The 72,089-nt window shown below is 35.0% G+C and overlaps 2 protein-coding genes across 2 annotated transcripts in view; both read left to right on the forward strand.

Annotated features, from left to right (window-relative positions):
• Positions 1-9,855: 9,855 nt before the first annotated feature.
• On the forward strand, positions 9,856-46,930 carry LOC128871031 (arrestin domain-containing protein 17). Its single transcript, XM_054113298.1, has 5 exons — positions 9,856-10,799; positions 27,589-27,941; positions 32,505-33,231; positions 33,304-33,471; positions 43,845-46,930. The coding sequence occupies exons 1-5, from the start codon at positions 10,685-10,687 to the stop codon at positions 43,967-43,969; spliced, it is 1,488 nt and encodes a 495-aa protein (XP_053969273.1). The 5' UTR covers positions 9,856-10,684; the 3' UTR covers positions 43,970-46,930.
• Positions 46,931-66,327: 19,397 nt separating this feature from the next.
• LOC128871045 (arrestin domain-containing protein 3) overlaps positions 66,328-72,089 on the forward strand; it is a 17,622-nt gene continuing 11,860 nt past the window's right edge. Inside the window, exon 1 of the mRNA XM_054113299.1 lies at positions 66,328-67,092. Within this exon, the coding sequence (XP_053969274.1) occupies positions 66,981-67,092 (112 nt within the window). The 5' untranslated portion in view covers positions 66,328-66,980. The remainder of the gene's footprint in view (positions 67,093-72,089) is intronic.

A 72,089-nucleotide genomic window follows, 5' to 3' on the forward strand; every position in this document is an offset into this window, starting at 1 on the left:
AGATTTTCCCTACAAATGCAAATCATATCTTCTTCTTAATTGGCGCGATAACCGCTTATGCGATTTTGGCCGAGTTTAACAAAGTGCACCAGTCGTTTCTTACTCGTAGTTACCGGCGCCAATTGGACACACAAAGTGAAGTCAAGTCCTTTTCCACCTGATCTTTCCAACGCAGAGAAGGCCTTCCTCTTCTTCTGCTACCACCAGCTGGTACCGCATCGAATCTTTTCAGAACCGGACCGTTTGTATCCATTCGTATGACATGATCCAGCGGCTACGTTGGCTGCGCTATGTTTATGTCGTCGTAAAGCTCATATAGCTCATCGTTCCATCGCCTGCGATATTCGGCGTTGCCAACGTGCAAAGGTTCAAATATCTTACGCAGAATCTTTCTCTCGAACACTCCAAGCGTCGCTTCATCGGATATTCTCATCGTCCACGCTTCTGCACCATACGTTATGACGGACATGATAAGAGCCTTGTAGAGTGTTAGTTTTGTTCGTCGAGAGAGGACTTTATTACTCATCACCAGACCCATTCGTTTTGCCTCTTTATCTAGTTTGGAGAAGGCAGAACTAACAGCGCGCTTGTTAATGCCGATAATGTCAATATCATCAATGGAAATCATATGGCCTTTCAAAAATCTCTACTATATATTTCGCAAAAATAAAAGAAAATAAAATAAAAATTAAATTAAAGGAAATAAAATAAAAATGAAGTTTCGCGTGTTAAATTGCAAAAGCGACAATAATAACATAACTTCCAAATGCAGTTTTTTTTTGTTTTGTCAATAACGCCGTGCCAAGAAAGGATGTGTGTATGTGTGCATAATTTCTTGTGTTTGCCAGTTTCTATTGCTTTCTCTAAGTTTTCCTCTTTCTTTTTGTTTGTTTATTCGCAGCACTCACATCACGGCGGACGGTATTCTATCATTCTTTGCAACGCATCAAAGCGGCAATGCATCGAACATGAAGACAAAACAAACAAGCAAACAACACAACACATTTACGTAAAAAAACTAATATAGCTGTCCAATCGTGTTGACACGCTGAGAATATCCTTAAGTTTCTACGAAAACAAAGTAGATTCTAAGTCTTGGCTAATTGAGCTATAAGACAGAGAAAATTCACGAGAATGACAGAATATACCAAGGCGAATATGGATTATAGATTCGCCTTGGAATATACCGTGGAAAATTCAGTTACGAATATGAGTACGAAATCAAGGCGAATTGAAAATTAAAGTTGCGGCTTCCGTTAATCGTTATTTTAATTTTTCCGTTTTTTACTAATGTAACATCAGGCACCTTAATAATACAAAACAAGCAAGGAAGAGAAATTATATATTTGTCAAATCCAGTAAATGGCGTGGTAATATTGTGTTTTGTGAAAGCACGAAGTATGAAAATACCTCCAAGTGCAATTTTTCAGCGTTTTGATGTGGGTGACGCCGTCGCAAGGAAGTGTGTGTGTATATAATTTTTTTTTTTGTGTTTGACAGGTTATATTGCTTCCGCCAAATCTTCCTTTTCACAAACAAATAATTCATCTTCCACATGATTTAATAATAAAAGGTTTGCTCAGTAAGCAGCTTTCTCATTCCCTCTTGACAAATCGGCTCCCTTAGCAAGACACTGGGTTGCTAGCTCTAGAAATTTTGATTAAAAGTGGAGGAAAAGTAAAATTTGTAGAAAAAACATTTCATTTTCAAAAAGGTCTGCTTACGAGCAACAACTCGCTCAAGAGTTTTCATCGGTATGTTCAGGACTATGGTAGTATGACATGAAATAGATACCGCTTAAGTCAGGACATGATAGAGTGTTTGACGCAATCCGAGATCGAGATGGAGAATTTACAAAGCTTTATTTCTTATGATGGGGTGATTTAAACGGAACTCATGTTTTGCAAAGAGCTAGCGTTTGCTAAAGAGTTACAGCAGGGAGAATTATTGAATAGTCCCGACACAATCGATTACATTGCAGACCTCATAATAAATGAGCCCACCTTCCTATGGATGGATGAAGTGTCCAGAGGAGGCTTATAAAAGCACAGTACCAGTATCAAAGAGCTTCTCATAAAAAACCATCTGCCGGAATCGGCTTAAAACTGTAGGGTCTTCCACTTGTGGAACGCGTGCTACAAATAGGAGGAGAATCTCGGCGAAACACCTAACAGAATTGTATATTACGTGCCAATTATTTATTTATTTTTAACAAAATAGTTTCATATGGGCGAAACGTTGCGGTTTTAAATTTAAAAATTAATTCACAAAATAAAATCTTGGATTATGTGAAATAATTTCTTGTTTTAATATTAGACTTGGCAATTTCCGCTAATCACTTCTATCTATACCATTATTTACATTCAAATATTAATTAAAATTTATTTATTAAGCCGTTCGCAGTTTGTTTCCATTTAAGTAACAAAATACTATTTTGCTACCATTTTTACCAAAAAGGATTTAATTTTTTCCTTTTTGTGCACCTTTTTAAATACAACCTTTTGTAAGGGAGTGTCAAAATTCGAATGTCACTAGTGAGCAAACCTTTAATAATTGAATCATGCATCTTCCATTTGTTTGTTTATAAAGTCTGAGTCGGGCGACACAGCTAGGAAGAGAAAGTTAAGGGAACAGTCATAATGTCATAATTTCTGTATGAATTAACAATAAATGGAATAAAAAAATCGCGGAATAAAATGCTTCAAAAAAAAAATAATAATAATTTTGGGGCCGAATTATTTTCACATAGAAAGTAATATCATAAAAAAGATGTGTGCAGAACTTCAGGGAGATTGGTCAATAACTTTTCGAGTTATCGTGTACGCCAATTCGGAAAAAAATAGTTTTGTGAAAAAGTTCTAAGGTCTAAAGTTTGAATACGTACCTCTCCCAGCGCTCGAACGCAAAGAACTGAGTCGTCACGATTGACGATCTATAATATAAGAAATGCTGAAATTTACGTTCTAAAATTTTTTGACATATTAAAGGATTATGTTAACATTTTATAAAAAAAAATTTGTTTTCGAAATTTTACAGGTATCTGTCCCCTAAACTAGTTTGTTTAATATAAATCTCACAATTTACATTATTACCAGGCTATTCTCTGAATTTTCACAAACATGCAATTTCTCTTCCTTATGTTTGTTCTGATCGTTTGTTTTTTATTGGAAAGAAGCCTAACGACTCACTAGTCAAAATCGCAAAAAATAAAGTAACTGCTTTGGGAAGACACGATTCGGTTCGATTGCTTGTCGAGGCTATTGATTTCGCCGGCACGAGCTTAACAGTGGTGAAGCTTAACAGAGAGAAATAAACATAGCTGCACGTCAATCCACACGTAAACTTTAATTTAAATGAAGTCAATTAAATAGCTTTTATTACCAAAGCTACATTTTACAATTGACAACATTTGTATTTATTAGCCCATGAAAAATTATATTACGCTGATTTTTAGTTGAAATGTCGTTATTTTCAAAATTTTTATTATTCAAACGCTCTTCAGATTTTTTGACCTCTTGTCATGTTTCAAACAGCAATTGAAATAATAATAAATGCCCATACTATGCGACATTTTAATGTAATTTTCTTAGTCTTGATTAATGGAAATTTATTATCAGCATGAAATTTTTTACAAATTTCATACCTAAATGTAGTTTTTAAAGCTCTAATTGACTTATTCCATTTTCAAAATTAATTAAATGTCCTATAAATGAATTAATGAAATGAAAAACTATGAGTGTTATTTGAAACAATAACTTTAATGAAATAATTCATGAACATTTATTAATTATTTAAAAAAATTGCCATTTTCATAATTTTCTCTAGTTTTTAAGATTCCTAAAATGTTCATGATAAACTGGAGGGATGTGTGGTAGTAAACACATAATATCTTTATGTTTTTTTTCTTCCGCTACTGGTCTAGGCATTGTGAATAATGGAAGTAACTTAATATTTTCGTATATTTTTGATCTTCTTCTTTGAGGTGAAAGCTTCAAAACGGGAATTTGGAATCATTTAAAAAAGTTATTTAGAACATTTTATATGGTTCATTTTTCAGGAAAAGCATCCATTAAATTTTGAAGCCAAGCCACAGATTCGCGCACGGTATTTTTTACTATTTTTTTATTGATTCCCCTAGTGACTTCGTCGAAATAAAATCCGGCTGCGACATTCGTTTTAATGAAAATGACTTTTTCCTTCTATACTTCAGGATGGCTTTAAATGTAATTTGCTTTTTTTATTTTCATTTCTATCAAACCGAAATAACGGTCATTCGGTAGAAATGATGGCCCGATACCAAAAATTTGTGGTCTGTAAGCGTGATCGTGGTGGTTATTTGCCTGATGTTATTTTCCACTATTAACGGCATACCTTCCTCTTTATAATGAAATAAACATCCGATCGTTTATATTAAAAAATATCATTTTTCTTTGAATTTCATAATAACACCTCTTATTGGAAAACCTTTATTTCACATTTTATACTTGGCTTTTCTGAAATAAAATAAATAAATGATACATTTGAAATGCATAAAAATAAGTGCTAGCGCATAAAAATAAGTGCGGTAAAACTTATTGAACAACCTAATAAAATGGAAAGGTAAATAAGATTTTCAAATAATTTTTTATTATTGTTTTTTATTTGGGTATAAGTTAAACCCAACCGCTATAGCCGAATGGGTTGGTGCGTGACTATCCCATTTGGGATTGAGAGAGATTGTAAATACGAATCTCGGTGAAAGACTAAAATGAAAAACAGTTTTTTCTAATAGCTGTTGCCCCTCGGCAGGCAATGGCAAACCTCTGAGTGTATTTCTGCCATGAAAAAAGCTCCTCATAAAAAATATCTGCCGCTCGGAGTTGGCTTGTAACTGTAGGTCCCTTTATTTTTGGAACAACATCAGGAGGAGCTCGGTCAAGCATCGAAAAAAGGTTTATGCGCCAATTAGAGTGGGCCGAAAAAAATTTTTTTAGGATCGAATTCTTATAGTGCGGAAAAGTTGCTCTGTTAGACTAATAAAGTGTGTGCCAAATTTCAGCCCAATCAAACGATATCTTCTGTCGCTAGCAAAGGCCTCAAATATTGAAAATGTTGATTTCAGTTGATATTCTAAAAAAATTTATTTTTTCAGGTTATTTTGTTTTTCTCTATGCATAGATTTCGGAGTACATTTCATACCTAAAATAAGGACTGTAAACTAATTAGACATACATTTATCCAAGATTGAGCACCTGTACACTATAAAATAGGGAGCGTGTCATTATTTTGTGTTACAAAATTCTGGTTGACAAAATTCTTTAAATTGCAAAAAAATTCTGCTTTTTAAAATTCTGCTTTTTTAAAATTCTGCTTTTAAAATACTGCTTTCTAAAATTCTGCTTTTCAAAATTCTACATGTTTAATGCGAAAAATTCTGCTTTATTCAAGTTTTGTGATATTCGTCATACAAGAAGTAACAAAATAAACATTTATTCCATAAATATACATATGTATATGTTTAAGCGATAACAATATTTTAGTTTAGCCAATTACTATATTTTTGGGAATTCTTTTTAAATATGTAGTGTGACTTAATTCATTTCTTTTCTTAATAATTCTTCGCAGCTGTTCGTTTTTTTTAGAAGAGTTCTACGCAAAAATACTATGGATTGCGTAGCCGGAGTTGGACTGATGAGGGTTATTTTTTTGAAGCGCGGCCGAAGGCCGCCCACGCGAAGAGAAGTTCTACGCAAAAATACTGTGGATTCTATCGGAACTGAAGAAAAAATTATTATTATTATTTTTTATTTAATATCTCGAATAATAATAAAAAATAATAATAATAATAAGTTAAATAATTACATTACCTCTTTAACATTGTTAACATTATATTTTATATATATATATATATACAGAATTTTGAAAGCAGAATTTTAGAAAGCAGAATTTTAAAAAAGCAGAATTTTAAAAAGCAGAATTTTGTACATACAGAATTTCGACGCCAACCCTATAAAATAATAATAAAACGTTATTGATTGTGCAGCTTTTTGCCTACTTTTGATTGCAAAAATACGAGTACATAAAAATTTTTGTAGCCCAAAACCCACCACGTGGTGGTTGCTGCACTTAGGGTTCCTATCTTATTTTTTTAATTTAATTTTTTTTTTAATTTTAATTTATTTTTTTATTTTTATTATTTTTTATTTAATTTTTTTTAACTGGTTTTGTTCCTTTTCCATGTTTTGTAATATTGTAAAAAAATAATAAAATATAAGGTATTTCAGGAAAACACTGCGGTTTCTAAATTTAAAGCAACACATTTCATGTTTACCAAAGTTTTTTTTTTTTTTGCCCTCATTTTGTAATATTGATAAAAAATTATAAAACAAAAAGTATTTCAAGAAACTCTGCATTTTTTAAACGTAAAACAATAGTTCATTTCATATTTATCAAATCAGAGTATTGTGCTTTGTTGTCAAACTGAGGCATAGTTTGTGGGGATGCTAAAGTACACCGAATGAATCCATCCCGAGCGTCACTTCCGCATACTTGAAGCGATGCTTCAGTAACGAGTTTCACCATTCGCTCCACCGTAAGTGTGTGGCATGGATATTTAGAGAACGCAATATTCTCATACACATTGTTGGATGATAAAATCTCCGTAAGAATTTCATTTGTTACGTTCTTTAGAACGGGGGGAGAGATTATATTTACCGAAGACCAGTTTATAATTTTGCTGTAATCAGCAGCATCAAAATCGAGATTGGGTAGAGTGCGACATGCATGTAGGAAACTATTTCGCGCCTGCAACATTTTTGCGAGAACATCGAGGCGAATTTCTCGTCTCTCATCAGACATCATTGTTAAAAGGATGCTTTCCGGAAGAGCAAAAAATGCGTTCCGAGAAATAGAAGCATTAACAACATCTAAATATTTAGGTGCGAGGTACCTAGTCCGTCTGGTAGTTTCAAACAAGATCCGGTCAGTAAATATTTTACAAGATCTTTGAGCTTAGCTGAAGGTCGAACTGTTGAAATATACAAGAATTAGAGGTGTCACTTTCTGAACCATCATTCACTTCCGATATATTGCAGCTGAACGTGGAGCAAGAGGGATAGTTTTCTGGACCACAGAATTTTTTATTAGTAATTTGCTTGGTCATCTCATCGCGGCATCGTTGTCTTTCTATAAGTTTCTTTGTTTCAGGTATGTACACTATTCCGATACGGACTATATGAGCACCTCTTTGGTCTGACAGAAAAGCTTGCTCTTTTTGAGGAACTTTTCTTCCTCTTGGACATGAGCAAGTTGTAAAATCTTAACACGTACAAGCTGAAATATTGGGTAGTCGAAAAAGTCTTTTCGTATTTTGTCCATAGATGTCGTTGGAGTCATCTATCTCCAGTGCTACCAATCACATTGTGTCATATCATTTGGTGTTAGAAAGGTGACATTTTAAGCTTCATTTAACCAAAAAAATTCGGAGAAGTTAAAAAAAAGTGAAGAAATTCGCTATATTTTGAAATTTTTGTATAAAAAAGGGAAGAAAGCCACGCCAGCCACCAATGAAATTTGTGAAGTTTACGGAGACGATGCTGTATCAGTTCGTGTAGCACAACAATGGCTCGCTTGCTTCCGTTCTGGAAATTTCGATGTGAAAGATGCCCCTCGCTCCGGTCGATCTATCGTTGAAAAAGTCGATGAAATTATGGAAAATATTGACCAGGACCGTTACTAACCATTCATCATCAAACGGATTTGAACCATTTAAAAAAGGCTGGTTACAAAAAGAAGCTCGATGTTTGGGTACCACATGAATTGTTTGTGAAAAATTTAATGGACCGAATTAACATCTTCGATTCTTTGCTGATACAAAAAAAAATCGAACCATTTTTGAAACGAATGGTAACAGGAGACGAAAAGTGGATCAAATACGACAATAATGTGCGAAAAAGATCATGGTGCAAGGGTGGTGAAGCGCAACAAATGGTCGCAAAGCCAGGATTGACGCCTCGAGAGGTTATGCTGTGTGTTTGTGCGATTGGAAAGGAATCATCCACCAATGAGCTGCTCCAGCCTGCTCGAACGATTGATTCTACACTTTACTGTCAACAACTGATGAGACTGAAGCAAGTAATCGAAAAAAAACGGCCAGAACTGATCAGCAGAAAGGGCGTCGTCTTCATCAGGACAACGCTAGGCCACACACATCTTTGATGACTCGGCAAAAACTGGGAGAGCTTGGCTGGGAAGTTTTGATGCATCCACCATATAGCCATGACCTTGCACCATCGAACTACCATTTGTTTCGGTCAATGCAGAACTCCCTTAATGGAGTAAAGTTGGCTTCAAGAGAAGCTTGTGAAAATTACTTGTCGCCGAGAAACCACAAAAGTTTTACACAGATGGAATAATGTCTCTAGAAGAAAAATGGCAAAAGGAGGTCGACCAAATGGGTACATATTTGGTTTAATAAAGTTCATTATAAATATAAAAAAAAAATGAGTTGAAGTTTGATTAGAAATACGTAACGACTTTTTCGACTACCCAATATCAAAAAGTCAGGAAGCACTCTCCTTAAAGTCATCAGCACGTTTTTTCAGAGCAGGACTTCTATGTGCAGAATACAAACCCTTTTTAATTTCGCTGTACTTTTTATGATACTCATTTATCATGTATAATATATTACGCGTGAATGTGAGACTGTGGGAATAGAAGCCTTGTTATAAATACAAATAATTTTCTTGGCAACTTGTCCGGCTACGATCGAAAAGACCGGCTCTCTGTTTCCTCTTGACTCTACTCCCAGTTCCCGTCTTTGCAAAAAACAACATCTCATTACATCTTCATAACTTGGTAGTTGATGATCTGGCAAATCTTTAGGACTTCCAAATAATAGGCAATTAAACGTTTGTCTTAGGGAAAATTTGATTAATGCCATTGTCGTCATATAAACTTTTAATAAAAGATTAAAATTAAATGCTTTTATACGAAACAATATCTTACGAATAAAGCGGAAGAAAAAATAGAAAAAGTAATTCCTGTAACTCCAATTCAACTCGCAGTGCAAGGACGAGCTACTGGGAGCTCCATACGTATTTGATCAAACAAACAGAGTGCAGTGTAGTGAATTAAATTGTTTCGGTGGGGCTTCTCATATAAAATTTGTATTGAACATACATATACCGGTATGATAACAAATAGTAAAAAATTAAAACTGTTCAGAATTTAAACTGAAATTTCAAAATTTAAGGCCTCTGCTGGCGACAGAAGATATCGTTCGATTGCGCTGAAATTTGGCACACACTTTATTAGTCTAAAAGTGCAACTTTTCCACACTATTAAAGTTCGATCCACTCTAATGTATTACATATATATGTATAAGTTAAACTGGTATAAAAGTAGCTGCTAACAGTTTTAGTCTTGTATGATTTAATAACGTATGACTGAAAACTAAAGTGTTTATATTTCACTTGACATTTGATAATACTTTTTCTTTTAAATTTAAACTCTTCACCAATAAAAAGCTTAAAACCGATGGCAACACTTAACACACCATCAAGGCAGACACAGAGCAGCTGGTATACGTGCATATGTAATAGGCGCCGTACTAAATTGACAGATCCTTTGACACTTCACAGCGGTATTTCCAGGTATGTAGTATATGGAAAATATTATATATATTTATACATACACACATACACACATATTTATTATACGGCGAAAACGATGTAAACAACGAGCCATATAAACAAGATATAAATGCATAAAGTAGCGCGAAACAGTAAAAAAGGAAAGAGAGATAGTGAGAAAGAGAGAACAAAAGAGAGAAAGGCTGCTCGCAAAATAGATGTAAAAAACCAAATACGGCACAAGGATAATGATGACGATGTGAAAGGCTGTCAAATTAAATAAGCACTTACTCGCAAATGGCTGTTGGACGTTCGAGCGTACGGTACGTGTTTAAATGCAAAGAAATTCCTAAGCGAAGGTGCGGCTGAAAATCTGAATAGGCAGAAGAGGAAGCATAAGTAATATAATAATATACATAAATATATGCTAATAAAATGTCTATGGTGCGTGTTGAGAAAAAATAGAATAAGGAAAAAGAAATTGCTAAATTGAGTTGCAAAGATTCAAATGAAATTCAATTAAATTTAATGATGCAGTGGCGATAATGATCGCATAAAGCATTTAATATAAAGCGTGCAAATTTCAAAATAATCGTAATTTTTTGTAGTAGCCACATAAAAGTGAAAAATATAAAAAAATCGTTGTATGAATACAGCGCAAATACACTTCATCTGAGTATAAAATCTATGCATATACCTTTGATGTGTATGTATTTGTGTAGGTACTACTTATAGCAAGGCGCGCAAGGCGTATGAGTAACCTAAAATACCCAACTGAATCACGCGACGTTCTAATACATTAAAACCAAGTAGTGGGACAAAGGAGGAACCAGTGTATTTGAGAATTAAGTGAAATTTAGCGAGATTTGCAGTAACCTGCATACAATCAACAACTACAACAACCACAACCAAAAAATCGTAAAAACGGCGTATAGTAATCTAGCAAAAGCACACAAATACAATTTATACTGACATATAGCACGCACACACACACACACGCCTACATACACGTGCACACCACCTACAACGACACATACAACCAAATAGCGCATATTTGAGAGTCACGTAGTTATATGCCAATTGAGTGCCTTATATCCTTTGATAATAATCCTCAAGGTGTTTACTATGCTGGACAGGAGCTATCCGGCATTGTTGACCTCAGCGTCGACGCAACAAAGCGCATTAAAGGTAAGCAACAATGTTTGTAAGCAGTGGAAAAATAATAAAAGGTTGGTAGGGTAGAAGTCAAATATTTTGTTCTATCTCAGCCTGCCTTCTACATGTACATGCATTTATATGTATGTCTATCTTGTTGTCTGTCACATATAGCAAATACAAAATTAGATTAAATTTGGTGTTCAAATTATGGCGTGTGTGATTTGTTATAATGCAAAGCGCATAGACCTGTCTATATGCTCGTAAATATGTATTTAACATTTTTGTTAATTTGTTTTGTTGTAGGGTACAGCAAAATAGCAAAATACATATGTACATACACATAGTAAAGAAGCTGTGTGCGCTATTAAATTTTCATAATTTGTGCGCTGAGTTTTACTATTCTTGTCGCTATCGTCATCAGCTTCGCCATCGCTCGTAATCTGTCTCGTCTCGCCTGTCCGCCTACTCACCGCTTTCGCATAATTGGCGCGATGTACAAAAACTGACCCAGCTCAAGTCAATGTTGTGTTTTTGCTGGTTGCTTTGCGAGCGGGTTTCGGGTTTGTTGCTTCGTCATTATTTTTAGTTATTAAGTGGGAGGTGTGGAAGTGAACAACTATGGGGTCAGTGGCCCCATTAGATGCATGTAGATGCATCATTACATACATACATATGTGTGATTGTTTTTTTATACATTACATTTTTGTTTGAAATACAAATATTTATTTTGGTATAAATATCATTGCACCATACCACAGTGCGATCGAAATACAGAATTACCAGGACACGGATAGCTAAAAGGACATATATATATAGATATAGAATGAGTTTTCAAGCACCCTTCCTGCTAGATTTTGAATTAAGCCCTCCTAGGCGGACAAGTCTTAATACATTGAGCGTGAAGCGCTGTTGTTGTTGTTGCTGTTGTTGTTGAAGTGGTTGAGTATTTCTACTAATTAGCGACCAGCACCGTTTTACTACCGCTATTCCCGTCTGATGATACCTTTTGTCTATGAGTCAGAACTTTTTACTGCAAGAAAGGCTTACCGAAAGAGTGAAGACGTGCCCTAGCTAGCCCTGGTGCGAGGCGTATTTGAAAAAACCGGAGCTCAAACAGTTTTTTTCTTAGAAAATCCATCACACTAAAATCGTGAGTAAGGTCAAAAGAACAGCTCTTTTTATGCATCTCTGGTGCTTCAAAGACTGCCGTAAACAAGATGGAAGTGCTAATCAACTTGTCTGCACTAAATATCGTACAGAAACACGTGGCCACCTCGGCGCTTAGACTTGAAAGTATGACGCTATGGAATGACTGGCGGTTTGGCCACGCCTCTATTTTGCATACTCTGAATAGTCACAACAGTCATATGAACTACTCCATTCCTAGACTCACCTACGACAGACTCTTCAAGACGAGCATACCTTGAAGAAGAGAGTGGCAAACACCAAAGACATGGAGAAGGAGGAATTAAATTTCTATTCAGATGGCTCCAAGCTAAACGATAAGGTTGGGTATGGAGCATTTTTGAAGGAATTAGGGCTTGAACCATCCATTCGACTACCAGACTACTGTAGTATTTATCAGGCAGAAGTTTTAGCTATAAAAGAAGTAGCTACATATCTAAATATGCCTGCGCCTACAATAAATATATTCTCGAATAGTCAGGCGGCCATTAAATCAATGAATGCGGATATACTAAGATCAAAGGTTGCACAAGAACGCCGGGCAGCCCTAAATGATATTAGTGTTATACTCAAGGTCAGCTCCCAAATAGAGCCGGGACACAGAAATATTGAGGGAAATTGTAGAGTCGATGAGTTCGTCAGGAAAGGTATTATCCCTCAACTGCTCAGTGATAGAAGTACCACTGGGTTACCTATGGTCACGAGTACCACTGAGTTACCTATGCCAAATTCAGCAATAAAGAATAACATTATCCATGAGGCCAATAGGTCATGGATAGATAAAGACACATGCATAACCGCTAGGTTAGTGTGGCCGCAAATAAATAAGAAAAACACAAAATAACAGCTTTGCCTTTCAAAAGAGGATATCTAGAAGGTCGTGGCTTGTATAACCGGTCATTGGCTATTTGGCAGGCATTCCTTAAGATAGGGACTTTTCTTCCAAGAATAGTATAGAAGTTGTAGAGATGGGGAACAGGAAGAAACAGTTGATCTCTTCCTTTGCAATTGTCCAGCCTTAGCTAAAATCAGAGCAGGTTTTTTAGGTAAATACTTTTTTAACTCTTCTACAGAACTTTTTGATGCTTAGATAAAACAAATTCTGGGCTTCATGAGATCCACAAAATGCTTCCACACCGAAAAATAAATGTGGTTTCCGTGTCGCACAGTGGTATCACAACGAATCTGAAAGGTCTAGGTGAATTAGTCGTACAGACCGACTACCACCATAACCGAACCTAAGTCCATCACCGTTTAAAAGTACATATACATATTTCTGAGCACTGGCCGCTTGCTTATTTTGGTTTTTAACAGTTTTTTATATGCCGTATGCTTCTGTACCATATGACACTGTCTGACGGTACCGGAATCGGTAAAATCATCATAGCGCTATGAAGGTTAGGCACAAACTTTTTCTAAAAATATAAAAAATGTCATGTTCTGTCGAATTAAGGCAAAAGATAAAATTTAATTTGAAGTAATCTCGTGACATTCCAGCAATCTTGTGACAATCGTGACACCCAAGGAATTATTGGTGCCGTACAAAAACGTGAAACATGACACTCAAACCAAAAACGACATAAAATAGAACCTCTATTAAGCCATAGCCTCGCAATACTCACAATTTTTCGGGACAGAAATTGGAAGGAAGGTTTTTCCTATAGAAAAGTAAAAAAAACCGTTCATTTCCCACTCGATAGCTTAAGTGAATTGTTGTTCTTGATATCTATGTACATACAAGGGTCGTTTGAAAAGTGCATGCAAAGTTAGAGAAATGGCACTACTGGCATATAACGAGTTTCAGCCAGATCGACATACATATATCCTAGTGTTTGGCATTCGTTTGAATCGAGGAAGTCAAGTGATTTTCCTTTTTCTCACGACAACGCACCAGCTCACGCCTCAGCAGCTGTGGTCACCGAATGAATGGAAATAAGGTTTCAGCATATACGAGGTGTGTTCAAAAAGTATCGCAACTTTTATGTTTTTTCAAAAACTATTTATTTATTCATTAATATATATTTTGTCCTCTTCAACGTAATCCCGATGAGATATTATGCACTTGTGCCAACGTTTTGTCGAATCTTCGAAGCACTTCAAAAAATCATTCGATGCCGTCTTTATCTCGTCAATCGTAGTGTAACGTCGTCCTTTCATGGGCCTCTTCAGTTTCGGGAACATGAAAAAGTCACAGGCGGTCAGATCTGGGGAATACAGTGGCTGTGGCATACAACGCCACTGCAATCGAAGAAAACGGTAAGCAAAACTTATACTATACATTCAACCGAACTTTGCGCGCCTTTTTCGGTCTTGGTTCATGCGGCAGCTTCCATTGAGATGATTGAGCTTTGGTTTCCACGTCATAACCATAAACTCACGATTCGTCAACAGTTACGACCCTCTGGAGCAAATTTGGGTTGTCGGGGACAGAGTCCAACATCTCATTAGCAATGTTCATGCGATGCTACTTTTAGTCGAAATTGAGCAGTTTTGGTACGAATTTTGCGGCGACCCGTCTCATGCCAAATCATTGGAATAAATCGAATGGCACGAGCCAATCCATATGTCTAGGTCCTCAGCAATTTTTTCAACGGTGATTCGATGATTGGCCAATACCATTTTCTTCACTTCATCAATTTTTTCGTCCGTTGTTGAAGTGCTCCGGCGTCCGGCACGCTTTTCACGCTTTTCGTCGTTCACATCTTCTCGGCCTTCTGAGAACATTTTGTACCATCTATAAACGTTGTCTTCGTCCAAAGTAGCTTCTCCGTATGACACAGCCAACATTCGGAATGCATCCGCGCACTTAATTTCGTTTTTCACACAAAATTTGATACAGGTTCTTTGATTCATCTTTTTGAATAGGTAAAAATCGAAGACGAGCCGAAACACGTGCAAGCAAAGCTGCTGTCAACAATTAGCTGAACATTCAAAATGACCGAACTAATTGTCATGAATGAGAGACATGAGTATCAACATATCATCACAAAAAAATCGAAATTCGAATATACGTAACCTGTGAAAATTCAAAATTCGCGATACTTCTTGAACACACCTCATATATAGCTACACGCTCCAACTCGTTTCGCATCCTCCTGTTCTCCAGACTTTGTTGTTCTTCATTAGTTGGATCCCTCAGTCTTCTATTTGTAACTTTTGGTTACTGACCTGAACTGGTTTTTAAATTGAACCACAACTCTAAGAGTTATAGCTATGTGAAATCGGCGGCCGCCCCTCGGCAGTCAATGGCAAACCTTCGAGTGTATTCCCTAGAAAAAAAATATCTGCCGTTCGGAGTCGGCTTGAAATGGCTCCCTCCATTTGTGGAGCTCGGCCAAGCACCCAAAAGGAATGCAAGCGCCAATTATACATATATTTTTTATTTTTATTTCAAAACTAAAATTTTTACATGCATAGTGCCAAGGTCGAAGTTAAAAAATATTAGTTTCTGAAATCCCCAAAAAGCTCAGTGAAAACTCTTGATTTTAGACGGCAGTCTTTCTTTATCTACTTCCAATAAATATTCAGAATATCAGTTTCGCTTTAACCACTCTAATATATAATTAGAAAATAAATCGGCAGTCTTGAAAATAAATCGGCAGTCTCCACTCTCTCTATGTACTTTTGAGCAACCAGTAATTAAAAATATTTGCGAATAAACTTAGCTTTTTCGTTATAGCAAATTTCCGATTTCTGAATTGCTTGCGGAAAACATTCAACTGGCTTATCCGTGGGAAATCAATCCAAATGCGATTTCAAGAAATTTATTCTTATGGGCAATCTGCAACCCATTTCTGTGTAAGCTTTCGGGAAAATCATTTATTATTCCAATACACCCGAAACTGTTTTCGTTTCCTCAGAAATGTTTGCATAATGAAATGAAGCTCCGTAGTGCCTTCCGTGAATTTCTGCCATGAAAAGAGCTTCCGAAATAGTTATTAGAGGTGTTTAGAGGCGGCGGAAAGCCATATAATCCTCTATTTATACGCGTATGACAGCATCAACACATATTGGAGGAGAAGCGCGGCCAAACCGCTAACAAAGGAAAGCATGCTTTAATAATACAATATATAATATATTTTTTTGAATTTTTTATGTGTGTATATATGGTTGAAATATTTTCCTTATCTTTTTCATGCTACGCTGCTGCCAACTATAGTCATTGTTTTTGTTTTATCACATCATTTTGGCTCTCAAGTGACTTTTTAAATTAGCGCTTCCATTTGGAGCAAAAGAAGACATCAACAATAGTAACGAAGCAACAACAATTATAAACAATGTAAAGAAAAATGCACGCATGACTACTACACCACAGTAAAGAACAAACACAAATAATAAAACGCAAGCAAAAGCTCTCAAAAATAATAACACGTTGAGAACATTAAACAAGGACATGACTGCTGGCTGGCTCCTCGCCTATTCAAGTACACACATACATATTATATATGAGTACATACATTCATATACACGTCTAGGTATACGTTTGTTTCTAAGACATTCTGGGATTTCTACTTGTATATATGTAGCTAAATAGATATAATTTCATTATTATTTAATGCAAGAGACTCGGTAAGATTTTAAAATAGATTTACAGTAATTAGAGGGGAAATGTATAGGGAAATGAAATTCTAATGTTTTAAACATTGTGAAATACCGAAAAAATCCTACTTCTACTTATAAAATTAAAAATTCTAAATAAGGCTACCAAACCTGAATGCTTAAAGAAAGTTTCGATCGGGATATTAATTATGTTTGAAAAGGGTTGCCATCTTACTTTTAGTATACAATTCTTAATTAAGCAAGCAAAGAACTTAAATAGAATGCAATATTATAATATCGGAAACCAACGAGGAAAAACTGAGAAAACTTGAATTGTCGGGTAGTTTTGAAGAGGGTTGCCGCTATGTTTACATACGAATATATAATTCATTCGAGATTTTAGGTAAAATATTTCAAAATGAACAGGGTTGCCGCTATGTTTACAAATGAATATATAATTTATTCGAGATTTTAGGTAAAATATTTCAATATGAACGGGGTTGCCGCTGTGTTTAAATACGAATACATAATTTATTCGAGATTCTATGTAAAATTTTCCAATATGAACAGGGTTGCCACTATCTTTAAATACGAATATATAATTTATTCGAGGTTTTAGGTAAAATATATTATTTCAATATGAACAGGGTTGCCGCTATGTTTACAAATGAATATATAATTTATTCGAGATAGTAGGTACAATATTTCAATATTAACAAACAAAAAGTAGTGAAAGCAGGTAACGTTTCCGATATATATTTTGAACAGAGTTGCCATCTATTTTCTTCAAAAATTTTACGAAGCAAAGAGATAAAATGGATTGTAATAATGCAACGTTAGCACCCAATGAAAGGTTTTAGTTGTATTACAAATTTGCATAGAGTTGCCAGCAATTTGTTTAATCAAAAATAGTCAAAATTTTTTCAATAAGTTTAAAAAGGAAAAGGAATTTTTGAAGAGTATTAACACTTATGCTTTAACGAAAAAATATATATAGGCAGTGTGCCACTTAAGTCACCGTACTCTGTTATAAAGGGTGATTTTTTAAGAGCTATAGGAGAGTTTTTCAAAAAAAGACACGTAAAATTCAGAAAAATGCATGAACTTTTTGTTTAAATCGATAGTACAGTTAATATTATATAATGTTTGAAGATTATTTATAAGTATATATAATTGGCGTGAACACCCTGTGTTTGGTGTTTGGCAAAGCTCCTCCTACTATTTGTGCATCTTGATGTTTTTCCACAAATGGGGGGACCTACAGTTTCAAACCGACTCCGAACGGCAGACATTTTTTTATGAGGAGCTATTTCATGGCAGAAATACACTCGCTATTAGAAAAATGTTTTCCTTAATTTCAAGATTATTTCATGCAAATGTTGACCGCGACTGCGCTTCAAGTGGTCCATCCGCTTAGTCCAATTTTGGCATACTCTTTCCTATGTTTCGGCCGGTATCTCACATATAAATGCGTTAATGTTGTCTTCCAATGCGTTAATTGTCTGAATAGACATGAGCTTTAACATAGCCCCACAAATAATAATCTAAAAGCGTTATATCGCACGATCTGGCTGGCCAATTGACAGGTCCCGATCGTGAAATAATATGTTCACCGAACTCGCCTCTCAACAAGTCCATTGTTACGCGTGTTGTGTGACATGTGGCACCGTCTTGCTGAAACCACATGTCGTGCAAGTCAAGCTTACGTTACGATTCGCAGCATCTTTGAAGAAGTACGGACCAATGATACCTCCAGCCCATAAACCGCACCGAACTGTGACCTTTTCTGGATACATTGGTAGCTCTTGCAATTCTTCTGGCTGATCTTCACTCCAAAATCGACAATTCTGCTTATTTACGTACCCATTGATCCGAAAATGAGCTTCGTCGCTGAACACAATTTTTCGATAAAAAAGTGGATCTTCGGCCAACTTTCCAAGAGCCCATTCACCACAAATCTTGCATTGGAGTAGGTCGTTCGGCTTCAATTCTTGCACCAGCTGTATTTTGAAAAGCTTCACACCTAAATCCTTCCGCAAAATTTTCCACGTTGTTGAGTAACAGAGGCCCAATTGCTGCGAACGGCGACGAATCGATAATTGATGGCCATCATTAACACTGGCCGATACAGCTGCGACTGCAACTGAAGAAAAGTTCGAACTCTACGTAAGCGTGTTGGTGGTTTGATGTCCAATTATGTAAATTTGGTTCTAAATTTAGTCACAATAGCTCGAATAGCCGATCGAGTGGGTCGATTAAACTGACCATAAAATGGAAGAGGCGTGCGATAAACTTTCTTAACAGAACACGCATTTTTATAATAAAATTCAATGATTTGCAAGCGTTGTTCGTTTATAAGACGATTCATGGTTAAATTATAGACCAAACTGAATATGTTTGACAGTGAAATAAAGCACGAAACGTGCGTCAGCTGTTTAGGCCAACTGTTTAAAATGATTATAGCTAAAAAATCACCCGTTATTTGCACAAATCACTGCGATATATGCATCAACAAAAGTCTACGTACTCTTACAAACTTATGTATTATGTATTTTCAATGTAATTGGGATCCATTGCGCACCACTCTTGGTACAATCTCTCTTGCAGGAACTTTTTATTGCTTATGTTGCACTTTCTGTTTTTTTCCAGCATACTCCGCACGTGTTCATACGGATTGATATCCGGGCTCTGTGGTGGCGTCTCCAAAAGGTGTGAAGTGTTGTACGCGAGATACAGCCCGGTGTTCATTGTTTTAAGTTTAGGGTCGTTGTCGTGCTGAAAATAGAAATCGGAACCCATTCCCACTTTCTCGGCGCTGCTCTTCATATATGCTTTTTTTTTAAATATCAATATACACGTATTGGTCCATCAATCCGTCGATAAATTCCAAATTTCCGATTTCTGCTGCAGCCATGCTGGCGCAAACCATAATACCTTCGCCGCCGTGTTTTACGGTTTTCACGCTTTTTATGGTACTTTTTGGATTTAGGGCTTCTCCTGGTCTCCTCCATTAGCGGGACGGCTGTCTGAGCCAAAAATATTGTATTTCGACTCATCTGAGATGATGACTTTCCGCCAGAAGTCAATTGGTTTGCCCACATACGCTTTGGCAAACTCTAAGTGCCTCCTCCGATCCTGCGAGGAGTGTAGGACCTAAAGCTATATGTTTCTATCACTCAACGGACTGTTTACGGGTGCACTTCCTATTCAATGTTGCGGCCTACCTCTGCACTGCACTACAAAACGGATCCTTGTCCACCAGATGCTTTATTGTGGGCCTGTCACGAACGGAAAGTGCAGGTGGCTGGCAGGATATTTTGTTATTTTTAATACACTCTTAGTATTTGAATCGCAAAATGACAGTCTGAATAGTGGTTTTGCTTCTACCCATAATCTTAGCTACCTCTGCATAAGATTTTTGCTCCTTTGTGTGGAGATGCAGGTTCTTTCCACGACCGTCGAGTGATAACTCTTTTCGAGGCATTTTGCCTATAAAAATCGAATATTTTTTCCAGCTCAAGCAAAACACGCCAGCTATAATGAATTTACTCATTATTGTGCACATTTTTCAAAAACCCCTGTTATTTCTAAGAAGAACGCTGGCGTCTGACAACGCAAGAATTTAAGAGTACGTAGACTTTTGTTGACGCAAATATTCGAGTATGTTTACATTCGTTGCAATAATATAAAACTAAAATTAAAAGTAATTGTTTTTCTTTTGTAGCTTAGAAGAAAATATATTGTTTTATTAGCCTACATCAAAGTTTTTTAAATTTAACATAATTTTGCCAAGTTACAGGATGATTTGTGCAAATATAACAAGAGTACGGTGACTTAAGTGGCACGCTGTATAAAAATAGAATGAAACTAAACAAAATTTTACAATATTAACACTTAACGAAAGATTATTGAGATACCTGGGACTATAGTGCACTTTTTAACACAGTTGCCATCAATTTTGGATAAAAACGAGAATGTTTTATTTCAAAATTTGCATGAAATATTGAATATGAGTTTCGAATGAAAAATAGTATTGTATTTTTGAAAATGATTGTCATGAAGATGTCCTAATTATGAAATTAGGAAAAAGATACCATAGTTACAAGGGTTTTCATTACATTGTCAAAAAAATCCAACGCAAAGAAGTGCTAGGAATATAGGCTCATAAGTCTCATGAATCACTCACAAAAATTTTTTTTTTTTAATTTCACACAATAAAATTTATAAAATATGTGAAGAAGTCATGGGCCCTACGCAATTGGGTTTTAGAAATGGCATGGGAACTCGTGCAGCACTGTTTTGTGTCCATGTTCTTGCCCAAAATTGGAAAAATGTGCAAAAGGATATAATCATGTGTTTTCTAGACTATGAAAACGCATTCGACACAGTGCAACATGACAAACTCTTTAACATCCTACCATCAATCGATATTCCCACAAAAGTTGCGATGTTTAAGAAACCTTTATTGGAACCAGATTGCCGTAATTAATGTTGACAATGAAAAATCACAGGAAATCTCCATTCGTAAAGGTGTCAGGCAAGGATAAATATTATCACCCATCCATTTCAACTTTTATGCTGAGAAAATCTTCCAAGAAGCTCTTTGGAATTCACATGAAGGCATTAAAGTTAATGGTGTGCTTGTAAATAATATTAGATATGCCGAGGACACCACACTTTTAGCAGATAACTTGAACGATTTGCAAACGATATTAAATAAAGTTGTTCGTCACAGTGAAAAGTACAGTTTCAAAATTAACATTAATAAAACGAAATTCATGCATGTCAGCAGGAGCCACGCAGGAGCAGGCAGTAATCAAACACTGGTGGTTCATAATGAACAAATAGAAAAAGTTTCAAATTTAAAATAACTTGTATGCTGGTTGAATGAAAATTGGGACACATCAGCCGAAATAAAAACCAGAATAGAAATGGCTAGATCTACATTTTGCAAATTTAGAAAGATCTTAAGCTGCCATGACCTCGATATGAATCTTAAAATTCGTTTTGTGAAGTGTTATGTGTGGTCTCTGTTGGACACTCAAAGTCTCTGACATCAACAGACCCGAGGCCTTCGAAATGTGGATTTTTAGGCGAATCTTGAAAATTCCGTGGACCGATCTGGTTTCTAACTTAGAGGTTATGCGACGACTTAATCGATAACGTGAACTTCTACAATCAATAAAACGTCGCAAGACAGCTTATTTTGGACACATCATGAGAAACACCAAATACCATATGTGACAATTAAAATTTGAAGGAAAAATTGAAGGGAAACAATGCCTTGGCCGGAAGCAGTTATTATGGTTACGAAATATAAGGCATTGGACGGGCGTATGCAATGTTGCAGAATTATGGGATGCAGCTAAAAATAGAGATATTTATACTGAAATTGTAAATAATATAAATTAATATGTTTTAAGTAATGTAGCAAAGAAACAAAAAGATATAAAATATTGTCCGATCGCAATACATTCGAAAACGAATAAGCAATAAAGAAGAAGAGTTATATACTATATAGTATATATATATTTGGCCCGTACACCCTTTCTGGGAGTTTGGCCGAGCTCCTCTTCGTATTTGTGGTGTGTGTCTTGATTTTGTTGCACAAATGGAGGGACCTACAGTTTTTAAGCCGATTGCGAACGGCAGATATTTTTTATGAGGAACGCCGTTTAAATTGGTAAATAATAAATTTAAATGACGTTTAATAAAATATTTTTTTAGTCCTAAACAGGACTAACATCCAGAATGATTATCAAAATTGCGTGACAAGTTAAACTGTCCTAAGTAGCGAATTCGATAGTTAATTTAATAACTAATAATTCATATGACCTTCCATCAAATATGGGCTGTGCGCAACATTCCCCAGTTGAGGAGCGGAGGCTTGTTGTCAATCGTGGAAAAGCAAAACCAAAAACTGTACAAATTTATCCCTGAGTCACTTGTATTGTCCAAAATCATATCGTAAATGCCATTAAGCCCAAAAAATCCTCAGAACGACGTGATGGCAAAAAGAAAACGAATTCCATTACTGATAACTGATTTGTGACTCTCGCCAAGAGGGATCCTTTTAAATCATCAAAGCATCAATGTAGTATCAGCGAGAACTGCAAGGCGTCGATTGTAAACGGTGGTAAAATTTCAAGGCCCGATGTTGAATGTAAACCCCACCTAAACGTCAAGTTTTTTTCTGCACTTTATTTGACATTTTTCAATTTCAGACTAATTCAATTTAAATTATGGAAAGATACACAATCGAGCTTCGCATTCAAGTTATTCAAGCTTCTTATGAAAACGGGCGTTCAAATCAAAATGCATATCGCGCACTTCGTGAAGAAAGTCATCTTCAGTGATAAGGCACATTTTCACCTCAGTGGATTCGTCAATAAGCGGAATTGCCGCATTTGGGCGAATGATAATCCAAGAGTGATTGCCGAAAAACTAATGCACCCACAAAGAGTGACTATTTGGTGCGGTTTATGGGCCGGTGGCATCATTGGGCCTTATTTTTTCTAAAATGAGGCCGGTCAGGCAGTTACTGTGAATAGTGAGACCATAACGAACTTTTTATGGCCCGAATTGGAAGATATGGGTGTGGATGATATGTGGTTTCAACAGGATGGTGCCACTTGTCACACAGCTAACGAAACAATGGCCCTTTTGCGCGAAAAATTTGATGGCCGAATAATCTCACGTCGCGGCGATGTCAGTTGGCCGACAAGATCATGTGATTTTACACCGTTGGACTTCTTTCTTTGGACTTATTTGAAAAAAAGGTGGACGTCGATAAGCCAGCAACAATTCAAGAGCTAAAGGATGAGATAATTCGGCACATTAACGGCATAGAACCTCAATTTTGCCTCAACATCATCGAAAATTTGGACTATCGGATGGAGGTGTAGCTATTTGGCCGATATTTTGTACCATACGTAATTGAGTTATACCAATATTATCATAATACCGAGAAATGATAATAATTTCCTAAAAAAATGTATTTTATTCAAAATCAACACCGGCCCTTGAAACTTAACCTCCCTTTACAACATGAACCTACCAGGCAAAATTGATTGTACAGTTCCTCTGTTGAAAGAACAGTGCTTTGCCACACTGCATAGGAAACAATAAATTTATAGGGCGAGAAGCTTGAGCGGTTTGTGATTCCCTGACCAGAGAAATCCCAAAGGATGATTGACTATTTTTTGTAAAACAATGTGAGGCACCTGGTTTACGCTGACAAACTACAGAGGGTTGTTTGCCTGAAAGCCAACATAATTTGTATTAATATTGAGAAAATTGCGATCAATTTATGCTATCAGACATGATATCCAAAAGAGATGCACTAGAATGCTCCACCTGCAACGAAGCTGCAGAACCCAAAACTCCGAAATTATACTCCACGCATGTCATCAAATTCATATTTTCTTCTGCCGGTCTGCAATCCCTCGTGCGGCATAAGGTATTGAAGTAATATTATATAAAAACAAAAAATTCTTGCAGGACCATTTACCATTTGGTTTTTTTTACATAAATATTTTTTTCTTTTAATTTTAAAGCTCGAGAGCTGTTAATGAATAAGCCCATAGTAAGTTTGTTGGCACATCTTAATTTATTCTGCTCTCTGCGCTTATACAGAGAGATGGAGCGATAGCAATAAAGATCGTATGTTTTAAGCTTATGTAGTCAGCCAATGACATTTAAATTTTTCAATTGCCACCAAATTCCTATTTCACGGATTTCCTCAGACATCTAGGCAAAAATAATCAGACCTGAACAACAGTGATATATCTTCGGGGTTTTTTTCTAATTATTTTGTAGATATATTCGTACGTACAAAAGAGCCATTGTACAATTTTCGCTCCACTTTTATTCGCTCCGAAATACCTGCCAAAGGACATTTTACAGAATCTGCCAGCCACACCAGTTTGATATAATTTCACTATAAACAATGTAATAGAATTTGGCAGCAGTTATTTGTTTTTGCAATATTTTCATTGTAATATTTTATTTTGCCAGCAAAGGATACAGCTAACCCCACTGTGCGTAAATTGTGCTACAAGCACTTTTGCGGTTTGAGACCTTGCGGTGGCGTCATTTGCCTGTCGCGTCGCTTGCCATTACACATTCCCTAATGGACGCAACGGCTACAGAATTGATTCACAGCAATGGAGAGGAAATGGCCAGTTATAATATCTGCACTTATTTGTAGTAGTTTTGTGAAAACATGTACGAAAAAAATTAAGCGTTCTGGCACACACACACAAACATCTTTGATATAGTATTGCATGTACATTTGTATGCAAGTACTGCCTCCAGGCAAAAATGGAATTTGAAATAAAATATGAAGCATTTCCACAGTTTTTGCCGTTTGTCTATATGTATGCATGGGAGTGAGTGTGCATATATTTTGCTATGTTTGCCTATCAATGGCGCTGCACAGGGCGTAATAGCTGTGCTCTGTGGAGTAATTTCATATAGTAGACTAATGATGGCTTTCCTTGAGTTTCGCTACTATTTGAAAAATGTCCAGTTTTATGTTACGCTTTGGTGTCAATTTAATTTAAATAGTTTGGTTGGTATGAGTTGCATTGGCGTGTTGATTGCACGAACGGGTTGGCAAGTGACCAGCAGGTTTCATCATGAAACACAACAAATCCATTAGAATTGACTTCCCTCAAGTGCAGAGATCTAAAAGATAATTTCAAATATAATATAATTTTGCTAGCTGAGAAATTATGTTAGCGCTTGTGAGTGTGGAAATGAGCCGCGCCACTGTAAGCGAATATTCAAAGGGATATTCGTATTAGGGTAAAATTGAATAAAAAATTATTTTTAATTGAAATTGCTAAATGTTAGGTTCAAGCTGTAGTTGGTAGTTCTTATTTTTCGAAACATGAATTGGTGTTGTGAATGTTTGAAATGAATGAAACCTCAAATTTAGTAAGCAAAAATATATTTTGAGATCGTCCTAATTTAAATTTGAATATTTACTCCGACTAGCATCGGAAGTCAGGTATCTTGGTGTAATATTTGACCCCAAGCTCCACTGGAAGCTGCACATAGAAAATCGAGTTAAGAAGGCCAATAGAGCCTTCTACGCCTATAAATCTATGCTCGGCAAAAACTGGGGTATCAAGCCACGTGTCGTACTTTGGATGTACAACTCAGTGGTTCTGCCAATTTTGACATACGGTTGCCTAGTTTGGTGGGCAGCTCTTCAGAAGGGCTACAACACCACTAAACTAGAGAGAGTGCAGAGAACTGCATGTGTGGGCATCACTGGTGCTTGTAGAACATGTCACACTGCTGCGCTCGACGTTATTTTGCATTTACTTCCTCTGGATCTGCAGCTTAAATCCATTGCTGCTCAGAGTGCTATTAAGTTGAAGGAGATTGGCCTTTGGAGACAACTTCCTGTAGGACATAGTAGCATCTTGAAGCAAATATCTTTGTCAACTGTGCTTTGAGGGTTGTGCTAGGGCCATCTTTCCGAGCAGGCAAGATTGGAAAGAGGAGAGAGTCGGTACGGGTATAGATACCTCTGTTTTCACTGACGGATCCAAAATGGAGTATGGAGTGGGAGCGGGGGCTTTCTCTAAATCAGCCAGCATTTTGGTTCCCTTTAAACTGCAGGAAACAAGCAGCATTTTTCAAGCAGAGGTCTTCGCGATCCAGCAGGCATGCAAAATGCTTCGGGATCGCAGTTGGGAGGGAGACATTAATATTTTTTCCGATAGTCAAGCTGCGATAAAGGCCCTGTCGTCGCCGTATTACAGCTCTCTTCTGGTGAACTCCTGTAAGAAGAAACTCAAACGTCTCGAACGTGCAGGAAACACTTCCCTTATCTGGGTTCCTGTTCACAAGAATATAGAGGGAAATGAAATTCCCGATGAGCTTGCCAGGAAGGGATCGGCAGAATCGGTTCCAGCTGTCCTCTTCTCAGATATCGGTGTCCCCTTGGCCGTCGTTAAAGGGAAACTACACAATTTCTTTCTAAAAAAAAAGGGCATGACAGATGGAGGTCTGTCTCATCGTGTGCTATTTCGAAAACACTATGGACTCAATACGATAGAAACAGAACTCTTAAGGAGATGGTAATCCCCTGTCATTCTATTTCCAGACTCATTGCGGTGTTCACTGGTCATTGGGTGATCGGTACTCATGCGCAGAAGCTTGAAATTCCCTATTGCAGAAGCTGTGTAGATCCTGCAGAGAAAGAGACTGTTGAACACTTTCTCTGCAAATGTCCGGCTCTGGCGGCTAGGCGCTTGAGATTCCTTAGCATGCTCTTTGGGGATGACTTGAAGGAATTCTCCAGCCTAGATCCCTTTTCTCTCCTCCACTACATCAACAGCAGTGGATGGCTGTAGAAGGTTTTCTCTTCCCAAAAATTTTTCTTTGCACAAGTAATGGTCCACATTAAGGTATCAAAACAGCACGTAAGTGCTACTTGAAGTGTGCCTGTAGCACTCTTGCTATTTTACCTACCTACCTACTCCGACTCATTTCGAACTATAAGCGATAAGACAAAACAGCAGTTCGAAAAAGCATAGGAAAAGTGCAAAATACAACGCCTAAAACCTGTTGTAAATTTGTAATTGCACTCGAATTTCCTTTTTTTTGAAATAATATTTCTCAGGTATTTTGCATACAAAATTGTTTTTTACAGAATTTCGGAAAACCTTGATTCTTTAAAAGAACTGCTCTACAAAAATCTATATCTATAAAAGAGGGCTTTAAGCCACTTCTAAATATCATATATTTTTAACAAAATATTTTTTCGATTTGAAATAATTTTTTACATGAGACAAGACAATTTATATTTTTTACCACATAAGTAAAAAAATTTTTTTTTTGTATCACCCTAATGCATAATATCTACATACATGTGTACATATATGTGAATTTACTATCTGATTTTAGATATTTCGCATGCCGTTTAATTTTCCTACCACTTATATTCCCTAGATATATTCATAATTAATATAATATAAGTGATATTCTAGTGTGTGCACTTGAAAATATTTGCCTCTTATAAACAACATTTTCTATATGTTTCTTTTTTTCACCCTCACCATTTGCTGATACTTGACAGCAATACACATCACAGTTAGCGGCTATGCAAAGATACGCTGGATAAAAAAGGGCTACCCACGCGATAGTGAACGTGCTATGTGTCGTGCTTATCGTTCGTATTTGTCGTCACGCTCGTATGTGCTCGGCTCGTGTGCGAACAGTTCGTGTATGGACTGGTCGGCCGGCGATTATTCGTATACGTTTCACGTAATACTGCCAGAGAATCTGCCTACTTCGTTCGATGGAAAATATGGGCAGATTCATTACGAGATTATCACCACAATCGATCGGCCAGCCCGATATCCGAAAGTCTTCAAGTTGCCATTTACGGTAATACAACCGTTGGATTTGAATGTGGACACTATTTATAGGGTGAGTAAGAATAAGTGTTAAGTATTAAGATAGATCACAAAAAACTTTATCAAATTTGATCACTGTAATAATTTAGATATATTAACATTTTTTAATTTTTTTTATTTCGATGAATAAAGTTGCTAGGTACTGCGCCCAAAGTTAATCGTTCATAAAAAGCCACTGGCTACTTTCAAATCTTCAGAGAGTTGTAAAGAAGCTTTACAAGGTTTCTCGACTGATTTCTGTATTCCTTTCTGTACGCCTAAACAAATCAAAACATTCTATCCCAAAATTAGTCATGTGCATACCTACTATGACCTGTAAAAAATAACCAGCCTTCTTTGATAAGTCTGGTGAATATTTTGTATCTTTCTGCAGATATAGTCTACATATCACCATCTGAATTTGACCAATTCAACCGCAGTCGGATTCGCAAAAGAATCCTATACCAATTTGCTGGCATATCGGACTTGAAACTGAAATTTGAAAAGGTCGAGCCAATGAGCACCATTGGTGGCTCCTAAAAGACTCAGGCTAAATGCCCATTGTATTTAAAGCTCTGGAAAGGGGGTATTCAAAGGAGGGAAGGAGAAAAGTATCGGAAAAAAAGATATAGGAAAGAATAGAGACAGAGATATCTCTATCTCTGTGAGAATTTTCCAGATTCTTTGGCAAATCTGTAAATATCCTCCAGTTTTAGAGAACGAATATTACTCATTCTCATGGCATCGGAACCCAAAACTCTTAGCTGTGTTCTAGCAAAGGCAGGACACTCACAGGGAAAGTGCTCAGTGCTATCTGCCTCTTCCAACCACGACAGGCACATTGGGTTCTCAATGTTTCTCAATTCTGTTTCCAATGGTGGCCATATGCTGACCCCATGGGTTGTGTCCTGTAATAATATCGACCATCAACCGAACGTCTTTCCTTCTAAGTTTTAGTAGAAAGTTTGACAGTTTTCTGTTCGGACTTGTCTCAAAACACTTTGCAGTTCTGCAGCGTTCTGGACCGGACCATCGCTTTTTATGTAGATTGCCTACATAATCGCTGAGCCAATTCATGTTTCCTGCGAAACTGATTCCGATTATTGGCTCTGGCCCCTGTGAGGGCACCGCTGATCTACGGTTGGCCAATTCATCGGCAATTTCGTTTCCTTGAACACCGGAGTGTCCTGGAACCCATATAAGTGCAAGCCTGTTTTGTCTTGCGACAGAATTGAGCTTTTTCTTACATTCTTCAACAATCTTTGAGGTTTGCTTCGCGTTCTCCAGGGCCTTCAATGCAGCCTGACTGTCACTGAAAAATCCAATCTGTTTCCCGCTCCATCCCTCTCGATTATCCATTCTACTACTTTCAGGATGGCAAAAACTTCTGTTTGGAAAACAATTGCCATTTCCCCCATATCATAGTGATACTTATTACTATCGTTTAAGTACCATCCGGCTCCACACCCTATTTCATTCTTGGACCCGGTAAAGAAAATATCCGTCAGACTTCCCTGCATGCATTCTGGATTCCATCGGACTTAATAAATCTTATTCCGGCTATTTTAAATTCACTTTTCTTACTGATTCTGACGCTGAGATGTCAACTTTTGCTTCCGTACTATAATCTAAGGACTTCGCGGTTAAGTCAACGGCACAATTAGATGTCACTAATGGTATCTCTTCCCTAGAAACATCACTTGAAAGTGAACTTGATGAGCTCTCATGGAAGGAATTTAGTTATTCGCTCTGTATTCACTTAATATTCATCACTAATCTTTTTTTCTGCCGTTTGGTATTTTCAAACGATAATAATCTGGTAATAAGAACGACGTTTGGCCAATATCTAAACTATACTTTTTTCAAAACTTTTTTAAAAGGTTGTCAAGAAAAAATTGTCATTTGCGGTACCAGAAATAATTGATCCAAATCAACATGCTTTTGTTTGCGGACATTCTACAGTTACCAATTTTGCAGTCTATTGTGGTTATCAGGTGGATACTGTTTACCCCGAATCATTTGATATAGTTATGCACAATATTTTATTAAATTAGATTTCTGGGGCTTGCACTGGCCCAAGCACTTAGTCGGTACAACACCCGGATAAATTACAGTGGAAGGAATATAGAGAGACAGAATAGATATAATATGGATGGTAAGACTGAAAAATTAGTTTGAGGACACTCTTCCGCGAATCTTTATTTATTGATACATCTTAAGAGGTGCGGAAGAGGAAGAGTATAAACTTCACAAAACTTAAACTGAGAACATCGCACCCCAATAGCCTAAGTCTGTTTTTCGGAATGCCGGACAGCTACAGAGAAAATACTCTGCAGTGTAGTGAAAATACTCCCATGGTAGCTATATGCTGATCGCAGGCGTTGTGCCCTGTGATTACAGCCACTAGTACTTTCAGGCCCTTCTTACTAAGTTTTAGGTCGCTAGTTTCTTGTTTGGTACTTTCACAAAGCACTTGGCTACTTTGCAGAAGCCCAATGCAGACGAAAGTCTTCTATGGGTAGACCTCATGAAGTCGTCAATCCATAGTTGAATCGATGTAGAATTGTCACCTAGAAGGGGTTCAGCGCCTAGTGGTATGCTTGCAGAGCCTCCATTAGCCAGTTTATCAGCCAACTTGTTCCTTGTAATATCCCAATGTCCAGGTGCACAAATAAGACACACTTTGTTGTGTTTTGCAACACTGTTCAGTTTTGCCTCACATTCACCGACTGATTTCGAAGAGCAGCGTGGCAAGGGCTCTTAGTGCAGCTTGACTGTCACTACAAAATTTAATACTGTTGCCCCGCCCCTTTTTATCAATTACTCAGTATGCTACATTCAAGATGGCTTAGACTTAGACCGTAGGCTTCTGTCCTGTAGCGTAGGAGTACTTAGTGTCTTCGTCTAAGTACGATCCAGATTTATTACCATCACTGGTTTTGTATACGTCGGTGTAGAAAATATACTAAAATCCTGTTAATAAATTATCTGGATTTAAACATTGATCTCTAGCTGGGATCAAAATACCATACTTCCTACCGAAGCCAACGTAAGACACCGGATTGTTCGCTGCCATCGAGAATAGTGTGCACCGCTCCGACAACTGGTGGCATATCTAACAGTGGCCAGTATTTTCTTCGTCTCCCCAGAATCCGTTTAGCTTGAGCCTTTACACCGCCTTATTCGCTCCCTTACGAATTTGAAGATCTAAAGGTTGCAGGATGACATTAAGGGCATCGACAGCTGTGGTACTCATAGCACCTGTGATACCAAAGCACACACTTCTCTGTAGTCTGTTTAGGGGTTTTACTCCAGAATTAACCATAGTAGCTTTCCACCAGACTACAGAGGCGTATGTAATAATGGATCTAATCAGGGTGATGCAAAATATTTTATTACTAAAGCTTGATTGCAATATGGCTACGCTCATATCTCTTTAATAGACCGCCTTTTATAGAAGTTGAGAACACTAAATCATACTCATTTGCGGCCACCTCAAAAGTGCCTCAATTCAAATAGGTCCGATCTTATTTGTCTAGTTGCCAGCTCTTACGAGTCTAGGTAGTTACTTATTTAATTACTTTAAATTATTTTCGAAACCTGCTAAGAAAAAATAAGTACTCTTTTTTCAACTCGAGGTTCTCCCAAGGTTGCAAAAATATGTATCGGAAAGTTTATAGTAATATTATACATATTTAGCAGGAAAAAGCTTATATATGTACCTCACCTTCAAATACCTGTATCTTTACCTGCACCTCTTTCAAAAATTTGTTTTCGCTGTTAAAAATAGTTTTTAAAAACTTTGCCTTGACCTGTTAAGAACCAAGGGCGGGAACTCGTAGGTCTAAAGTCTGTATGCAAGAAATATTTCTGATATCATGCTGCATATAACTGAGTACATTGTTATTTTTCATCAAACCATTATTTTCTAGAGATATTAGCCAATAAATTCAGACACCAATTTTGGTAAATTTCTAGGCTTTAAAAAAAATCTGTCTGTGTTTTCCACTATAGAGCTTAATTTTTTTATGGCACGTCTCATTTTACCTTCTCCAATTATCCAAAAATTTGCGGGGGGAAATAAATATTTTGCACCCTTACAACTCTTGGGTGTTCTACTGTATATCCTGAGAAAGGGTGTAAAATATTCATTTATATTCCTACAGTTTCTGCAGTAATCTTAGGAAGCCTTCTGGATTAGATAACAATTGTCAATCTCCAGTACGAATAGCAACGAGCCTTGGGCTGGTGCTCTTTCGACAGTTTGGATGTTCGATGAAGGATATATTCAGGACATGTTATACTACCCATGATTCGATTTTTGAATGTGATGAGATTAAAATCTCAGTTGAGGTCAATATGTAATGACCTCTGGTGATTTCTATAGCATCTATAAATGGATATTTCTTTTTTACGTACAATAGTATATTTGAAACAGCATTTCAGATGCAGCTACAGCCTTTCGTGGTGGCTTTTTTCAGGTTCATATTGTTACTAATTTCTAAATCTTGCATATTGATGTCAATTAGAGGGCAAGGCAACCGAAAAAAAAAAATCATCACCGATTTTCTGCTTAATATATATATTTATCTTACAGGTTCCCCTCGAAATCCTCGATCGTAAGCGCTTCTGGAGCTTTTGCTGCCCCACAGGCCCGTTAACTGTGAAATTCTCCACACCCTATTGCGGTTATGCACCCGGCCAAAAAATCCATTTCGTCCTTTATATCAATAATGAATCGTCCATTGACATTACCGACTGTGAAGTGAAGCTGAAACAGGAGGTTAGCTACGAATCGCATGATCCACAACATGAATACCGTTATGACAAACATCTCATCGCACGCAAACAATTCGGTAATGTTCTGCGTTGGAGCCGTAAAGTGTATCGTGGTTTTCTTAGTTTACCTTCCATACCGCCGTCATCACTGAAAATCGCTTGTCCTATCAACATCACGTATCTGATAAAAGTCATTATTAAACCAACTGACTTTCATTGGAAAATGAAATTGAAAATACCCTTAACCATTGGTAGTATACCGATTATAGATAGCATGGCAGCAGCTGCAGGATTGCCAAGCTTATTAGAAACACAATATGCGGTGAGTCGTGGCTATTATAGCGGGCGAAGACTGCAGGACATAGCAGCGTTACGACAAAATGTGAGCGAAAATGAGCAACATTTTGCTGGTGGTGAAGGTGGAGCAGGTGAAAGCGGTGATCAGCAAATGAATGCGGATATGGCAGGTGGAGCGAATGGTGAACAAACAGTACCAACACTGCTAATAACCGATGGTGATAATCCGCCCGACTATAAGCTTATGAGTGAGTGCATTGAAATAGGTGGAGCTATTTTCTTTTTAAAAATACTAATAATTATTATTACTTTTTGTTCAGTGCCACCTTCCTACGAGGATGCCATGGCGTTAAGTGATAAATTCTGTGATGACAGCGAATACTTGCAAAATGTCAGCCTAAGTAGTATTGTCTCCAATGGCACGACAGAGTCGTTCAAGCCACGCTACCCCGTCTACTATGAATACGAAACGCCAATCATACCGCCCGGTAGTGATGATTCCACCTCCGATATTTAAAATTGAGCGATTGGAGTACAAAAACCTATTTTCAGTTCGGGCCATAATTTTTAGCAAAATTATTTTTAAAATTATGTTCGTCAATGTGTTTAGTGGCTCGTAGTTAATTGTGGAATGTTTGAATGCCAATGCGTTTAATTCAAATTTTCTTAATTTGCTTTAGAGTTAGCTGCAGCTAAAAATTTATAAATTAAAAAAAAAAATTATGTCAAGGATTTTTTTTTAATTTTTTTATATTCTTTATGAAACATTTTATATTGTATTTAAGAAAAAAAATTGCACGCCAATGAAAATTTTAAACGAAATTGGAATATGTTAAATTGTAAGCTAAACCATTTTTGATATATTTTAGTAATGGATATTACACCATGCGACAAAAATCGTCTCTTTTCTAGTATCCAGGTGGCACAAAATTAATCACCCTATCGGCGGTCGCCTCTGAGCAGGCAATGGCAGAACTCAAAAAAAACAAAATTTTTGCTTTGAAAAAGTTCCCCATAAAAACCATTTGCCGTACGGAGTCGGCTTAAAACTGTAGGTCCCTCCATTTGCGAAACAACATCAAGATGCACACAACAAATAGGAGGAGGAGCTCGAGCAAACACCTAATAGAAATGTGCGTGCCAATTATTTATTTTTTATTTTTACTGGAAAATTTTTAATAAAATTTATTAAAGATTTATAAGAGAGCCGCAGTATACAAAAGGACAAGCAATGAATCGAGTAGAGATGAAAATAAAGAGAAATAGAGGGAGCAAATCTTTATTTTCATCATTCATAATCATTTTTTCATATATTTAAAAAGTTATTCAAAAACCAAATTGGATGATTAATTTTGTGCCATCTTGTATAAATTTTATGCAGTAATGCTGTAAACTCAGTTTTTAATTTCCTTATCAGCTCAATTTTTTAAAGGACTTTAAAATCTTAAAAGATTACATTTTCAATAAATAACACAGTGCGACATCAAAAATCAAACCGCACCGGACCTCTTTTTTCTGAAAATATACCTATTCAATAGCAAAACCCTCGCTGGGTTTTTAAAAGTTAGCTCGATTTTTTCTTTATTGCGTTTTGAAGTTTTCTATTTTCATGAGATTTTGGAGTTTTACCTGTACGCTAAATTTGACTTATAAATCGACCTTTGTTTGATTTAATCGATTTATTTTGTCATAGCTTGATGCAGAAATTTCGTACATATACAAATAAACTTATTTTGAGAAGAACTTATATCTCAATACGCAATTTTGAATACAAAAATTTCGAAAAATTGTATGTTTTTACCATTTTTTACTGTAATTATGAAAATAATTTTATACGTAACCACCCGTTATACACATTTTCAGATTTTTCTATTTTTGCTAGTATTTTTTCCAGATACGGCTTTTCAATGAATATTGGATGTAACAAAATGTGATCGTGAGTAGTGAAAAGCAAGATTGGTCTCACAAGACTTTTAGCCTGTTAAGTACATAGAAAAGTGGCTAGCACACATTCCAAAATAAAAAGTATAAAGAAGGTTGTAGTCTGTCTTATCAGGGAATGTTTGTTTTAGAAATTCCAAAATTTGTTCCCAACGATTTTACCTGTTCTAAGATCGCAGCAGTCTTGCGAGATCAGGTTCGTGCATAACAACTCCTAAAACACATTTGACGCGCTAAATATTTTGTGAACAATACGGTTTTTGTTAACATATTTGAATTTATTAATTTCATTTACGTGAATTTGTTATGAATTAAGAAAATAAAAAATGTACAATTGTCCTGCAAATATTAACGTTTTCTGCTATTGTTGTGGACGTTTCACACCAGCGAGTGAAAAGCATGGATCAATCAGTGATGATTTTACTGTGGCATACAGACATTATTTTGATCGTGAAGTTATTTTGAATGTACCTTGGGCGCCAAACATAGTGTGTAGAGCTTGTTATGTTGGTTTAGTTAATTGGTTGCACAAAAAACATAGCAGAATGCCTTTTGGAATGCCAATGCTATGGCACAATCCAGAAGAACATGATCCAAAAAATTGTTATAGTTGTGCAAATACTGTGATCGGATTGAACAAAAAGAAAGCGAAAAACAAAAAATACGTTTCAGTCCAGTGTGTACAATTACCGCTTGACCATAATGAAAATATTCCAGTACCAAAATGTCCCAATTTTGATGCTTTAAGTGAATCTTTTTCTGTTATGACACAGCCATCATTATTTGATATACATTCCGAGTATGTTCCCGAACCATCAACGTCAGACCAGCCGATTCTAATAACGCAAAGTAAATTAGATGAAATTGTTGCTAAATTGGAACTAACACAGCGGAAATCAGAAATATTAGCATCAATGTTAAAATCAAATAACTTGTTAGAAAGAGGTACGAAAGTTACGGCGTATCGAAATAGGAAAGAACAATTCAATCATTGTTTTGCGGTTAATGAGGAAAAGACGTTTGCTCATTGTCACAATATTGTAAAGTTGATGAGTGAAATGGGAATTAAATACAGTCCAGACGACTGGAGGTTATTTATTGGCAGATCGAAATTTAGTTTAAAAGCTGTTTTACTCCCTCAAAACCAACTCAAAGCCGATGATGAATCTGATTACTCTGATAATGATGATGTTGAAATTCAATCATTGTCGAAAAGAGCTCGTCTCTAAGGTTTTAGTACGTAAAAATTCTTTATTTTATTAAAAAAAAACAAAAAATTATAAGAATTCAAGTCTATATTCTTTTTACTTAATCTATTTAATATTTTTACCTACAGTTTTTAGATATTTAAAAAAAATTCAAAGCAGAGTATAAAAAAATTATTTTTATGAAGAAAAATCTTGTTAAAAATTTATTTTTTTAGTACATTTTGCAACATTTTTGCTAGAAGAAATAGTGAGAAATTTTAATTATTTTCATAATTACAGTAAAAAATGGTAAAAACATACAATTTTTCGAAATTTTGGTATTCAAAATTGCGTATTGAGATATAGGTTCTTCTCAAAATAAGTTTATTTGTACATGTACGAAATTTCTGCATCAAGCTATGACAAAATAAATCGATTAAATCAAACAAAGGTCGATTTATAAGTCAAATTTAGCGTACAGGTAAAATTCCAAAATCTCATGAAAATAGAAAACTTCAAAACGCTATAAAAAAAAAAATCGAGCTAACTTTTGAAAACACAGCGAGGGTTTTGCTATTGAATAGGTATATTTTCAGAAAAAAAAGGTCCGGTGTGGTTTGATTTTGATGACCCCAAAATTGTCGCACAGTGTAATTTTAAATACTTATATTCACTGTAAGACATTAATATGGATATAAAATTAAAGGGCATATATTCAGCTACTTAAAGAATGCTTGTTTCACTTTCCCCAGAACAAATACAGGTATTTATTTTTTATTTTTATCCAAAGGAGGAAAGTTAAACAATTTGTTATAAAACGTAAGAAGAATGAAGATAATGCATGCATTACTGAACAAATATATTTTTAACATACATTTTAAATGAAATAATACATTTTTTATAATATACTTCATATGGAAATTTCAAGGATATTTAAGGATACATTTTTCACAAGAAATTATAGTACCATAATTGTACTGACAAAAAATAAGCAACATTATTTTATCTATATATATCTCCCTTCGTTTGATATCCATGTTAGAGTGAGCAAAAATATTTAAAAAAAATTTTGAAAATTCAATCCTTTCAAAATTTAAGGACCTTTAAAAAATTTTGTTCGTAAGAAAATGTAAAACTGACTAAGCGGCATATAAATTTGCAAAAAAAAATTTCCTAGAGAACGTTTGATGTCGCAAGGTGTTACTTTTTGATTGTATTTCAAAAAAAAAAATTTCCACGCCAATGAAAATTTTAGACGAAATTTGGATATTTTTAATTGTAAGCTAACAAATTTGTGGTATATGGTTATTTCTTGTTATTTGTTATTTGTTTGAATGCGTATTTTCCTAGGTGTAGTAAAAAGAAATCCATCAATTTGTGTGGCGTGATATTGGCTTTATCTAACAGACTAAAAATGTAGGTCAGTATGGACCGTTTTTCTCGATGAATTCTTCCTATTTATAAGATCGCTCCATTATTTCCCTCTCATAGAAATCGATTTTCATAAGCTCCTCTTGAGACGAAGTTTTCACCAGTCAAATCAACAAGAAGTGGGAATCATTTGGCGCCTCATTCGACCTATAAGGTGGATTTTATGAACCTTCCAATAAAACTCCCTGTGATTCTGGCGCGTCACTATCGCTGTGTGCGGCCATGCCATAGTCCTGATGAAGCACAGTTTCTCTCCTATTGACCAACGCTGACTTTCCTACTGAGCGATTGCTTCCCTCAGACAATCCAATATCTTAAAGTACATGAACACAATTTCTTTCTTATTCACCTAAGTTGACCACTTATGAGCTAATGCTTGCCTCATAGGGATCCAATTGTTCGCAGCATATGTCTGAGTTTAATCTTAGATAAGCAGCAGATACTTAAGTAGTAGATAGATGATTCCTTGCCAGTTTCATCAAGCAAAACTCTCTTGACCGTCCCTGCTAAGGTGATTCGACCCGATAATTTTCGTTTGCTGTTTTCGTAAGTGATCAACTTTTCATAACCAGTCACCATTTATTTTAATAAATTTTTTAGTCGTTGTTGAGATTCACCACCGATTCGTAGATGAAAATTCTGTTCAAGTGTTTTATTTTTATTTTTTTTGTACGTCAACTCTCGTAGTATCCATACATCGAGTTTCTCTTTGTATCCGAATTTATTCAGGAGGTTTACAGCGGCTTTTTGTGCCATGTGTAGCTCCGGGTCAAATGGCAGAGTGCATGCGAGATGGTCGCACTGATTTTCTTTATTTTAGCGGCAATTTCTATAATTGGCCTTCCGTGGCCTGGTGCAACGTGACATGAAAATTACCGAAACAGAGTAACCGAAAACAAAACTAGACATAATCGGCTGCTCATTATTAGGAACATAGACGCCATTCATATTTTTAAACTAATTGAAACACAGAAAACAAAAAAATAACTGTGGAATTTGGCATATTTTCTTTTTGATGTTGTTCATTTTTGCCGTCTGCTGAAGCAATACTGAGTCGAGCAATCACAAAACTGTCTCAGAAATTGATTGAGCACAAAATCTTATCTTTCTAATCCCATCTGACGCGATCGCACTTATAAAATTCCAAGTGTAGGTTACTGAAGCCACCCGCTCTGTTGCAAAAATAATGGATTTCATTTCACTACGCCTATTTATATAATATACATATATTAAATCTATAAAATAAAATCACATCAATATTGCACGAAAAGGATGTACTGTGCCTGCCACACAAGCCTGCTGCCTGTTTGCCTGACTGCTTGAATGCGTGCTTGCAACAAAAAAACAAAAACGGAAATTAAACTCCTTAAGCAATAAAACAATCATATTGAAAATAAACACTCGTACAATCAAAAATGTAGCATTAAAAAAATAATCGTATAATTACATAGGATAAAAAAAACCTAAAATTCAAATACAATACACAACAGACTCACAACAACAAATAAACGTATTAAATATAATGATTAATTAATTTAAGTTCATACCAAACATTTTCAATAAGCAATGAATCCTAAAAAGTATTTCTTCAAAATTGGTTTAAAATATTATATTCAAAAAATAATCGCCTTAAGTTAATTAAAAAAACAATGGTGCTTCCCTTGCTTTAATGAGCTTTAAAATTAAAATTAAATTCATAAGGTTATAAAGCTCGACTACATAAATGAGGAGTCGGTGGGTTAAAAGATTTTAGTTTTAAAATCTATTTGGATTATAGGATTTAACAGCTTTATTGAATTTGTAGTATTTTATGAGGTTATGGTCGAACCTTGTCGTAGTAGAATTAAAGCGGTCTCATATTTGGATGCAGCGACTCCAACTCGTCAGATAGTGATCATTTGATATTATCTTCAATCGATATTTTTGAATAAATTAATGAATGAAAATAAGGTTTGCACTTCGACTTCTTGATTTCTTGTGCCCTCTTCTCAATGCAATACCTTATTCAAACCTAGTTCTCCTAATAAACCCGAGATAGAGCAGGGTCGGGCTGAGTGAATGTACCTTTCTTTTGACCGCATCCGACCGAGATGTCTCAACCTTCTTTGCGCTATGGCATCACTTTCGAGAAGAAGGAGTCTCCGAGGACTAGTCGCAGAAATGACAGTAGTTAATGGACCATATCACAATCCCGTGCAGATGACTACGCCATTTGCAGTGATCTGTGATCTGTGATGTCCGTGAGCATTCTCAGTTTATCTTTATGGAGGATTATGAGCAGTCTGAATCTCCTCAATAATTTGATGCTAGCTTAGCCTTAGCTAAGCCTTAGCTTCCTGTTCTCGGAAAACGTCTTTCGTAAAGAGCAGAGAATGCCACGACAACTAAATACTACGTGAAATTTCGTAAAGAGAAGTTGTATAGAAAGTTTTACTTTTCCTATTCCACTAAAGGAACATCTTTCAAATTAGGTATTTCACAATTCAGATAGCGACGCACTTCATCAATAATAAGATTAAGTTGTCAGGAAAAAAGTGCTTTGTATTCTCTCAAAATTCATACTTTTGTGGTGCTTTTGAGTTTGAAAATATTATGGATGGTATATACTGAATGATTATTCTACCTGGAAGTTCAAGAATACCAAATTAGGCAGATTGTAATGGAAAAATTAGAGCCACTTTATAGATGACTGTATGAGAAAACAAAAGAGTGCCAAAATACTGAGATTTGATAAAGGTTATGTTAATTTAAATGAAGAAAATACTAGCAAAGATAATAGAAAGAAAAACGTGAGGTATGTAAGAGATATAAGGAGTCTTAAAAGTTAGGTTATGTTAACAAAGAAAATAAAGAGTTTTCCAAAAACAGGTGTTACAGGTGAATGGATTGCGCTATCGAGAGATGATTAACGATTTTTTATGGCCGAAATTGGCTGGTATTGATCTGGACAACGTTTATTTTCAACAAGAAGGCGCTACGTGCCACACAAGCAACGAAACCATTGACCTTTTTGCGGAAAAGTTTCCGGACCGTGTTATCTCTCGAAGAGGTGATCACAATTGGCCACCGAGATCTTGTGATTTAACACCTTGTGACTTTTTTCTTTGGGGCTACGTGAAAGAGAAGGTCTACGTCAACAGCGCAGGGTGGATTCAAAACCTGAAAGATGGAATTCGTGAGGCTATCGAGGACATGGGGCAGCCACTGTGCAATTCAGTTATGGAAAATTTCAAGAAAAGGATATTGTCCTGTAAGCGTGGTCGTGGTGGTTATTTGCCTGATATTATTTTTCACTATTAACGGCATACCTTCCTCTTTATAATTAAAAAAACATTCGATCATTCAAATTAAAAAATAGCATTTTTCTTTGAATATCAAAATATCACCTCTTATTGGAAAACTCTTTACTAGAAAAGAGAACAGAGATATGTGAGAAATCTCAGAAGAGAGTGCCAAAATAGTTAGTTGTGATACAAAATAGAAAATAATAGAAGAGAGAATAGAAAGAAAAAAACTGACGTAACTTAGATGAGTGTCTAAATAGTCAACTGCAACAAAAACTTAAAAGTTAGGTTAGGTGCATGTAAACTTTACGTAATTGTAGAGGAGGTGTATGAGAGAACTTAAAAGAGAGTGTCAAAATAGTAAACTTTGGTAAAGGGTTATGAAAAGTTAGGTTAGGTTTATGTTCACGAAGACGTTCATAGAAAGGAGAAAAGGCAGAAAAAAAGTACGTAATCGTAGATGAGTTGTGCGAGAGGACTCAGAAAAGAGCACCAAATAGTCAGCTGTGGTAATAAGCAATGAAAAGTTAGGTCAGGTTCATTTAAACAAGGAGTTCATAGGAAAAAGAAAAGCAAGAAAAAAAATTACGTAATCGTAGATGCAATGTCCGCGAGAATACTCAAAAGAGAGTGCCAAAATAGTCGACATTGGGAAACAAAAATTAAAAGTTATGTTAGGTTAATGCAATAGAAAGCAAAAAACTCTCTATAAACAAAGCTTTGCAATAATGCCATCTTAAGAGCTGCTTCAGTCAAACTCACTGAGTGACCAGTAGACTCGGATATCAGTATATTTTGCCGCTACATGAGGTCGAATTTGACGAATAGGTATTAAGTTAATGCAAATTCGAGTCCCGATAAAGTTTACAAAGAAGTGTGATGAGCAGATTTCGGTTACGTGATAAGGTTGTCGGGACAGTAAATCAAAAGTATCCATTGTAAAATCATTGCAAGGGCTGTAAAGAGAGCAAAAAGAGGTAAAATAGGAGAAGGGTAGGGTTATGAAGTAGACCCAACAATGGCTACTTACTGGCTTTGGGTTAAGTGTTTCATACTAATGAAATGATTCATATCAAATGGTTAATACCTGAAGGAGATCCGCAGGCGTAGCTAATAATGAGAACCAAGTTGTCCAAGTCTTAGCCCCTCAAGAATGGAACTTCTATGGAGAAGTTGCTGAAGTGATCCTTCAAACAGCTGCTGCAAAACAAGGGGCTCGAAGAAATAACAAGTCTCACTGCGTGGATAAGGTTCTTCGAAGAATGTTCGAAAAGGTCAGCCACAAAACTGGAGAACTGTAGCTTTAAAACTTTTCTGGGCCGCCTTCAATCTCCCCGTGGCCAGGAGCATCTCGCGACCTTGTAAATTGGTCTTCTTTCCCTGCACTCGCTGAGTTTACGCGAAGCCCACCCTTCCTGGAGCAAACCACAATTAGTCAAAAGAACACAAAATATCTCATTTTGCAGGGAGACCATCTCACGGGTATACATACCACCTAGCTAGCCCATTCACCCAGTAGTTTTTTAGAATTGATGACGATATGTAATACATAGTTTTCGAAATGATAGATACATATAAATAACTTCTCCTATTGCTGTGCTTCCAATAACCATGGCGCACAATTCTTTGGCGTGCCACTATTTAATTCCTAAGCAGAATCTCTCGCTAAATCCGAAAATTAAGTTATTTTTTTGATTGTAGTAAATTTTACGAGATATTTGCAATTCATCTTTGCTTACCTTTATTCAGCCAACAAACAAAAGTAGGTTCCCCTATTCTTGTATATCTTATGAAGCAGGTCAACAATAGGCCTCTTCTTTTCGCCAAGCATTAGGAAGTGGCGAATAGATGAAGCAACAGGTATAAAAAAAAATTCTTGGCCACGCTGGAATAGAGCCGCCTAAAATTCCATTTAATTGTAAAATTGTGAGTAATACCAGTTTTAGGAGACCTAAGCACATTTGCTAGTCGCGAGTCCTGCTCGATAACTTTGTTGATGTTTTCACTTTCAACTTTTTGGACAAGTGAGCAGGGCAGAGAGATAGCGAGCATATCAGCGGCGAATAGAAGAGACCTAATCTTAGTACGAGCTGTGGCAAATGAAAGATAATGAGGTTCCCCCAAAACAGTTTAACCTGGTTAATCATGTCAGATTTAATTTTTGTTTTTTTATGAAAAAAGTTAAAAGGAAATTAAACTTTGATACACAAAATGTGTTAAAAATAACACATTTTTTAATAATTTTTTTTTTTTTTTGTATTAAAACTTTGGACTTTGAAGTTGTAAAAATATTATTCCTAGGCTAGAGTACAATTTTTTAAAACTATATTTAAAACTTTAAGCAAATTGCAAAATATTTTAGAATTGTGTCTATTAAGTAAATAGTTAACAGCTTGCTAAACAACATCTTTATTTATCTAAAAATTAAGTTACTACTACGAAGATATTCGGGGGCAAACTTATGCAGTTTGATCCAGCTGGTATATAAAATTGGTTGAAGATGTTAAAATTTATTTTAAATATAAATTTTTCGATTTTTTAGAATTAATAATTTTTTTTACATTGAAAAATTCACATAAAAAAAATTATACTAAATATATTTTTATAAAAACAAATTTAAAATATAATGAATGCAATAAGTGTCAAAAAATACTTAATTATATTAATCAAATACAGCACATTTTTGAAACCACTTGTTCTCCATTCTTTTGTTTTTGCAAACACCTGGAATGCATTTTTTCTATTTTCAAAATGTTAATTTCACGTTTTATGCATAACCAAAAACCAAAAAAAGAAATGAAAAAAAAAAAACCAAACACTAAGCCAAAATAATGCTAATCTGTCTTTCGTTTTCCTCCACTTTCTCTGTATTTTATCATCAAAAACTTTCGTCCATCTACAAACCCCACCAACTGCGTTTCCAATTCGTAATCATGTCCTCGCTTATACTCGCTTTGTCTCTGTCCCTTATGCGTTCTCATTTTAAACGATCAACAACAACAACTCTGGTCTGCACAGAAACACTGTACGATGAATCACCCTCGCAGCTGCGTATCGAACTACAGACATCGGATTCATCAGAGGCATCACATCAACCGCTTAGTGCCGCCAGTTTCAATGTCTTTCGTAAAGAGAAGAAATAAATTATCGTAAGGACTTCAAGAAGTGCTTAGTAAGGCTAAATAAAAAATAACAAAAAATTAATTTAAATTTCATACAAATGAAGTCGGATATCACTGTGTGATATCTGATACGCACATATTATAATTAACGGTAACAAAGTAAGAAAATTGCTGTAATCTTAAACTCATTTAAGTAACGATAATGAAGGCGAAAAATTAAAAAGGAAAAAGAAAAAAACGATTATTCGTTCTATCAACACTTTAAAAATATAGATAAAACATAGATATAGAAATATATGTATATGTAAATGTCAAAATCATAAAACGCACCCACTCACTGAAATACACACTTATGCATGTAATGCGCATACTATGAAAGCTTAAGTACTCATAAAATAATTAAATAAGTAGCTATTTAGATAACTGAAATCTTTAAGTTCAACAATGATTTGAAACACCATATTAAAGCCAAACAAACAAGGGTACATACAGTATTGTGCAAAATCTTAGCAACTTTTGAATGGATGGAGAATCATGCCAACACATGCCAACAAGATAGGGTGCGGTCGACCTGTTCAATAAAGCCTGTTGCTTACGTTCAGCTGATAACCTGAGCGAAGAAGTTACTATGCGTAGGATGTTATAATTGCAAGAGTTAGAAACAGGTAGGAAAAGAAGTGCCTATTTATTATCAACCTTAATAACTACTGAGATACACGGCCCGGGAAAAAATTTAGCACTTCAACATTTTGACCAATACAGACTACTTTCTTGTTTTGCTTTTGATTGTTTATTAATTTTTTTTATAAAAATATAGCTCATTAACTAACAAAAATTATATGAATCCGAATTTTAAACTTTGCTCAAAAATTAAAAAAATTCGCCAATTTTTCATTAAAATTTCCAACTTTTTAATCAAATTAAAAAAAATATGTACATGTTTTACAACTTATTAGATTTTTGTGTAATAAACTGTAAGTTTCCAATGGCTCAATAATCCAGCTGATGTTTTGGAATTTTTTTCCTTGACGATGTTGAGCAATTGCTCCATATACCACAGAAATTTTGCGCATTCGTTATATGGAGAAAAATTCATATAATCATCAAAGGAAAAAATTATAAAAAATCAACTTTTGCAACTAAAATTTAATAAGGTATAAAACTGCATACCAAACGTTTTTATAAAATGTCTAATTAAAAACTTTGTGCTAACCAAAAAAATAAAAAAAAAATGTTCATTGAAATTTTAAAGTTTGCAACCATAATTTTTAGAAAAATTTAGAATATGCGGCATTATAGCCCCATTAGAAGGGGCTACAAAATCGCGTTGACTTAAGATTTTTTTTCCTTGACAATGTTGCGCATTCTCTTCATGTAAGAAAAAAAGTCAAGCATTCGTTAAGTGCAAGAAAATGCAGAACACCGTTAAAAAAAATTGTCGAAAATCAACGCGATTTTTGAGTCACTTGAAACTTACTCTTCAACATACAAAAATTATATAGGCTCAGAAATTGCGATGTTAGAATTATTCTAAAACTTCTGATTAAAAAATCCGAAATATCGGTGGAAATTTTATTGAATTCTATTTCTAATTTGGGCAGCGCTTGTAACTGAGTTTTACTTATACGAGTATGGTTTTGTTGTAGTATGAACGATGTTTTTATGGATAATTAATAAAAAAAAATAAAAAAATAAATTAAATAGAAATAAATAAATAGTCAAAAGTTTGCAATTTGTCGCGCTGCTGTTGTTGAGGACACAGGTGCACATGTTTGAGCTCAAAATGGACTTCCTAAGACTCAGTTACCTATGATTCATCATCATAGCATCACAGTTCGGAGTGAACCATTTCTTCCGTTGCAATTCGCTTGTGGGTCACCCGGTCATCAGCTTTTCGTTTAATAAAATATATGTCCATAGCTCCAAGGTCGCCTTCAACGTTATCTCTTCATTGTTTTCTCGGCTGGCCTCTTCTTCTGCCGCCTTGACGATTTGTTTCGAAGATATTTTTTAGAGTTCTATTGTTGCTCATTCGTAAAATGTGTTCGCACCATCGAATCTCTTGCGCTTTGACGTACATGATTACATTTGCACCCCTGATAATTGTGTCTAACTGGTTGTTGTACCGAATGCGGTAAGAACCGTCTTCAAGTTGACAGGTCCATATATTTTTCTTAGAATCTTTCATTTTACTGGATTTCAGAACCCGTATGTGAGTGTAGGTCTTATACCGTTGTGTAAATTGAAATTGTAGCTTCTGGTTTCTAGAAAGTAATCTCAACTTCATCAACTTTGTATGCGCCAAAGAAGACTTATTTGCAGCTTGTATCCGGTCTTGTATGGCACTAGATGTATATTTCTGTGTGATCAGCATAACTTCAAGATACTGAAATTCATTGACCATTTCAAAGCTATTGCTGCCAATTTGTAAGTTATGTGTTGCGTTGCGGGCTGCACCTTCCATATATGTATTTAGTTTTTTCTCAGTTAATGATAAGTCCTTTCATCCTAGCAGATGATTCTAGATGCATAAATGTTTCTTGTACAACCTGTTTGTTTCTGGCTATTATTACGATGTCATACGCTTAGGCACAAATTTATGTGGATTGGGAAAAACTTGTGCCTCCGGGATCTATATCAGCTATAACAGCATGAAAGCGCATCTCCCTATTTTAAACCTGGGATCACTTCTCACTTTTGTCCAAGTGTTTGGTAATGTTATGCCAATCAGGCGTACTATGTAGTTTACAAGGTACATATGCCTAACATCTTTAAAATTACCTATCAAACTTAGCGTTAAAGCCCGTGTATATTTTTTACACTTCCAACTGACAAGAGTGAGAAGAAATGTATACTGTGAAGTTTTGTTTCACTTGTTTCGGAATATATTAGAATAATAGATATTTATTTTCTTTTGTATAAAGGACTAGCATTCCCCAGTGGGCTTCGCACCACCATACATAAAATGTTTTTTTATATTGAATCGTCTGGCGTGCTCCCCAATTGATGTTTTATCGGCTTTTATTATTATTTTGTGGTCATCGGTGGGCATCAGATCGAGTGCCACTTTGAACAATTTCACCAATTCATTGTGTTGATGGAACATTATTTATTTATTTAATATAATGAAATATACTTATAAATAAATATATTACATATTTGTGGCAGCACTAGCAACAATGCCTTCAGCTGCTTAGTGTATATAATAGATGCTACTATATTAGTATTAGTATAAATAATTATAATTTGTATAACCAAAATTAAATTTGATAGTTTAAGTTCATTACATTTTGTTACTTAATTTAGCTTTGCTGATATATTTGTATATTATTGAAATATTTTCTGCAGTAGGAGCTTTTAAAAGCTCTGATGGCGTGTTCGATGAAAATATTTCTCCCCTGATCTTGCTGAGTGCTGGGCATGTATCCAGGATGTGTAGCATGCATGCTGTAATCAATGGTGGCATCGTAATTGAAAGACGCGCGGTCCATTTGACGTATATCATAAACGGACGTACGCCCACGACGGTTTCTTGGTGCTTCACTATTAACCGACTGATTTCTCCGTCTGTGTCGTTGTGTTTCCACTAAATTTCGTCGAACACGATCTTCTTCACTTTGTGATCACATAAAATGTCATAACTCAGGAACGGCTGCACCGATTTCAATCAATCTTCACACAAACCACCTCCTCGAAGATAGAAAAGAACTCTAAAATTTTCGTGTCAATCGGTTCGCCGGTTCTTGAGTTATAAGATTACCAAGGAAGTGTAACTTCTTTTTATATATATAGATTTCCCAATTCTTTCGAGTTCAGCTGAGAAAAAATATAAATACTTCTATTTCGAATTTGACGCAACCCCTCTGAGTCTCAAGCGCACCTTATCGAAAACTCGAAATACAGTAGTCTCAAAATTACATCTTTCATGGCGGCCGAACACAAAATAAATCTTGAACGATTGATTTAAAATTGTATATCCATAATTGCATTCTGCAAGAAAGAACGAATGGATGCTTACGATATATTACATAGTTTCAAACAATTTCCGAACGATTTATAATTTTGAATTTTTTTTCGTTTTTTTTTTAAGGCGTCGTTGTACTGCTATGACATGTACTATAAAATATGGATGCATTTAAACAAGATGCATTCATTAAAAGCATCACCCGCAACAGCATTTTGTACATTAGAAATGTCACGACAAAAGAAAGTAGAAAATAAAGGGGAAAGGCCGAACTATGTTCCACAGCCGACATGAACTTGGAGCTAGAAGCATACGACTTTGGTACAAATGGCGCGGCTGTTCGTCATTTCATTTTATGCTGACATGCTGGAATGCTTAGGCTGGAATGTACATGGCGAAAGACGAAAAAACAAATCAGTTGGTCTACCGAGATCTACTTTAATAGATTCTGCTTGGACTGACTGCTGAAGTTTTAATTCATTTCATTGTCCCGTTGAAAAAATTATCAAATTATATGCTTACTTTTCCACTGGTACAGTTGCCTAACCCCCTCATATTTCTGTAACTCAAATGGCTTTAGAGAAACACCAAAGTAGAAATAACACGGGCTGAGTAGTTGGATAATTTTATAAAGTATCTGCAATTATTTGTCTTCTCAACTAAAAGGCAATCGCGTTCGATTTTTACAAAACTCGATTGGAGTGATTTATTTGGACTAAATTTCAAATAAAAAGCTTGAAAAAGCGAAAGCTTGAAAAGAGACTCAATAATATTTTTAATGTGGGGATCTCTGTATGAGTGAAGAAATTGCCTATTCTCAATACAAATATGTAAAATGTCGAAAACTTTCTCTGAACCACATCCGTTGGTTTTATGCTGCTGAAGGCAATATTTTATGACTTATTGCAAATTTTGGTATTTCAGAAGAAACAAGGTTCGCTGAAAAATTAACCGTTGTTAGATTAAATATGAAAGTTTTCCACTTATTCCCTTTTTTTGGTAGAACAAAAAATCCTTAACGATTGCACTCCATGAAGGGCGCAGCCCGCGTGACGTACCATTGACGTAATATACATACCTATAATTTTTATTTTAGCGCTAGGCGAAGAAAGGCAAGAATTTGATAATTGCCGATATTAGAAATTAAGTATGTATATTCCATAACTAGAAAAAATGCATTTTATGATTAAATATTTAGAGGTGTTTCGATAATTTTATATCAATCATTTATTTATAGAGGAAAATTTCGTTTTCATAATAGTTCAAAAGTGTCAAACGAGTCCGATATATTAAATGTGCGCGAGTGAGAGCTGCCATCCTGGCATAAGAAATGAGGTGGTTCATTAAGCTCATAATTTGTTTCACATTGTTTTAAAATAAGACATCAAGTTTTATTGTTTTAAAAAATGATACTGAATAGGGAATATTAAAGTTAACTTCCGATAGTAGAAATGGGGTATAAATCTATCCTGCGAGCAGTTCTACATAAAATTAATAAATAAATTATTTCTAGAATATTTCTATGACTAGAAAGAGTGGGCGGATAACTTAACTTAAGATCGCACGCAGTAGCTCAGTTGGCTCACAGCAACATCACTGTGGCTCGCCTTGACTCACTTACAACAAACACTGCATTTTTGGGAGAACGGCACGCAAATTGATTACAGCTAACCTTCACTTGTGCTGACGTGGGCTGGCTCGCGTTGGTTCAGTGAAAATAAATGGTATAAAAATCGATCGCCATACATTTACTGCTAGCTGACGTTGGCTCGCAATCGTACAGATGTAGCAAACTTACGCATGATTATTAATTAATTGCATTAAATACGAGAAAAGCGAGTTTTCTGTGTATTGACAAAATATGTCTCTTACTTGTTTGGTTTATAGAAAATTATATTAAATGAATTGAGATATACAAAATGAATTGTATGTAACTTGCAGCATTAATTGAAGTTTCTTCTGCGAAGTACCCATTTTAAAAAATGCAGTGTTAAAATGGCTCAAAATATTTTCTTCCACTTAGGTCTGTGTTCTACGTGTTTTACTGCGTCATTTACTTGGCAAAACTTAATAAAACAAAATGTTTAGAAAAACAGCTTCGAAATTTTCAATCTACGAAGGCTATGCATCCTTAAGTAACAGTGAAGGCATATTTTAATCTATTCAGTTGCTGTTAATAGATATGACCACAGCATAAAAGAAGAGTTTGTGGTTGTTGAGTATGTTGAAGTTTGTTGTTGTGGTTGTAGCAACATAAGCATTCCCCATAGATATGCGGGGAATGCTGCTGGAGTGACAGTCCTTGGCCGGATATAAATCCGGGTCGTTCCTTTAACGCAAAACCAAGTGCTGTGCATGTCGTTATTTTTGCATACTTGTCTAAAATGATTTTTTATTATAAAACTATTGAAGTAAATTAGCCTTATAAAAAATAAATACCGAAAAAAGTGTAGCGAAAAAATTTTCTGAATTTGTTAAGAATTGCGCTAGAAGCAGTCAAGCAGTGGTTAACAAAGTTATTTAAAATTTTTTCACTAGACATTAACAGCTAATAGTGATTTCGTTTCTGGTGATAATGTCGTATTTAATTCAATCTGCGCCCATTTTACAAATCCAAGTACAAACACTCTCAGTAGGTCGTCAAAAAATGTCCACAGCTAAGCTCACTTCATTCCAAAGCGCTCTTTTCTGCAACATTTAGGTTGCATAAAAAAATATTAAATTTCGTAGGAAATCATATGAAGAGGTGTAAAAAATGTCGTATAAATTTAGGTATTTTTAAATAAAAAAGCATTATTGTAGCTAAGAAATATATTAAAATCTTTTTTATTGTAAATTTTCGAAGTCAAAGATATTGTTTGGCATATTTTTTTTGTCTATTATATTACTTTTAATGTTACCATAAAAATTCGAATTTGGCGTAACAGCGCCCCCAATACGCTCAAGCAAAAAGAACAAGCACTCGCGCCATAACACACCCAGCTGTTGAAATGACACTTAGGTGCCTGCCAAAAAAATAGGAAGAAGAAGAGTGTTTTTACTTGTAATTTTTTACAATGCCTACGGCAGAGACTATACATACAGTGGCCACACAATTTATTCGTACACCCTGCGTAGTACGTAAAAAACCTTTGCTTTGTGCAAAATATTTTCTGTGACAAAATATTTCTTTTGGGTCACTGTAAGAATGTTACATTCCTAATGAATTGTCGCAAACAAAACTCCCGTTATTTCAACTTACACTAAAGGGTTCCATGGGAAGCAGGCAGACGTGGCAAAACGCTGCAAAATATTTATTCGTACACTTTCAGCTCATGATACTGTTGTTGCAAAAGTAACAGTAAAAATCGTTTGTAGTCTTACTAATATTACTGAAAACGAAATAATATAGGTTTTTTTTAGTTTTTCACGCTGATTCAGTTTCAGTTGCGCGTAATATCTCTATTGAAAGTGGCAAAATGGGACGAAGTGCAGATTTACCATTAGAAATGTGTAAAATTGTTATTAAATTGTACAAGGAAAACAAGTCTTTGCACAAAATCGACAAAAAATTGGCAAATCGCATTATACGGTGCAAAGTGTTATTGCTAATTACATTAAAACTGGTGAATTGGAAGCTAATCACCACCAAGCCGGAAGGCGAAAAATATGGACTTCACGTGCGGAATGCAACATAGTAGCATCAGTCGCGCAAAATCCCAAAATAACCTTCACGATACTATGCCGAAATATTCTATAGTCTTTACATAAAAAAGTAAGCCCATAAACAGTCCGTAAACATCTGCAAAACGCTGGTTATCATCGCAGAGTGGCACGCCGCAAGCCCTACTTTTCAGATATTAACAGAAAGAAGAGATTGGAGTTCGCCAAACGATATATAAATGAGGCAGATTCTTTTTAGGAAAACGTCCTATTCAACGATAAGTCGAAAGTTAAGGTTTTTTGATCAGATGACTCGCCAAAAGTTTGGCGCAAAGGAAATACAGAACTGAATTAAAATATCGTATTCCTACCATTAAACATGGAGGCGGAAATGCAGTGCTTTGTGGGTGCATAGTTGCATCTGGATTAGGAAAAATGGTTTTTATTGGTGATAAAATGGACAAACATATGTAGTTAAACATTTTGAAGAATAATTTGCATGATAGTGGCGTTAAACTTGGACTGGATGTTAAACGGTTCTTGTTTCAACAAGACAATGACCCAAAACACTCATCTTATCTCGAGCAAGAATGGCTTATTTACCACTGTGAACAGCTTAAAACTCCACCTCAATCACCGGATCTGAAGCCAATTGAGCATGTCTGTGAGCTCTTAGAAAGAAGAATCAGATAGCACAAAATAACATCAAAGGTGTCATTAAAGACAGCTTTAAGTGTTGAGTGGGAGAAAGCTAATGAAACCGAAGTATTGGTAAAAAGTACGCATCGACGTTTGGAAGCAGTTATTATAGCTAAGACAGCCCAGCAAAGAAATGAATACTTGTTTTTTCTATTATTTTTTTAATAAAATATTCTTTATATGGCTATGTACGAATAATATTTTGGCATAAAATTGTGCCTTATTTCGTTATTGCTTTAAGTTCTATAATTTCACAATAGAATTTGAAAGTTTTTGTTCATTAAATATTGAATAAATATGTTATTTTTTACGAATATGTCGAAATTTTGTTCTTTTATATAAATCGTGCTTAGTATCAGGTATATTTGTTTAGAAACTGTGAGTGTACGAATAAATTGTATGACCATTGTATATTCCTTTTTTAAAATGCACTCAGACCAAACGAATGTGTGGCATTTTTTACTCTCTGTAAAAAGTAAAGGTGAACATTTTACAGCTGACTTTAGTTCATTATAAGTCTGCATATATTGAGAGAGAATTTTGCATTTATTTATTTTTTTTAACTTTACATACTTACTAGTTATTTTTTTTAAATGTTCGCTGTTCGCTGGTTCTTTTAACTAAACGTGTAAATAAACCACATTTCTAAAACATGACTTTTTTATTAACTTTTTTTTCGCTATCTTTTTTCATTAAAAATGTAAATAACTTTAAAAATGATTTTTCGTGTATTTCTTAACTCTGCAATTCCTATTTAATTCGTATCTAATTTCTATGGCGGCCGTCGTAGCCGTATGTTTTGGAGCGTAACTACCATTCGGAGTTCATTGAGAACGTAGGTTCGAATCTCGGTGAAAGACCAAAATGAAGAAAGAGTTTTTTCTAATAGCGATCGCCCCTCGGCAGGAAATTACAATCCTCCGAGTGTATTTCTGCCATGAAAAAGCTCCTCATAAAAAAAAGAAATATCTGCCGTTCGGAGTCGGCTTGAAACTGTAGGTCCCTCCATTTGTGGAACAACATCAAGACGCACAGCACAAATAGGAGGAGGCGCTCTGCCAAACATCCAAAAAGGCTGTAAGCGCCAATTATATATATACATTTACATCTTTTTTAATAGTGCACTTTGACTTACTGGTCAATGTATTGACAGTGCAACTATGACTGAGGTATTTAACTGTCATTGTTGTGCTGCTACTTCAAGTACCAAAATAATTTTGGCTCTAAGCATTTTTTGCCATTCCGTTCGAATCAGCAAGTAAAATTTGTTGGACATTTCTGTTTTAGCTAAATATTAAACGCGGTAAGGTCAATGAAGCATTGAGATCCATCGAAAATCTCTGCTGACTAAAAGTAAGGGGTGATCAATTTAGTGGTATCGGATTTTAAATGGAAATAAAATAACGAAAATTCAAATTGATTCGGCAATCTTTATTATGACATTTATTTTTAAAGATAATCTCTTTCAAATATTGGCCGTAACTGCGCCGTGGTTCGACCATTCGTAAACACCAATTTTGAATGACTTGCTCGAAGATTTTGATTGGTATTTCGTGCATCACTTTAGCATTCTTGGCATAAGACTTTACATACAACCACAAATAAAAGTCCAAAGGTGTGGTATCACACGATCGTTGTGGTCAATCCACTGGTCCGAGACGAGAAATAAATTGACGAAGAAACGACGAAGCAGTAAATAATAAAAACTCGTTTACCATGGCTCGATAGCATTCGCCATTCACTCTTAAATTGGCGCCAATCTCGTCTTTGAAGAAATATGGGTCGATGATTCCTTCAGCCTATAGATCGCACCAAGCGTTTGTTTTCAGTGGACGTGCAGGTTGTTCTTGAATGGCTGCGGTATGCTCTTCAGCCCGAATATGGCGATTTTGCTTATTGACGTAGCTATTAAGCCGAAAGTGGACCTCATCGCTGAACACCGCAAGTTAACCTGAGCGGCCGATGAACACTTTTCACAGAGCGTCGAATTTTGTAAAACAATTGTGCGATGTGTCTCAGTTAGTCTCTCCATGATGAAATGTCAATGAATACTGAAAAAAATGTGTATTTACAATAGTTTGAGAGTTGTCACGCATGATCTATCAAAAACCCCTGTTGGGGAAAAGTACCTCCAAGCTGAATACGCTTTACAAACTGTTTTTGAATAGATTGTAGCCTATCTATGTAAATAAATTTATAATAACCTTAAAACCCCACACAAAAGAAATGCTGTCATTATATTAAGCTCTTATTGTTTGATAAATCAATTCCTCACATGCAGTTATTTAATTTTTTTCTTATAGTAAAACTCCAATACTTCTTAATTGGATATCGTAATAATAAATAATTCCAAAATTATCAAAAAAGTTGTTTTAGTTATGCACAATACTGTACGTACATATATGGAGGCCTCTTTACGCTTGAAGTAGCAGATTTCCTCAAGTCGTCTCCATTCACAGCAACTAATTCTATATAATAAACGTATTTGTATTTAACTGTAGACAAATATTTATTTTTACTTGGTTTTATTGCGAAAGAATACTTGGTACTTGTGAACTAGTCTAGACTCAATACCTTTTTTAATTTAGTAAAAATGTTACTCGAAAACAAATTCGTTGATTAATTTTGCGCCACTTTGTATAAGTAAATCAAACAAAAAGAATTTGAATGAAGTAAAAATATGCAGTCTGTGACAAAATGATAGTACAGCAATATTCTTTTTTAAATATTCACTATTTTTGTAGAACAATACAGCTAATTTTTTAACAAAAATTTAGCAAGAAGTAGGAAATTCCACAAGCTTTTCATACCAATTCCATGGTTGATTTGATATTATTTGCTTCCTTATAATTTTCTCCACATTATTTCTATTTTTCTCTATTTTTTATTTCTGCGTATTATTTTCCTAAACTAAAATGTCATACATTCGTTATAACACCGTGCTACAAAATTAAAAAGTTTTAGTCACACAATGAGGAAATCGATGCAATTAGCGTTTTTAGTTTTTTCACAGTTTAGGGAACTTAAAGTTTCAAGAAAGATGGTGGTTATAATTAAATGATATGAATCTAGAATTAAATAAGATAGTGAAATATGTGTATCAAATGAAAGACGACGGAGCAGGAAATTCTTAGCATTTTTTCTCAAAGTTAGCCTATGGTCAAACATCATAATATATGAATATTTAAGTTCTTCAATAATTTGACGTTTTCAATGGAAATTCTTAACAAAAATATAGTTTTTGATATGAAATGCTATATATACTATCACCAATCCAAATTTCATCTTTTTAACTACATACAAAGGGGTTATGGATCCTCCTTACAAGTATCAGCGTGCCTTATAATTTTTTTCTTGATCACACACAAGTCTATGCGCACAGCTGCTGGTCAAATATAGCTAATCTGCGATTTTAGTTTCTTCACAGAACGTTAGAATTTTTTTATGAATCGAACTATTACTTTATGGTTTACAATAACCTGTTTTCTAGCCACTTGGTTAGTACCTTTTGGGCGATTACGCCGTTCCCATGCACATAAAACAACAAATTTTATAACGTACGAAGTTGCTAATTTACTCACCAATTTAATTTTTTAAAGGACTTAAAGTTTCAAAATACCAAATTTTCAAAAAAATGGTTTTAAATATTTACAGATGTTCATTCTATAAATCATCAAATTCTTATTTATAGAATTTGACTTACTGAGGATGCGTAGGACCCAATCTGGATCTAGTGTCGTGAACGCGCTCCTGAAATTCTTTAAAGAAATGCCTAACCATCCTTAAACCATTCACTTAGTGTCAGATGTTGGGAGGATAAGATATTTTACAAACAGTTTAGGAGAGGTCACATTTTGAGATTTTTTTCTAATGACGCAGAAGTTGGTTTATTACATAAATTTACATAAAATAATGTAACATTTTCTTATAATTTTCGTTGCAAAATATAAAAAATTAAGTGAGGGGCAATGAATCTCCTGAGGCGCCTCGAAAAAAATTTGTTTTGCAGTATTGATCAAAACTGGCAACAGAATTATCTGATTCGAAAAAAACTAAATGAAGTTCTTAGAGAAAATTTTTCTCGAGATATGGGGAGACTTTTTCGATTTTTCAATTTTGCGAAGCATTTCGAAGCCAGAAAACTAATTTTCGCTCAAAAAATCGGCTAATTTGTTATTGTAAGAAAAATTTAAATTTGCAGTGTTTGTAATCTTTGATAAAGCAGTTTGATAAAAAAGTCCGCAGATGTACATATCGCTCATTTTCTCCAATAGTGTTAAAACTGGAGAAAGTAAAATATCGAGATCTTTAAATGTAAACATTTTTTTTGGAAAATTTCATCTCAAAATTTTTTTGGAAATTTTCATGTGACAAATTTTTTTTTGTAAACTTTTATGTAACAAATTATTTTTTTAATTTTTATTTAAAATTTTTTTTTGCAAAATTTTATGCAAAAAATTGCTGTTTTTTAAGTTTTATTGTATGTCAAATTTTTTTTGCAAAAATTATGTAATACTTTTATTAGAATTTTTGTTTTACAAATATTTATTTTTAATTGTATGCGAAAATTTTATTTTAGGAAATTTTTTTAAATTTTATGTAGGAATTTTCTTGGAAAATTTCATGTAACAATTTTCTTTTAATTTGATGTCACAATTTGGTTTTAAATTTGATGTAAGAAATTTTTTTCTTAAAGTTTTATGTAAAAACTTTTTTTGCAAAATTTTATGTAAACATTTTTTTTTTAATTTGATGAACAAATTGTTTTCGAAAATTTCATTTCTTTTTGTACAATTTTATGTAAAAAATTATTTTCTTAAGTTTTATGTAAATTTTTTTTGCAATATTTTATGTAAAAAAATTTTTTTTAAGTTTTATGTAAAAACTTATTTTGCCAAAAATTATTTAAAATTTTTATTGGAATTTTTTTTACAAATATTAATTTTTAATTGTAATTAATTTTAATTGTGAAAATTTTATGTAAAGAAATTTTTTTTTAATTTTAAGCAGAAATTTTCTTGGAAAATTCCATGTAACAAATTTTTTTTAATTTGATGTAACAATTGTTTTATAAATTTGATGTAACAAGTTTTTTTTGGTAAAGTTTTACGTAAAAGATATTTTTTTCTTTAAGTTTTATGTAAAAACTTTTGTTGCAAAATTTTATGTAAAATTGTTTTTGTAATTTGATGAAAACTTTTTGTGGGGAAATTTCATGTAACAAATTTTTTTTTTGTAAAATTTTCTTTAAAAAATATTTTTTTAAGTTTTATGTATATTAAAATTTTTTTTTGGTAAAGTCTAATGTAAGAAATATTTTTTTTTAAGTTTATGTAAAAACTTTTTTGCAAAATTTTACAATATTAAACATTTTTTTTGCAAAATTTTGTGTAACATTTTTTATTTTAATTAGATGAAAGAATGTTTTTGGAAAATTTTTTTTTGTAAAATTTTATGTAAAAAATTATTTTCTTAAGTTTTATGTAACATTTTTTCTTGTAAAATCGTATGTAAAAAATTGTCTCTTTTAATTTTATGTATACCTCTTAATTATTTTCGAGAAAAAATTAAGTTGTCGCCCATCGTTATACGTAGTAGGCATTTAAAATTCAATTTCGACTATTAGGTGTTTTGCCTGAAAATTTTCTGTAAAAATTGAACTTAATAATTCCCTCATTTCGTTGTGCATTACTTTTCTAAGTACTGTTAAAATATTTTTATGATCACTTTTTTATGTGACACACTGTACATAAATCAGAATAAAATGGCGCAGCAAACTTAAACACCGCGAAATGAAGCGAATAGAACTCGTTTAATTTAAAAAAAAAATTTCCCGCAAATGACTTCGATGTGCCCTTGTATTTGTTAGGTGCTAATATGATTAAAAATGTAAAAATATTCAAATCGCAAATATTGATTTTAATTTTATTTAAAAATAAAAAAAATCGCAATAAAGTGAAGCTCTACACAAAACTCACGAAAAAACGAAAATAAAAATTAATTAACACAACTCTTTATTTGATGCAAAGGGGTTTTCACATTATTAACTGAGTACTTATGTATGAATTAATAAAAACAAATAACAAAAAAATCGCACAACATCTCTTCTTCGTAAGTTTTGCACACATCTTTTTAAGCAAAAAATCAAAGAAAGCAAATAAATATATTTAAGTATTAAATACTGAACCTTTTTCTTATCGGAATAATGGTGCACACCTTATTGATGCATACAAGCATTACATGCACACACACACAGACAAATATAAAAATGAAAACAAAAACATACATGCCTAAATATTTTTACATTCATACATCACTAAGTACAGCCGACCTGCCTTATATGCAAACTCCACGTCACTCGATTTATTTGTAATGTTCCCACAATAATTCACTTAACTGGATAAACTTGCCACAAGCAGTGCAGTTTATCTGCCAAGCAATACAACATCAATATTAAAACCGTTATAGTATATATGTATGTAATTATTGTATATCAACACTTATGTATGTATTTACTGAATAGGCTAAACATTATTTTCAAATTTACAAAACATATTTAATAAGTTTTTAGCCATAAGCCATTCCTATAAAGAAATTACCTTTAAATATACATAACTATCGCTTAAGTAAAAAAATATATAAAATATTAAATTTAAAGCAAACAATTTCACGTAAAATCCCTATTTATTTACTTAAACTTCTATATGTACTATATATTTATCTATATGAGAATTTGTTAAAACTTATATTTGTCTTATTTGTTAAGCCTTCAAATGTGCATTTCCACACTTTTTTCCTTAAAGAAAAAGTTTAAAATAAATTCGAATTAAAGAAAAAATACTGCAAATTATATTTTCAATTACAATTATTTGCACTACACAGACGAGGCAAGGGCGGGAAGATCTGCTATCTTGGGAAAGCAGGTAAATAGACGCTAGATACCACATAGTCCATTAAGCAACAGCGTACAAAATAATAACTGTGGCAACTTTTTTTTTATAATAACGGTATTAATAGCTTTATTTCGTTAAAATAGTACATCGTTTATATCGATACTGAAATCTATACAGATGGTTCTGAGGTGAACTGTGTAGGTCGATCAACTTATTCACATCTTTTCCACTTCCTGACTATGCCAGCGTGTGCCAGGCAGGAGTATTAGCTATTATTAAAACATTAAAAATAAATTGGTGCAAGAATAGCTATCTTCTCAAACATTCAAGCAGCTATCAAGACCTTATATTCTAATTCCATTTCATACAAAGTGTAGTGTTTTACAGTGTAGAGAGGAACTAGAAATGCTTTCTCATTGGCTAAAAATTACTCTGATATCGGTTCCCGGTCGTAGGAACATAGGGGGTAACAGCAGATGAGCTATCAAGAAAAGGTAGTTGCATTCTATTCAAGACAATAAAAAGATCCATTGCTTCACACTACTATGCTTTAGCCGAAAGAAAAACATGGCCGTTCAGAGGACGAACTACCTGTTAGGCTGCTCTCGCCGAAACATTTCACGTATCACTGAAGCCTTACAGGACACTGGAAGGTAGTGTGTCATGCAGCGAGACTTAACCTTACTTTCAATCCCATCTGCAGAAGCTGTCAGGTGGAGGGGTGAAAGAAAGTCTTTTCCACTATTCAAAACCTTTGCAAGAGCAAATTCAAGAAATTTCAGACATAGAGATACAAATTATACTTGGATCTCACGAAAAGGCTTTGACTCAAAAAAAAAGACGTCACACGAGAACTCTGGTAATAGCGGCGCTAGTCGCTAATTAAGATGGTTTCATTAGAACTACTATACCACTTCAATCACAACAAGTTCAGTTATAAATTTAAACGGTCTTTTCAAGTATAAAAATTTACAATTTTACATGCTAGAACAACGCTTTAAAATGATTGAAAACTTATTATGAAAATGGATCGACCAGAACATAAAAACAAGATATCGCAAAATTCATGATTGTTTTGTGTGGAAATAATCGTCCGAATGAGTCGCCAATTCAAATGTTGCTGGACATTTAAATTATATAATTTTTCATATACATATGATCATTAACAGCCGTATTTTGAATAAAAAATAGTGAAACCTGAAGAATCTAAATTTTTACATATTTTTACAACATCTAGGCATGTCTTTTGAAAGACCCTTTATAAATAATTTAAAACAGATTTTACCCACATATCCATAGAAAGTCTAGCCGCAAACAGTAGGCTGCATATCTATTGGGTACCTGATTACAAAGGCATTATGGGGAACGAAATAGTAGATGAGATAGCAAAAAGTGCTGTTAGACTACCTTTTGAACAAGAGAACAACGAACCAAACCCGCTAAATACAATATACAATGAAATGGACGACTACGTGAAAAGACGAGTGGAAGCTAGGTGGACTAATCTGACCACATGCAAAACAGCAAAAGCCATGTGTAGAATAAGCAACAAAAAACTGACTCAATTCGTACTTACGCTCTCGCGAAAGGGCTGCAGAACTATCATAGGTATGCTAACAGGTCATAATCTATTGGCTGTACATGCGTACGAGATAGGGATTGCTAAAACGGACAAATGCAGGAAATGCAGAGAGGATGTCGAGGAAACTTTAGAACACTTTCTGTGCGTTTGTCCGGCATTATTAAAAACGCGACTAAGATGCCTGGGAGCCCCACTGTTTGAGGGTCTGGAGGACGTCTCAAAAGCGGAGCTCCCAGCTCTACTTAGATTCGCCAAAAGCGCTGACATCCTGGTATGGCTAGGGACCAAAAGGTCTATGCGTGGCTTGTTACCAACCAGGCTAACCTAACCTAACCTTACCAACATTTTACGATTTCAATTGGTAAATGTTTAACAACTCATTTTTTAAACTATCCATAGTTACATATAGTATATCACTTGAGCTAAGCAGAGTTTAAGTCTGGCGTAGACGTATGCCATTCTTCCGCTGATGTGAAACTTGGAAAGTTCTAGCTCTGTGTGCAATTCTAGCTTTGTGTGCAAGAGCAGCATCTTGTTGGAAACAGGATGAGCTATTTCCAATCCATTCCGTGGGGTTTGATCTATGAAAAATATTTTTTGTATAATATTCCCCTTTATTTTGTCACCTTTATCAATGAAAATAAATGGAAGCGCGTGACTTTTGTAAATTGCGCCTCATGTCATTACTGAACAACATTTTTTTAAGTCGTTCTACACTTTTCGTGGCTCTAGGAACTGTAGCTGCGCTTAACCATGAACTGGACGAACTAATAAAATGAGTAAATATGATGCGCTTCATCTAAGCCCAAAGAATGAGATGGCTAGCTCGTATCATAAGAAGACCCTCGTAAAGAAATTCTCATACTTAACAAAAAATAATTGACGTTAAAACATTGACGACGAAAGCAAAAAGTAGACCAGGATCATGATGATGAAGGATGACATGAGGAAAATTAAAGTAAACCTTCCGTGGAAAGGATCAACCAAACATCGGGTGAAATGGAAACATTTTTTTTACAGTTGTGGCGTCAAACGATGATAATAATAGTTAGCAATAAGTAGGCAATTCAGCGAGATAAATAAAATTTCACAAGAAAGTGATTCTGAGGAAGCAAGCAAAGTATTGTATTTTTTGTTGTAATTTTATGGGCCGTAGGTTGCTACATCATCTTTCCTTCTCTTCTACTTGACAAGACATTTCTAGTAATTTCAAAGAACGTTGAGCAGTAAATGGGGACCCTGCTCTTACAAAACTTTGCCTTAATTTTGTCAGTTTAAGGTAGAGAGATATTTATTGGCTTGAAATATGATACTCGAATATACAATATATATTCTGCGTAAGTATGTAGATCACATTCACCATCCTCCCAGTTTTTCACATATAATTGATGGTGGAAAGTGTTCTCTAGTTGCTTATCTACAAGGATTTTGCTGATCGTCCTTGTCTTATAGGCTAATTCACAGCCTTCCTCAATATCTCTAGTATACATTGAATATTTATATGAAGTGACTAGTATTCAATAAAACAACATCCAAATCAAGTGTTTCGAACGCCGCAGAGTGAAGTTGAAATGTTAGGTTTACAGAATAGACTGGTGCGGGGCCAGCCGAGCCAGGGGCTTCGATGAAGTTGCACTGCACACTTAAACTGAAGTTGTATTTTTTCTACACTTAAACTGAAGTTTTATTCTTTCTACACTTGAAGTTGTATTCTTTCTAGTACCGCAAAAATAATTAAAAAATTATTGGACTCTGTTTTTATAGCATCTCTAAAAATAAATTAACCGATCGTGCTCGTTTTATATGCGAGCGAACATAAAATATTCCAGAGTACGTGACTTCAAAGAAATATAGCTTCGTGTAAGTACTAGGAATGTATAGAATAATTTTTTTCTATGTTTATGGGCCCGGAGGTTTCGGGACCCCGTGTTTACAATCCCGAGATACCGGGATTTTGATATACAATATTTTGCAACAACTTGACTAGAAAAAAATTGCATCTACACTGCGTTAAATAACTTTAGAACAGGTACTTATTTACAGGTTTTGAGAACTTATTTGCTTCTAGCTTAAGTGTATTAATTTTTTTATGAAAATTTAGTTTATTTTCCTTAAAAATCCTCATGCATATATAAAACTTTCAAACTGTGTTAAAATTAAAAAAAAAAAATTCAATAAACTCACAGAAAAATGTCATACTTTTTAATTAGCATTTTTACAAAAAATTTAGTGAGCAGTTTATAGCCCATTGAGTTTTAATATAATAAATGATAAGTCATGAGTGACACCAAAATGAGATTGATTTTTGACAATTTTTTTATTTTTTGGGATGTTGTGTGTTTTCGTCTAAATAAAAAAGTGTCGCGCATTCGTTATATCCCTAGAATTACGAGGGGTGCCTTTTATGTTTCGGGATTTGGCAACCCTGGTGTTGCAATCTGGCAATGACAGCTGTATCGCAAAGTTTGACATTTTTTGGCTTTTACGTACTCAGAACGTTTTGAAATACCAGCGCTATTTGTGTTGTTTACAGTAACTTAAAAGATTCATCTCGGTCCAAAAATGGAATTAAATCGTGAACATTTTCGTGCGATTATTTTGCAACTTTCGACGTGGATTAACTCAGCAACATTGCATGGATGAACTTAATTCATTTTTTGGCGATGAAGCTCCATCAAGGACCAGTGTTTATCGATGGTATGGTGAATTCAATCGTGGTCGTAGTTCACTCCAAGACGAATTTCGTGAAGGTCGTCCAAAATCAGTTGTTGTTCCGAAAACCATTGATGCTGTGCCCGAATTGATATTGCAAGATCGTCATGTGACCTATCGTGAGATTGAGACAATCTTAGGCATTAGTGGGACCAGCATACATTCAATATTGCATAAACATTTGTCTGTCAAAAAAATTTGTTCGCGTTGGATCACACACAATTTGTCAATCGCTCAAAAAAACGCTGTTGTCGATTGGTCGAAGGAAATGCTCAAAAAATACGATCGCGGGGCTTCGAAACATGTCTGTGACATCGTGACAGGTGATGAATCATGGATTTACGCGTATGAGCCCGAAAGTAAACAGCAGTGGACTGTATGCGTGTTTCAAGATGAGTCAAATCCAACAAAAGTTGTTCGCGCACGACGCACTTCCTAGCAAATGGTCGCCTGTTTTTTCGGAAGAACTGGACATGTCGCAACCGTACCACTAGAACAATGCAGCACAGTAAATTCTGAGTGGTACACAGCCATTTGTTTGCCAGTTGTCTTCCAAGAAATTAGGAAAACCAATCGCCAAAGACGGATCACTTTTCACCAGGACAATGCGAGCTCTCACACATCGGCTCAAACAACTGCATTTTTGAGCACCCAACACATCGAATTAATGGGTCATCCGCCGTATAGTCCTGAATTGGCACCGAATGACTTCTTTTTATTCCCGTACGTAAAAAACAAATTGAGAGGTCAACGTTTTTCGACATCTGAAGAAGCGGTTGCGGCATTCAGAATGCATGTTTTGGAGGTACCTCATTCAGAGTGGCAAAAGTGCTTCGACAATTGGTGCAAACGCTTGCAGAAGTTTATAGATCTTCATGGAGAATATTTTGAAAAACAATGAAGTGATTTTCGATGATTAAAATTTGTTTTTGTTCTCTAATGCCGACATATAAGAGGCACCCCTCGTACAAATAAAATCCAGTCAGACCTTGAAAACGATCGTTATTGTGCGGCAGTATTCTTAGACGTAGCTAAAGCGTTTGACAAAGTGTGGCACAAAGGCTTACTCTACAAAATAAAAATAATGATTCCTTTTGACTACTATCGTATCATAAAAAGCTACCTAACTAACCGAAGTTTCTATATTAAATATGACAATCAATGTTCAGATATTCATCAAATAACTGCTGGAGTTCCGCAAGGAAGCGTACTTGGACCTCTACTATATGTTTTATTCACCGCAGACATACCACCTCCTGACGAAACTAATTCATCAATTGCTACATTCGCAGGCGATACAATACTACTGGCATCGGACAAAAGCTTAACTATCGCTACTGAAAAACTGCAGCGATACACAAACGCAGTTAAGGAATGGTTCGATAATTGGTGCCTAAAAATAAATGAAGACAAAACCGTACAGGTTATATTTTCTACCAAAACAAAATTTATTGTAGTTCCAATTAAAATAAATGGCAAAGCAATTATAATTAAACGAATTACTAAATACCTTGGAATACATTTGGATTCGAAACTAAATTGCAATCACCACAAAGATCAAACAAATAAAAGAAAAACTTCGACAACTTCATTGGTTAGTCAGCACAAAATCCAGACTTACTATACAGAACAAGCTATTATTGTACAAAGCCATGATTAAACCAATCTGGCTATATGGACTACAGGTGTGGGGAACGGCTAAAAAGTCTAATATAGTAAAATTTCAACGACAATAATCGAAGATTCTTCGAATTTTGACCATGTCTGACAGGTACACGAAAATTGATGACATCCACAGGACTTTTAATATAGCAACAGTAGACGAAGAGACCAAAAAAATAGCAAGAAGCCACTTTGAAAAAATACAGGAACACAATAATGCAGAAATCAAAAAACTTCTGGAAAGGGGGAAAAACAGTGAAAGACGCTTAAAGAGAACTCGACCAAGCGACTTAATGAATGCTAGAAAATAATAAATGTGCAAAGGGGCTGATTTGCTGTTATATTGTTGTACAATTTTAATTATGTAGAGTAAAACTTGTATTGAATATTATTTAATTGTATATTATTTCGTTTATTTTAATTTTTATCGCTTTGGCACTGGTCATTAAGTGATGTATATAAATCCTGGCCAAATTGTTAAACAACGTACTTAATGTCAAAGGACAGATATATAAAAAAGGGGAACAAAAAAAAAAAAACAAAAAAAAAATCGTTATATGGAGTAAATGCGTAAGACCGCCGCAAAACAAAAAAAAAAAATTCACCCCGATTTTTAAGTTAGTTAAAATAGCTGTTCCTTAAATTGCAATTTTATGAGTCATCAATCTGCATACCTGCATATTTTTCTAAAAATTATGATTAAAAAGTATGAAATTTTAATGAAACTTTCTTGGTTTTTTTTTTGTTTTGAAAAACTTTGAAGATTGGATTTAATTTTCCAATAACTCCGTGATTTCCGGGACTAAAAAAACAGGGGATGTCGGAATCTCGGGATTCATATCCCAAGTACGTACAACAAAAGCAAAATACGATTGATTTTGCCTTCAAAATAAATCTTTTCCCCTTTCGAAAGTCAGCGCCGTCATAAACTGGTGGCAATAAATATCTATGCATATCCAATATTATACCAATAAATAATTTAATATCTGTGTTTCTTCCTATTTGTAGCGATAAACTTGAATGTTCGTTGCACAAGTTTCTACTGTCAAATGCTTTAAGCTGAACGTTACCGCTGACGTCCCGTCAAAAAATTTATATTCGCAGCCAAACAACCGAGGAATGGCTCGTATTGCAACTTGAGCGATAAGCGGAAAACCAAATTCACAGAAAATCGGCAAACATCGATATAAACCCAAAGCAGTCAATAGGCGGCGTAAGACCGGCCAGCGGAGCTAATAGCGAAGCGTCAACGGCAACCGCTTTAGATTACCTAGCGTTACGCCGCGACACACGCATTTAGCCCGAGCACCAGATTTGATTGGTTTCGTTCGGCGCACACCCGGTTTGTGTGGCGTTGCTGTGGATCGAACAGGCATTGCTAGCGCCGCAATCAACAACGCTTTAGTTTGAGTTTGAGTGTCGTGCAGTGCCTGTTGGAATTAGCCAACAACGGAAAATTGGAGGCGTGCAAAAAATTTATGCACATATGCACATATGCATAAATTTTTTAATTTTTTTTTAACGTAATTCCAGTAAAATCATACATATATGTACATGCATACATACCATAATTGTGAAATTGCACGATCATTAGAATGAAGCAGCGTCGCGGCGTCTCATCTTTATAAAATACATAAATTAATGTCTAAAGCAATTTACCCGATTATGAATGCAAATTAATTTGACGTGTTTGAAAGTGTATAAAAATTACAAAGCAATCAAAATTGGTTTCAGTTAAAAAGTCATTGATCAGCAAGGTTTACGAAAAACATGCATACTGTATGAAAGCAATTATTTTGGCATAAAAAAGTGAATGTTATTGATTTCACGGGGAGGAAAAAAATTCAACGAAATAAAAAAATAAAAATAAATTTAAATATGTCAACGGCTTGCCAATTTAAATTTTCGCGTACTACCCCAATCTACTATAGTGGTGAGCAAATAACTGGCAGCATAATATTGAGCACTACAAAACAGCTGCCAGTTGAAGGTGAGTAATGTGAAAACACACACATGCGCTTCTACTTGTATATGTGTTGAATACAATACGCTAGCCTTAAGACAAACCAGCTGTTAAGACTTGTCGCAATAATGCCAATGACGAACTCTACAGATTTCAGATGGCCAACCAAGTAAAGCATACATACCAGGGTGAATTAATATACAATAATAAAGGGTGATCAATTTAGAGGTATCGGATTTTAAATTGAAATAAACCTACGAAAATTCAAATTGATTGGACAATCTTTATTAGTTTTGTCTATAATCATTCATGACATTTGTTTTTTAAAGATAACCCCTTTCAAATGTTGACAATTTTGAATGACTCCCTGGAGGACTTCGATCGGTATCTAGTGAATAACTTTAGTAATGGTGGCTTCCAATGCCTTAATCGAAAGTTCAAGGTTCACAAAGAAAAGTCCAAAGGTGTGATATCACACGATATTGGTGGCCAATCCACTGCGCCGTCTTGTTGGAACCAAATGTTGTGGAGAGCACGAACTTCTATTTCCGGCATCAAAAAGTTGTTTATCATGGCCATTCACTGTTACATTGGTGCTAGGCTCGTCTTTGAAGAAATATGAGCCGATGAGTCCTTCAACCCATAAGCCATATAACCACACGAAATGGTAGTTTTCAATGGATGTAATGGCTGTTCTTGAGTGGCTTCGAGTTGCTCTTTAGCCCAAATATGGCAATTTCGCTTAACGAACAGAGCGTTGATTTTTATAATACAATTGTACGATGTGTAAACGTTGTTGAGGCGTAAGTCTTTCCATAATGAAATGCCAATTAATACCGAAAAAAATTATTTATTTAGTTTGACAGTAGTTATGCGTGATCTGTCAAAAAAGCCCTATTGAAAAAAGTATCAGGTCAACCATAAGTTCGTGCGTAGTTTACCCATAATTTCACTTTTGTACCATTTTTGCATACACAAAATTATTCGCGGAATATAACGGAACTATTTATATTTTCTTTGATATATTGTGCATTCAACAAGTGATTTTAATCGCGGATTGAAGCACGTGTTGTTTAAAAATAAAATGGAATCTTCGAACGCGTGTAAGAGGCATATTTTGTATCTTTTTATACAAGTGGTAAAAATGCAATAACTGCTGCTGCAGAAATAAACACTGTTCACGAAGAGGATACCGTGAGTGTAAGGACTGCGCAAAAGTGGTTTTCAAAATTCCGAAGAGGTAACTGCGACGTGGAGGATGCCCTGCGCTGGTCGTCCTGAAGTCTTTAACTCCGACGCCTTGCTCGCACTCGTGGAAGCTGAGCCAAATTTCACCGTCGATATGATAGCTCAGAGGTGAAATTCATCGCATGGAACAGTTCACAGGCACCTGGTTCAGTTGGGAAAGGTTTCAAAGCTGGAGAAATGGGTTTTATATAGACTCTCCGTCGCCAACCTTCAGCAGAGAGTGAATGTGTGTTCTCAGCTGCTGCAACGGCTAGAAAATAAAAGTTTTTTGAACCGTATCGTTACTGGTGATGAAAAATGGGTCCTTTACAATAATCCCGTTCGCAAACGCTAATGGTTAGATAAATATGAAATACCAGAACCGACCCCTAGAGATGGCTTTCACCCCAAGTGAATTCTCTTGTCTATTTGGTGGGATATGGCCGGTATTGTTTATTATGAACTTCTGGAATCAAACCAGACGATAACTGCTGATTATTATTCCCATCAGCTATCAAACCTGAATGAGGCACTTAACAAAAATCATAGAGACAAAGTTTTGTTTCACCACGACAACGCAAGACCTCATACCCGCAAGGCAAACATTAGGCAAGCTGAACGAGCTCGGATGGGAGCTAATGCCGCATCTACCATACTCTCCGGATATTGCACCTTGTTATTATCACCTTTTCCGTGGACTTCAATCCCATATGAGTAACAAGAACTACTCCTCAAAAGAAGCTATGAAAAAGGGATATCGAAGCGTATTTTGACTCCAAGAAAAAATTTTTGAGCAGGTAATTAAAAATTTGCCTAAATGTTGGGAAAAGATTGTAAATAATGAAGGAAATTATATTATTGATTAATAAATACTTTAAAATGTTTTTTTATTAATTTAAAACCACCTTCAAAAAACGCACGAACTTATGGACTGATCTGATGCATCCAATTTGATCACCCTTTAAGTTAGGGGCACGGCTGAGCTCCTCCCCCATTTATGTGTGATATACAGTGACTCACAGTTTATTTGATGCAGCCAAAAAAATTTTATTATTAAAATATCTCATATATATTTTATGGTATTTCCATTACAGAAAAAAATCTTAGGTATAGTTTATTGTATTTTTAAATAACATGTTTTATTTAATGACAAAAAATGTTTCTTCATAAGGAAGATATGGCAAATTAAAATAATTCAGTTACAGTTTTGAGGTCACAGCTTAAATGGTGCACTAAATTATTTAAAAAACAAAGACACATTAATATTTCAATTAGATGATTACGGCTAATACTTAGTGGGGTATCCCTTTTGATTCGCAACAGATTTTAATCGGGGAATCATAGATTCTACAAGTTTTACTGTATAATCGGAACTAATTTTATCCCATTCTTCCTGTAGTGCCCGTTTCAGATCAGAAGCATTAGAAATATTGTGGCTTCTTATTTTATTTTCCAGCACTGATCACAAAACCTAAATAACGTTGAGATCTCGACTCTGTGCAGGTGTCTGTACTACATGTAGGTAGTTGCAGATAAGCCAAGTTTTTACAATACCAGACATATGCTTGGGATCGTTGGCTTGGCAGCACCTAAACGAATCCCTAATGCCTATTTTATCCGCACTTTGTACTAAATTATCTTTTAGCAGTGCCAGATACATCTCTTTATTCATGTTTCCTTCGATAAATGTTAAATTTCCGACGCCTGAATAGGACCTGCAACGCCATACCATCACACTGCCCTCGTGGTGTTTAACTGTAGAGCGCAAATTACATGGCTGAAGCGCGGTGTTTGGTTTTCTCCAGACGCAGGACTTTGCATCAGTCCTGAAAAGGTTAAATTTGATTTCATCCGCAAAAACAATGCACTTCTAGAAATGTTCAAACGTTGTCTGCAAAACTCTATTCTTTGTTTTCTATTACTCGTACGAGCATTAATCAACGGCTTATTTCTGGCAGTCCTTCCATGAAAATTTTTTTGGCGCAGAACTCTACGAACAGTTTCAGGGTGGCAGATCTTGCTTAAGCATTTTTCGACTTCGTTCATTAATTTTGGAGCTCTTTAATCGGGTTTTTCTTTAACTTTGCGAAGAATCCACCTCTTATCTGCATCATTAAATATTTTATTTGGCGCAGATCTGCCCCAATCTTCTACGCTGTTTTCGTGCCGAAACCTTTCTATAATGTGATTGAAGAACTGATAGCAACAATTTCTGCAATTTTCCGTTGGCTTTTGCCCTCTTTATAATGACGAAATACGTCTTCCCTTTTTTTAAGTGAGGTTCGTTTTCCCATTTTAAGAAATTTAAATTTTTTCAACTTGTCTTTACACAATTTTTTGAGAACGACTTAGGACGCTAAGTCAAACAGAAAAAAATACATTTCACGGTTATTGCATTCCCACAGAAAATATAAAATACACTGCAATTTTGATGAGAAAACTATTTGATTTTATATTTTTTCAGCAGGCTTTGTTTTTGTTATTGTTCTTGCTGCAGTTGTAAACAGTACATATGTACATACATATCTCATTACAAGTCATTTTTTATTCAATTTAATAAACATCGAGTAATTTTCTTTTTTCTAAAAAAGTATTACCTACTGTGCGCAAAAAGTAAGAGGATTTTGGTTGTAAAATGAAAAATCTTTATTTATTCTTGTAAATCAATTTCATCCCCTTCAAAATAATCCCCTCTCGATGAAATACACTTATGCCAACGATTTTTCCAATCCCCGAAACATGCCAAATAGTCCATTTCCGGTGTAGCCATCAGCACCTTCTTCGATTCAGCTTTTATCTCCTCAATCGACTCGAAACGCGTTCTCCGCGTTCCTTCACTTTATTGACGTGTTGGTCATCTGTTGACGTCAATGGTCGTCCGGAGCGCTCCAAGTCATCAACACGTTCTCGACCCTCTATGAAGTCTTTGTACCACTTATAAACGTTTTTCTACGACATGGTCGAATCACCAAATGCCTTCTGCACTTCTCTGCTCAATCAAATCAGACATTGTAAAAATCGAAAAATGCACTCTTGGTCGTTTGGTAAACACAAGTGTAAATATATTACTGATAATGACATTCACATGAAAGTTCGCCCAAATGTTATTAACAGTGCTGCCAACTCATGAAAAAAATAACTAGAGCGAAATTTTAATCCCGCGAAGTTTGACAAATAAATTAAACTTACTTTTTCAATCAAATAAGCTGTGAGTCACTGTATATACATATGTATGTATATTTATTTATTTCCAAGTCACTTTTACACTAAATCGAAAAACTTGCCCACCCGTTAATCCCAATAATATCTACAATTATCTCCCGAACCCACGTCACAAAATATCTTGGCATGCATCTTGATAGCAAAATCACATGGAAAACCCACATTTTCATCAAACGGAAAGCTCTAGGAATAAAACTCAGCTATAGTAAACTTCATAATGCTGGAAAAAACAAACCAAGTTGAAGTGGCGTATATTTCGATATGCGAATAAATTGTTTACACAGACGAGTTTGTAAATATCTTGAAGAAAATAAAGAAAATATTAAATGTCGAATTTTAAAACAGCAATTGTTTATCTACCCCTTTCAAAAATTTATTCTTGCGTGTTTTATAAATGTTATATGTAAGTATTTAATTTTATAGGTAATCGACAACGCGAGTACTAGTTATTTGAGTTTTTTTCCAAACTAGCAAATAAAATAAAAATAATTTTAATAATTTTCGAGTTTTTCGACATAGGTGTAACATCAAAGCAAAGACACCAATTAGATTCGCGACTATACACTCCCCATTTA

The sequence above is a fragment of the Anastrepha ludens genome, chromosome 2, assembly GCF_028408465.1.
Source record: "Anastrepha ludens isolate Willacy chromosome 2, idAnaLude1.1, whole genome shotgun sequence".
Classification (NCBI taxonomy): Eukaryota; Metazoa; Arthropoda; class Insecta; order Diptera; family Tephritidae; genus Anastrepha; species Anastrepha ludens.

Bases quoted from the DNA above. Each gene is read 5' to 3' on its own strand.
- LOC128871031 (XM_054113298.1), top strand. From the start codon at position 10,685: ATGCCAATTGAGTGCCTTATATCCTTTGATAATAATCCTCAAGGTGTT. The intron at 27,942-32,504 runs GTGAGTAAGAAT...TTTATCTTACAG, and splicing joins ATGTGGACACTATTTATAGG to GTTCCCCTCGAAATCCTCGA. The intron at 33,232-33,303 runs GTGAGTGCATTG...CTTTTTGTTCAG, and splicing joins GCCCGACTATAAGCTTATGA to TGCCACCTTCCTACGAGGAT.